Source organism: Gossypium hirsutum, chromosome D12 (assembly GCF_007990345.1).
Source record: "Gossypium hirsutum isolate 1008001.06 chromosome D12, Gossypium_hirsutum_v2.1, whole genome shotgun sequence".
NCBI lineage: Eukaryota > Viridiplantae > Streptophyta > Magnoliopsida > Malvales > Malvaceae > Gossypium > Gossypium hirsutum.
In genome coordinates, this window is record NC_053448.1 from 55,964,275 (window position 1) to 56,024,311 (window position 60,037).

The 60,037-nt window shown below is 33.8% G+C and overlaps 8 protein-coding genes across 12 annotated transcripts in view; 6 read left to right on the forward strand and 2 right to left on the reverse strand.

Annotated features, from left to right (window-relative positions):
- LOC107947363 (probable apyrase 7) overlaps positions 1-252 on the forward strand; it is a 4,859-nt gene extending 4,607 nt beyond the window's left edge. For all 3 annotated transcript variants that reach the window (XM_016882006.2, XM_016882005.2, XM_016882007.2), the window contains exon 5: positions 1-252. This exon is cut by the window's left edge and continues 66 nt beyond it. The gene's annotated coding sequence lies outside the window, so the exon portion shown is untranslated.
- An 11,117-nt stretch (positions 253-11,369) lies between these two features.
- On the forward strand, positions 11,370-17,127 carry LOC107947364 (probable carotenoid cleavage dioxygenase 4, chloroplastic). The gene is made up of 2 exons (XM_016882008.2): positions 11,370-11,850; positions 15,492-17,127. The coding sequence occupies exons 1-2, from the start codon at positions 11,448-11,450 to the stop codon at positions 16,904-16,906; spliced, it is 1,818 nt and encodes a 605-aa protein (XP_016737497.2). The 5' UTR covers positions 11,370-11,447; the 3' UTR covers positions 16,907-17,127.
- Positions 17,128-18,275: 1,148 nt separating this feature from the next.
- Positions 18,276-22,768, reverse strand: LOC107947366 (ribonuclease H2 subunit B). 2 transcript variants are annotated; one of them, XM_041107270.1, is made up of 10 exons: positions 22,296-22,768; positions 22,135-22,194; positions 21,916-22,017; positions 21,238-21,314; positions 20,534-20,657; positions 20,118-20,182; positions 19,682-19,751; positions 19,094-19,169; positions 18,842-18,935; positions 18,276-18,624 (listed from the first exon to the last, which is right to left on the reverse strand). In XM_041107270.1, the coding sequence occupies exons 1-10, from the start codon at positions 22,345-22,347 to the stop codon at positions 18,499-18,501; spliced, it is 846 nt and encodes a 281-aa protein (XP_040963204.1). In that variant the 5' UTR covers positions 22,348-22,768; the 3' UTR covers positions 18,276-18,498. The 2 variants fall into 2 exon arrangements, with proteins under 2 accessions (XP_040963204.1, XP_016737501.1); XM_016882012.2 differs by having other exon boundaries at positions 18,276-18,621; positions 22,296-22,550.
- A 723-nt stretch (positions 22,769-23,491) lies between these two features.
- LOC107947365 (uncharacterized) lies at positions 23,492-27,802 on the reverse strand. Of its 2 annotated transcripts, none has more exons than XM_016882009.2 (9): positions 26,839-27,802; positions 26,471-26,609; positions 26,268-26,345; positions 25,746-26,109; positions 25,494-25,606; positions 25,093-25,257; positions 24,804-24,943; positions 24,048-24,140; positions 23,492-23,962 (listed from the first exon to the last, which is right to left on the reverse strand). In XM_016882009.2, the coding sequence occupies exons 1-9, from the start codon at positions 26,910-26,912 to the stop codon at positions 23,803-23,805; spliced, it is 1,326 nt and encodes a 441-aa protein (XP_016737498.1). In that variant the 5' UTR covers positions 26,913-27,802; the 3' UTR covers positions 23,492-23,802. The 2 variants fall into 2 exon arrangements, 1 of the variants encoding a protein (XP_016737498.1); XR_001697094.2 differs by lacking the exon at positions 23,492-23,962 and adding an exon at positions 24,482-24,652 and having other exon boundaries at positions 26,839-27,768.
- Positions 27,803-35,694: 7,892 nt separating this feature from the next.
- LOC107947367 (protein CYCLOPS) lies at positions 35,695-39,003 on the forward strand. Its single transcript, XM_016882013.2, has 11 exons — positions 35,695-36,268; positions 36,386-36,441; positions 36,529-36,669; positions 36,753-36,801; positions 36,887-36,939; positions 37,069-37,739; positions 37,931-37,974; positions 38,089-38,137; positions 38,253-38,301; positions 38,439-38,567; positions 38,722-39,003. Exons 1-11 carry the CDS (start codon positions 35,948-35,950, stop codon positions 38,843-38,845), a joined length of 1,686 nt encoding a protein of 561 aa, XP_016737502.1. The 5' UTR covers positions 35,695-35,947; the 3' UTR covers positions 38,846-39,003.
- A 5,879-nt stretch (positions 39,004-44,882) lies between these two features.
- LOC107944939 (protein BOBBER 1) lies at positions 44,883-45,695 on the forward strand. The gene has a single exon (XM_016878761.1). It carries the CDS (start codon positions 44,883-44,885, stop codon positions 45,693-45,695), a length of 813 nt encoding a protein of 270 aa, XP_016734250.1.
- Positions 45,696-48,707: 3,012 nt separating this feature from the next.
- LOC107947368 (replication protein A 70 kDa DNA-binding subunit E) lies at positions 48,708-52,497 on the forward strand. Its single transcript, XM_016882014.2, has 3 exons — positions 48,708-49,244; positions 49,721-52,020; positions 52,128-52,497. The coding sequence occupies exons 1-2, from the start codon at positions 48,919-48,921 to the stop codon at positions 51,978-51,980; spliced, it is 2,586 nt and encodes an 861-aa protein (XP_016737503.1). The 5' UTR covers positions 48,708-48,918; the 3' UTR covers positions 51,981-52,020; positions 52,128-52,497.
- A 429-nt stretch (positions 52,498-52,926) lies between these two features.
- Positions 52,927-55,694, forward strand: LOC107947369 (uncharacterized). The gene is made up of 4 exons (XM_016882015.2): positions 52,927-53,182; positions 53,741-53,907; positions 54,068-54,355; positions 54,791-55,694. Exons 2-4 carry the CDS (start codon positions 53,767-53,769, stop codon positions 55,439-55,441), a joined length of 1,080 nt encoding a protein of 359 aa, XP_016737504.1. The 5' UTR covers positions 52,927-53,182; positions 53,741-53,766; the 3' UTR covers positions 55,442-55,694.
- The last annotated feature ends 4,343 nt before the right edge of the window (positions 55,695-60,037 follow it).

The window sequence follows — 60,037 nt, forward strand, 5'->3', positions numbered from 1 at the left end:
TTGGTCCAGATTGGTTAGAAGGAAGCCCTCCTCGACGTACCTGCGTTTTAAATTGCATATTTCTTGGGATTTCAAGCATTGGTTACCATTCATTCATATTCCACAATGGTAGGTGCTGTGCTGACTTATTGTTTAATTTGAGTCTCTTGTACCTCTTAGAGTTTTATATTGCACAGCCTATACCTGAAGCATCATCTGTCATCACACAGACACAGCTAGATTAATAGTATTACTCTTCCCTTTTTCTTTTTCCTCCCTAAGACCAGAAATGATTTTGATTTCATTGATTATCAGTAAATCCTAATATATATACATACAAAACTCCTAAGTCAACTAGATGTGTGTTTGTAAGCCTTTATCTGCTATCTCCATTTAAGCTACTATTTTGGCAGGATGTTGAACCAGGAAAACCCATTAATTGTGTTGACACACCTTTTAGGGTATCTTAAATACTAAATTAAGCATGGGTAACGCTCTCATAACTCCCATCCCAATTATATTATAAAAAATAAAAAAGGATGTTAAATGGCATATATACCTCAAAAATAAGTTTAAAAATATTTTTGCAATAGATTCTCATAAAGCGTTCATTTACCATTTCAGAGCCTTTAAATATACGGCAAATATATATAACATAATATTTAATGTAAGTAATATCTGCTCTAGAATAAAATAATATAGTATATGTTACATTGTTTAAATATTATTTTATTCTAAAAGTATTCTATTTTTATTTTAATTTAATATTGTTAGCACAGCAAATATTAATATAAATTTTATTACCATATATTTTAAACTAATATTATATACAAAGAGTATTTTGATAATTATATTAAGGTGGGATGGGTGGATTTTTCCTAAACCATTTTTATCTAAATCTTATATATATATATTTTATAATATTTTATTTTATTAAATATTTATAATTTTTTTACAATTATAATGATACCCTTATTGATTCTTTTATTTTCTTTTATAATTAATTTTAATTTTTAAAATTCTAATAACCTGATTTTTCATAAAATAAATATTTATTCAAACAAAGTAATTACAATTGCAAGCATTTTGAAGTAATGAATTTTAAAATGCTAATATTTTAAAACTATCTAAAATTTTAAAAGAATTCATCCAAACCCAGTCTAAAAATTTACTAAAATTTCTAAAACTTTTCTTAAAGGTCCTATACTTCAACTATTTCAACATTTTAGTATACCATAATTTATAAAGTTATATCAAAATTTCTATGGTTTTGCATTGAAATTTTTAATATATTTGATTTGCTTTACCAAAATTCCTATAAAAGAACCCTTAAAATTTTGGGTATTAATTTGTAACCTGGTAGAAGCTTTCCCTAATATTTTTTGTAGTAAAGAGTACAGTAGAATTACCGGATTTAGCTGAGCTCCTGAAACCAAAACAACCTACCCACTCTTTTGCCCATTAAAACAACTGTCCCTTAAATAATAATAATAAAGTAGTGGATATAATGGATCAAATATTGGCTATCCTTTGCTGCAGGGTTTCTGAAATGACAACGACTGAGATTATTGTTACTTGTTGATAGCTAAAGGAGCAAATCATGTTGGCGCGTTACAATGAATAGATCCGATATGTCAATTCATCGCCCTCGCACCTCCACCACTTATTCAATAATCAACCGCACCCTAAACTTCTATCTCGGCTAAATTTGAAGCATATATCGATTTTGAAAATAAAAATTGAGTTCTAGGTCGATTTTTTTTGATATTTTAGAAAATGGGTTATTAGAAATAGATCAATTTTGGAGAGAAATAGAAAATAACAATTTTTATTTTTCTAAAAACGACATATATATAAAAATTTCCCCTTCAATCTCATCCAACCAAAATAACAAATCAATTTTATATCTATTAACACATTCTTTTGATTGTAAAAATTCAGTTAATATTTGATGAGTAGAAGTGTATAATATCATGCATTCATTTGTTGGGGGCTGGGATTGGCATTAAATAGCGGTTAGTGTTTTTGCAATTGCAAGGTTCGACTTTGTAGAGATTTGGTGGGGAGTGGGGCCTACTAAAATAATTTTAGTTTATTGCTCTTTCTGGTGGTACCATCTAATAAAAAATAATCCGTACAACCAAACCTTTCCTTCTTTTTCTTATTCCCTTTACTTTTCCCCCCCCTTACTTACTTTCTTTTCTTTTTCTTATTGACTTAATTGACCCTGAAAAGTAAGGACAAGAAATTCATATTCTTTTAAAAAAAAATCATCAAAATAGAATTATTAGAACCATTAACTCATCACATCCTCCTTGTGAGTATCATTCATTTATGATTTTAGAGTTTTGTGGCTGCGTGGCCTCTCTCTCTCCTGCTTTCAAGGACAAAAATTGAAAAAAATCTGGTTCCAGTCCCAATCATGTGTTTCCACGTCATATGGCCTGCTTCGTGATGTGGGCACTCATTCAAATTGGGACCATAAATTTCATTTTATCCACAGAAAACAACAGCACAAGCTTTACTTTTAAGCAAAGACAAGTTACGCATTTGGTTTAAGTAAAAGCATATAGGTTCATGATGCACAATTACTGTTCGCTAATATCATCACTCACTAAAATAAATTACGCAAATTTACCTTCCTTAAATGATATTTATAATAATTGAAACTCCATTTTAGCAATTATTAAATCGTTGCTTTTCATCCCATCTCCATCCCATTGCTACAGCTATTCTTGGTTTGGACCTGGATTGCGTGGGTGTTTTCACTCATCATATCATTCACTTGTACAAAATATCCTCTCTTTTTTTTTTAAAAATTTTTAAAAGTAAAAAAAATAATATTTTGTTTCCAATGCCAATCTCCACTAATTCCTAAAACCATCGAATTACTTATATTAATTTATTGAAGAAATTGTTATATTTCAATATCCCGATAGTATAATTTTCTCCTCGATGTTTTTTTTTTCCTTTACTCTCGTTTTTAACTATTTTCTCTTATGGGTAATCATTTATCTCTTTGAAGAGTACCCATGACGAGAAGATTAATTATTGCCGTCGAGTTTCAACAAAAGAAAACACTATTGAATGGAAAAGTATGTGCATAAATAAAAATTCGTTATACTTTCTTTTTAAGCAATGGCGGTGTCAATAATTTACTTTTTTTTCTCTGAAAATTGTGATATTATTTTTAGTTTTAGTTTCTTTTAATTGATGTTCAATTCCGGTATGTTGGTTTTGGTTTTCAAAATAATGAGGAGGATATTGGGCTATATGAAATTTGCTTCCGTGCATCATCAATGTAAAAGGGTCTTTTGGGAGCTTTTGGCATTGTCATGGTTGATTGGAGTTTGTTGCCGACATATCCTCACAGTGATGAGGCTATGATGTAGATATTAGTGATTGCTTAAGGTGATGCATCTTTAGTAGCTTCTGACATTGCCGATATAATGGTTATTGTGAACTTGTACCACTCTTCCACTAGGCTATTCATGACGAATGTGGCTTAATATAGGAGTTACTCTCAATTTGTTCAAAAGGGAAACTATTTCGAAGTAGTCGAGGAAGATGTTATCTTTTCACTTTATTTTAACAATACCAAATGTAAATCTATACAATGTAGTTGTTTACACTATATGAGTGTGAAAAGTCACTGAAATAAAGGTGGTTCACATTGTAGACAGTGCAAAGAGCAATTAGAAATGGTGGTGTAGGGGTGTTGAGGTCGTATTTAAGTAGAGTGTAGACACTATATCTTACTTATCCATTTATAGATGAAGGAGGGTTTGAAATGAGCCCTCATCCCTTAATTACCTTTTCGGTAAAGTCTAATTTAAACCCGATTTAAGACATGATTCGATTGTAATCACATTTTAGATTAGTGAATCTGAATTTATATAATTGAATAACCTATGTTTTAAAATAAAATATTCACATCCTGAAAAAATTTTATAAATGAAATGCACTATAAAATTTTATTTAAATAATATTTTTGCATTATAATTTATTGTGATGCATGTTTAAAAAAAACCAATTACCTTATGACATGAATAAATGAATTAATTAGTTGTGATCCTGAAATCATATTGTTCACAAAAAAAAAGAAGACAACAACTTAAATAATAAAATCTTACATATGATATATAAAACTAATGCCTTTATGAAAATTGAGATAATCTTATGTGAAAGGCTTAATTTTTTTACACATGAATGCCTTAAAATTTTACCTAATATATTTTATATAATGTATTTTTAATTTTAATTTAATCATAAATCCAAATTGAGTAAGTTTTCATCTTCTTATTATTTACGTTAAATACATTTCAATGAAATTTATATTAAAGATAATAAAATATTAATTTTCATATTTTTTAAATTATAAATATTCATCCACAAAGAGTTACATGTAATAATTGTACGCCGCTAAAACCTTAATTTCCTATAGTGATGATAGAATTCAAATTCAAACCTTGAAGAAAACAATGTTGGAAGGAGCAGTCACGAACTTCGGAAGGATCAATTTTCAATACTTCAGGAGAAAACAATACGTTTTTCAACGACGTTGGAAACAGTGATTTCGGGATCACAATTCCGACGAGTGAACTCATAAATATTAGTAATTAATATTTATGAGTTAAATATAGTATTATGGTGAATTTTGTTTGGATAGATTTTATTAATTGATTAGTTGTCAAGGTGCAAGTAGTTTAACCCTAAAGTTAATGGTTTTAAAAAATAAGGTCTCATGACCTCGTTTTCATAAATCAAGCCCATAAATATTTTTATTTAATATTTACCGAGTTATTGTATAGGTGAATTGAATTTTGGATAAGTAATTTTGTCGAATTAGTGACTAATTAAGGTATAAGGACTAAATTGTAAAAGTAATAAAAATTAATCATTATAAATTTTAAATTAATTGAAGGACTGATTGAGTAAATAAGCTATTAGTATAAGGCCAAACGGTGGTGGGTAATGATTGGAATCCACCAACTTTAATTAAAAATGGCTAATATTAGTTTAATCAAGGTTTTATTAATTAATTATAATTAGATTAATTTAACTAAAGTATAAAAGTAGTAAAATAAAATAAAACAAACCCTTCTCTTTTTTCTTCTTCAACTCGTTTTTTCACCGAAACCATAGAAGCAAAAGCGGGTTTTGAATATCAATTTTTGGTCCTCCATTGTTGGTAAAATCTATTCTTTCTTTTGTAATTTTTATATTTTTGAGATCGTTGTAATTAGTTACAATTAACTTACATCTCCGATTTCAAAATTATTAAAGATCTCTAAAGTTGTCATTGATGAAAATTGAAGTTTTTGATGTTTAATAGTTTGATTTTAAGCTTAGATATAATTTATTAAGTAAATTTTGTGTATAAGAGTCAAATTGTAATAATGTAAAATTTGTCATGAAATTTCTGAAAGTTATGTTTTTAGAGGGCTGTACAATGATGGAATTGTAATTGGATTAAAAATCAAAGCTTGAATTTGAAAAATATAATAGTTTCGGTTTTAAAGACTAAATTATATAAAATATAAAACTTTAGGAAAATTGTACAAAATGAATAAAAATATTATATTCATGAATTTAGATGATTTAAAGTGTTAAAAGCTGATAATGTGAAATGAAATATTATATAAATATTTTCCAACATTTTAAAAAATATTTTATATTTAGCAGTAGAGCTTGCTATAAACTGAAGATTGATATAGAAAGATTTTCACAATTAAATTTCGAGTAGAAGATTTGCATGTTGAGGAGAAGATTGTTGATGTTAAAAATCTAAAGTTGAAAAATTAACCTAACAAAAATATTAGTTGAAGTAAATAAATTTGGTGTCGTTGTTTGAATTTGGTTAATGAGTTTTTTTTTTGTATAATGTTTTTATTTTATTTTTATATTAAACTTGTTGTTTTGGCGAAAATGAGTAAACAAATTAGATTTATTATTTATTATGACAGTCAAATTTGTGACACCGAAATTGGGGTCATTTTTGTATCAGCCCAATCTACAGAATTGGCTTTCAATTGAAGCATCAAACTTAACAAACTTTTGTCAAGAATTTTTGAGCTTGAAATATAGATATCTAATGTCAATGAACCCTGTAAGATATGATACATTTGAGCTTAAAGGAAACACGAATGTCGAGTTAATGTTTAATACGCATTGCTCAACTGGAAATTTTATACTAAAGTTATATGCCTAGTTTGCCAATGTAGAGGAAGTTGGTCCAAGTTCAATAACAGTTTCAGTTAATTTATTTCAAGAACATGAAGTAGAAAGTCTAACCACATGATTGGTGTGATGGTTTCATGGCGTTGTTGCAAAGCTCATACCAAGGAATGCTGGAATCATTAATAGGAAGGAATTCATTGGTTTTAGCCTTTGATTTCAACTTTGGAGAACAATCACAATTAGTTGGGAACCTGAATGCGAAGACCTAAATACAACATTTTGTAAATGCCTTTGATTTCAACTTCGAAATGTTGATGTCCTATATTGGAAACACTTATGTGGGTATGTCATCAAGTTGCATGGGTGGACAATCTGTAAGTAATATTGGTTTTAACGTAAGATTGATGAGAAAGAATGGTGTTGGCCTACAACTTGAATCAGCGAAGAGACATCCAATTCGATACATGAAACCGTAACTGGGCTGATAACGAAGAGAAAGTTGGAATTGATGATCCAATCCGAGAGTCTTGGCCCGATAATTCAGAAATTGTATTATTTTCTAAATTAGCGGTCATTCCTATTAAACCAATAGGGAGTGATTCTAATGGTGAACGTCTAGACAATGTTGGAGGACCCAACCAAATTTTACGGTGTATAAACCTCCACCCCACATGCTTAATATCGACATTGATACTCAAAATGAGTTAGAATATCCAAAACTTCATCATAGAAAACCAGGTCATGCGAGTTCTTCTACAAATTTTGGCAATTACAAGTTGGAATGGAGTTGTTTTCCAAAGATGTTGTCGTAGTTGCAGTTAAGCGGTATAACATAAAACATGAGGTAAATTTCCATGTTACCAAATCGCAAGTAAAAAAATATGAGGCGAAGTGTGCAACCAATGATAGTAGATGTTCTTGGAAAATCATGGCATCGATGAGAAAGAAGACGAGATTCTAAACAATAAAGAAATATGACATTATCTCTGACATTATCTTACTTATGGTGAAAGAGAATCCTAAGATTCTCGTGCCAGTTTTGATTGCTAATACCCATAGTACGATTACACCATGAAGTACTACAAGGCATGAGTTGCAAAATAGAAGGCAATGGAAAATATGCATAACAGGTTAGATGAATCATATAATGATTTGTGACAATGGTTGAAGTTACTAAATCAATATGTCCTAGGTATCGCCATCGATTTGCAAACAGAACCTACTTATCATAGATTTGAATGGTCCAAGGCAAAAGAATCTCCTATCGTTTTTTTTTTTGACATTCAAGTCATGCATTGAAGCATTCTGATACCGTAAGCCACTAGTCCTAATTGACGATACATTCATGTACGAGAGATATAAGCATCACTTGTTGTTCGTTGTATAATATGGTAATTGAAAAATCCTGTCAATAGCTTTTGCAATTGTTGAATAAGAAACCACAAATGCCTAAGACTTCTTAACTAACTTGAGAAGGCATGTCGTGCTGCAACCCGATATATTTATCATTTTTTATAGGGCATTTGAAATACAAATTGCGATTGGTCGATGTGAAAGCCTATGAGATCATGCATACCATAGGTGTTGTATATGTCATATCAAGGCAAATTACATTGGCCAATTCTACAAAGATGAGGAACGACGATATGTTATTAACATAAGTACATCATAAATATTATTTTCTATATCACTATTTAACATATACATTGTTTGTTCATGGATATAATCTTTATTTTCTTCAATAGGGTACATGCTTGTCCAACATTGATTCCATTAAATGTTGGAAAATTTGATGATAGTAAACAATAATGGTGCTAATTACCTCAATGGGATACTCAATGAACAGTGGACTCAATCATATGATAGAGGTCTATGATACGAGCATAAGATAACAAACCTAACGAAATGTATAAATTTCGTATTGAATGGCATACGCCATTGGTTGATAACGTCGACAATGAAAGAAACATATTTTCGCTTATCAGCCTTGTTTCCGAAGCAAACAGAAAAATATGTTGGATAGATAAAATGCAGACACATTTGGTGCGAGAAAAAATATGGCAGAAAATGCAACAAGAGAGAACCCTATGATGGCTGTTTGTCACTCGCGTCCAAATGAAATATTTTAGGTTATAGAGTTCTACAGACCAGACAAAGGTATCATCGGAGGATCATATCGTGTATACTTGAAACAAAAGCCTTAAGAGTGCAAGAGATTTCAAGCACTTCATTTTCATGTGCACATACAATTGCTACATGTGCCTCGACACATCTTGATTGCATGAAGTATATTGATGAAGTGTACAAACTAAAACAGATATATAAAGTATGGACGTTTGAATTCCCACTGGTCCTAAATAAAGGTAGATGGTCGCATGTTTCGAGCGATCCATTCGAATTGCTATCGAATATTAAATTGCGCCGCAAGCCAAAAGGTTGAATAAACTCTAGTCGAATATGCAATAATATGGATATTCGAGAGAAGATAGACCAATCAAGGTTCTATACGTTTTGTTGGAACCTAGGACATAGTAAGAAAACATGTCTACATTTGGCGGACACGTTGAAGCGAGGATCATAGACATGTAATCTACTCTAATATTATGTTAACGAATTTTAAAACTATTGGATAATTATGTAATCTATTTTAATATTATGTTGACTAATTTTAAAACTAGTGGATAATTCAAAATCTTATTGGATATACAAAAAAATAAATAAAATTTTTGATAAATGTAAATAAGTAGATTAATGGTGTAAAAATACAATACAAATATAAATGGAAACATTACATATATAAATTTAAAAAATTACAAGTTAACAAACTAAATGATGATGTACATGAAAAAATTAATATGAAAAAAACATCTCCGTTATCGGGTCGAATGTCTGTCACAACCCGATAGGTGTCGGTTATGAGGAGAATTTTTTATGGTTAGGGTTTCAACTCATATCGCCAGATTCATCGTCCCCTTCTTTGTCATCGTCATCATTATCATTATCATCATCTTCATCTCCATCTCAATCTCCATATTCATCTACTTCTTGATCTTCATCTCCAATGTTATATTCATCTTGTTATTTTGAGCTAGACTTCATTTGCATCCTAGGTTGTCATCATATACCGTCAGTTTTATTAGTAGGTGGTTGCAAAGATAATTTGCCTTTGAAGAACCATGGTTTTGGTGGTGTTTGTGATACTATTGACAAACAAATATATGGTGTTGTTGACGGTAGTAACAAGTCATATGCTCTTGCAAATGGAGGTGATACAAAAAAATATTCCTAGGGAAGGTGTTGATGCATGGTGTGATGGTAGAATGGATGTTGAGGCATATATCGATGATGGTGTATAATTTGTTGCTTGTGTGAAAAGCATGGGATTTTTAGTAAATACACCAAAAAAATATAAATTGTACTAACTGGGAGGTGCACCCATTGGTATAGGATTTGGGGTTGGATTTGATGATGATGAACTTGATGTATGTACTCCTAACCGCGGCCTCATATGGTATCATGTTGGCCTGTTATAATGAATTTGCCTACTTCTTTCCTCTCCCGGAAATAGATATGACTAACCATTAAGGCTAAAGCATGTTATCTAATCCAAAAACGTTGCCAAATTTGGTTTGACAATTTGTTTGCGTATAGGTATAAAATCATACCTATGTTCCCACAAGTTGATATATTTGGCATGGAATTTAGGTCAATCTTCATCAATTCTGCCCCACAAGTCAATTTTGTAAAGTTCATCGAGGTTTTGAGGAGAGGGTGAAATATTTTACACAAAGCCAAACTGACGCATCACTCGATCAGATTTATACGTCTCAACTGTTGTAAAAACTATCAATGGCACTTTGACATGCAAAATTTTACGATTCATCAAAAATTTGAACGGGATGCATTCTTCAATTCTTGAATCATAGTATGATATCCATTCAAAATACAGTATGAAGTTATAAATTTCGTTACGTACCTAATATTAAATTTCAAATCTTTATGTAATTATTATGTAACTGAAAAATTAAAAAACTAACCTCAGCCTCTTACCGTTGATCTAACAATAACCAGATATCTTCAAGCTCATTCAGTATTCTCACATGACTCACGTCATTGTTTCACTTATCCAAATAATATGTTATTCCAAAAATATAATAATGAAAAAGTAATATGATATCTATATTATTAAATGAATCTTACCTTATTACGAGTGGAAATTGTTAAGAGAATTTTACTCGGGGACATAAAAATGGTAAGCAATATCATGCCCATGACCGAAAAAGGAGTATACAACAACCGATTTTAATTTTCTATGCTTTAGTTGCCTGACACATCTCTTGGTACAATGTGGCCAAGACAAAATATCCCTAACTAAATCGCTCGATTTCTTTTAGGTCGATTTGTAGGAGTTATCTTAAATGCACTAGATTTTGAGATTTATCTGGCATTAGAAGACCCCCGATCAACTTCAACTGCACTAAAAGAGTTGTCAAGATCTGAGAAATTATCTTCTAACCATTTTATATATATTTGGTTACCATTAAACTTGTTTGGTACCTTGCCTTATAGTTGGGGCAAATTGGCCTCCAATCCCCAACATGCACTACCCCGTAACAATTGTCCCAGCAATCGAGTTATAATGTCAAATCCTCAAGTGTAATCATACATATCATACATTCACCCCATAGAAGATGGAATGTATGTGTTTCAGGTCTTCATCTCTCCAGCAATGCACTAATAAGTGTGGCTCCAATTTAGTCTCGTCGAGCATACAGGACACGTGTAAGAATCCCGCCTCTTTCAAGTATTGTTCAATAACACATGGTGCTCTTGCCCTTAAATTGTGTATATATGTTTCAATAATTTGATCTTCGTCTTAATTATATAAACATAAAAAACTAAAAAAAAACATAATAATATTAACAACTTAATAATGATATTAATTAAAATAAAAAAATATAATAATATTTTCTTACCATTTTTAATTGAAAACATATATATGTTTGTGATCCAAACGGATTGAGGCGTTGACGTTTTTATAATTTGTAACGTTTATCAAATTAAATAAGATAAATTAATTTACACAAAAAAAAACTAAAATTTTATAATATTATTAAATTGTCTCTAAATTAACAATTTATCTAACATAGCATACAACGAAGGGTCCCCCTTTCTCATTATAGTTATTACGTTCTCTATATATTCTCCATGTGGGATGAGGCAAAAGCCTGCATTGTTCACAATTCGCAAATCAAATTAAAGCAACTCAACACTGTGAATGAATTGTGATGGATGCCTTTTCTTCCTCCTTTCTCTCCACCCTAACACCTTCAACAAAACTCCTTTCTCCCGTTATCACCACCACTCTCAGATCAACTTCCCCATCACCTTATTATGCTCCTCTCCCCTACATTTCCTCTGTCAGAATTGAAGAGAAACCTCCAACCTCCACAACCACCACCAAAACATCACATCCACCACCACCCCAATCTCCTAAAGCTTGGCCTCCACCAGCGCCATCCTATGCTTCTCCATCAGTTGGAGCCAAGAAAAGAGTAGAACCAAGGCTGTCCACCATGATCTTCAATACATTTGACGATATTATAAACAACTTCATAGACCCTCCACTCAGGCCTTCTGTCGACCCCAAGCATGTCCTGTCCCACAACTTCGCTCCTGTTGATGAGCTTCCTCCTACTGTTGAATATTGGCAATATCCCACATTAGGAAAAGATAGAAATGGAGGGGGTTTGGTTTGTTATATATAGAACCCCTCCCCCTTTGGTTGTATTATCCCAAAATCTTCTCCTTTGTAATATTTCTAGAGGAAATATTGATTTGGTAGTGTCCGAGGACGTAAGCTAAATTGGCCGAACCTCGTTAAATCTCTGGTATTTTATTTCTTATTTGTTTGCTTTTATTTAATAGCTTTATGTTGGTTATATTTATTTAGTTATTATTGCTATAAATATCTAAGTGAGTTCTGTCTAGTTGTTGGGTTTTAAGCGGGACCATTGTGACCCCTCCAATTTAACTGGGAATTTTCTTAGTATAATTGTTGGCATAATAATTATCTAAATATTTCTGATAATATTGTTATTAATATTATCGTCGCTTCCGCAACAATTGGTATCCGAGCCAAGGTTTTGTAGTATGCTCTGTGTTTGCAGCTTAGTCTGATCTTACACATCAGAAACATTTCCTAAAGCTTGTGGGTATTCTGCATTTGGTGGCTATTAAGTAGAAGCTATGGCAAAAATGACAGAAGAAAAACCATCGATATCAACAACTTCCACTTCGTACATTTTGCCGAGGATTGGAACTGCAAATACGAGATTTGTAGTGGAAATTTTTGATGGAACAGGTCATTTCGGCATGTGGCAAAGTGAGCTTCTAGATGCCCTCTTTCAACAGGGTCTAGATATTGCCATTGAGGAAGAAAAACCAGAAGGGGTTGATGATAAAGAATGGAAGACCATCAACCGATTGGCATGTGGTACAATTCGATCATGTCTTTCCAGAGAGCAGAAGTATACATTCAGTAAAGAGACTTCTGCAAGTAAATTGTGGAAAGCATTGGAGGAGAAATTTCTGAAGAAGAACAGTCAAAATAAGTTACATATGAAGAAAAGACTGTTTCGTTTCAGTTATGTTCCTGGTACCACGATGAACGAGCACATTACCAATTTTAATCAGCTGGTGGCTGATTTGTTGAATTTGGATGTGACTTTTGAAGACGAAGACTTGGCGTTAATGTTGTTGGGATCGCTTCTTGAGGAGTTTGAGTACCTTGAAACTACTCTACTTCATGGAAAATCGGAAGTAACTTTCAATGAAGTAACTGCTGCATTGTATAGCTATGAACTACGCCGAAAGGATAAGTTGAAAGGTTCAGGTGAAGCAGCAGTGGAAGCATTGGTAACAAGAGGTCGTCAGCAAAGTCAGTCTAAGGGGAAGAGAAGAAAGTCCAAAGGTCGAGCTGTTGCCAAAGATGAATGTTCTTTTTGCAAAGAAAAAGGACATTGGAAGAAAGATTGTCCAAAATTGAAGAAAAAAGGGAAGACTCCGCAAGATGCAAATGTTGCAGAATGCAATAGTGAAGCAGAGTCAGACTTTTCTCTTAGTATGACATCTTCAACATTATATGCAGATGAGTGGATCATGGATTCTGGTTGTTCCTATCATATGTGTCCCATTCGGGAATGGTTCTTTGAATTTCAAAAACTAGATGAAGGGGTTGTTTACATGGGTAATGATAACACATGTAAAATAGCCGGGATAGGTTCAATTAAACTGAGGAGTCATGATGGATCTACTAGAATTTTGCGGGATGTACGATATGTCCCAAAGTTGAAGAAGAATCTCATCTCTTTGGGGTCGTTAGAATCTAAAGGCCTAGTTGTGACAATACGAGATGGAGTTCTTAAAGCAACTTCAGGAGCATTGGTGATGTTGAAAGGCATAAGAAAGAACAATCTGTATTACTACCAAGGTAGTACAGTGGTCGGGACAACAGCAGCAGCAATTACGAGTACCAAGAAGGACGCTGAGGCAACACAGCTGTGGCATATGCGTTTGGGCCATGCTGGTGAAAAATCCTTGCAAACTCTAGCCAAGCAAGGATTATTGAAAGGTACAAAGACTTGCAAACTTGAATTTTGCGAGCATTGTGTTCTGGGAAAACAACGAAGGGTGAAATTTGGCACTGGGATTCACAATACTAAAGGTATTCTGGATTATGTGCATTCTGATGTATGGGGACCGTCCAAGACTCCATCACTTGGAGGAAGACGTTATTTTGTCACCTTTATTGATGATTTTTCCAGACGAGTTTGGGTGTTTCCTATGAAGAACAAAGATGAGGTGCTTGAAGTTTTCCTTAAGTGGAAAACTAAAGTTGAAAATCAGACAGGAAGGAAGATTAAGGTTCTCCGATCAGACAACGGTGGAGAATATAAAAGCGATCCTTTCCTGAAGATATGCCAAGATTGTGGCATAGTAAGGCACTTCACCGTAGGTGGAACACCGCAACAGAATGGGGTGGCAGAGCGTATGAATCGAACGCTTGTGGAGAAAGTTCGATGTATGTTATCTAATGCTGGATTAGATAGAAAGTTTTGGACTGAGGCTGTGACGTACGCTCAACATCTCATCAATCATTTGCCATCATCTGCTATAAATGGCAAGACTCCTTTGGAGAAATGGTATGGAAAACCTGCTACTGATTATGACACCTTGCGCATTTTTGGTTCTATTGCATATTATCATGTGAAAGAATCAAAGTTAGATCCAAGAGCAAAGAAGGCTCTATTCATGGGCTTCAATGCTGGTGTTAAGGGATATCGTTTGTGGTGTCTAGAGGCAAAGAAGACGATAATCAGTAGGGATGTTACCTTTCATGAATCTGCCATGTTGAATAAGGTAAATCCAGAAGGAGTGAGTAGTACTTCGCAGCAGGTGGAGTGTACTCCGCAGCAGGTGGAGTTTGAGCAGAGTGTGGTAATTCCAGCAAAAGGTACCACTAGTGATTCTTCATTGGCAGATGCAGAGTCAGATGAGGAAGAGGTTTCTACCCAAGAACCTCAACAGCAATCAGAGCCAATTGCAGTCAGAAGGCAGAGACGAGAAATTCAGAAACCTGCTCGTTTCACTGACATGGTAGCTTATGCACTTCCAGTTGTTGATAATATTCCATCCACTTACACCGAAGCCATTCAGAGTTTAGAGAATTATAGATGGTTAGGTGCAATGGAAGAGGAAATGCAATCTCTAGAGAAAAACAAGATGTGGAAGCTGGCACAACTACCAAAAGGGAAGAAGGCGATTGGTTGCAAAATTGAAGACACTATTGAAGTTTGTGTTATGAGAAGATGTTCGAAGATGTGGAATATCGCCAAGGTGGAGATTTGTTGAATATTGGCAATATCCCACATTAGGAAAAGATAGAAATGGAGGGGGTTTGGTTTGTTATATATAGAACCCCTCCCCCTTTGGTTGTATTATCCCAAAATCTTCTCCTTTGTAATATTTCTAGAGGAAATATTGATTTGGTAGTGTCCGAGGACGTAAGCTAAATTGGCCGAACCTCGTTAAATCTCTGGTATTTTATTTCTTATTTGTTTGCTTTTATTTAATAGCTTTATGTTGGTTATATTTATTTAGTTATTATTGCTATAAATATCTAAGTGAGTTCTGTCTAGTTGTTGGGTTTTAAGCGGGACCATTGTGACCCCTCCAATTTAACTGGGAATTTTCTTAGTATAATTGTTGGCATAATAATTATCTAAATATTTCTGATAATATTGTTATTAATATTATCGTCGCTTCCGCAACACCTACACCCTGTGAAGTTATACAAGGATCCCTCCCGCCTTGCCTTGACGGTGCATACATTCGTAATGGCCCCAACCCTCAGTTCCTCCCTCGTGGACCTTACCACCTCTTCGATGGTGATGGTATGCTTCACTCCATTCGAATCTCCAAGGGCAAGGCCACCTTGTGTAGCAGATACGTAAAGACGTACAAGTACTCCATTGAAAACCAAATGGGTTCTCCCGTTTTCCCCAATGTTTTCTCCGGCTTTAACGGCCTAACCGCCGCGGCCACTCGCGGTGCTCTCTCCGCTGTCAGAATTCTGTCCGGTGAGTTCAATCCTGCAAACGGTGTTGGTCTTGCAAACACTAGTTTGGCCTTGTTTGGGAACCGTCTCTACGCGCTTGGTGAGTCAGATCTACCTTACTCTATACGCTTAACATCCAAAGGGGATATACAAACATTGGGTCGCATTGATTTTGATGGAAAGTTGTTCATGAGCATGACTGCTCACCCTAAGATAGACGATGACACCGGCGAGGCCTTTGCTTTCCGATATGGGCCTGTGCCTCCATATCTAACTTATTTTCACTTTGATGCTAATGGAAATAAGCAACCAGATGTCCCTATATTCTCTATGACCCGCCCATCTTTTCTTCATGACTTCGCAATTACAAAGAAGTACGCTATATTTGCGGACATACAAATAGGGATGAACCCCATGGACATGATCATTGGAGGTGGATCTCCGGTGGGAACGGACCCAGCTAAGGTACCTAGAATCGGAATCATCCCTCGATATGCAAAAGACGAGTCGGAAATCAGGTGGTTTGATGTGCCTGGTTTCAACCTCATACATGCCATCAATGCATGGGATGAAGATGATGGCAACGCCATAGTCTTGCTGGCACCCAACATTCTATCAGTAGAGCACACCCTGGAGAGAATGGACCTGGTTCATGCTTTAGTGGAGAAGGTTAGAATCGACTTAAGAACAGGGCTGGTAACAAGGCACCCCATTTCAGCAAGAAATCTGGATTTCGCAGTATTAAATCCAGCTTATGTTGCAAAGAAGAACAAATATGTGTACGCGGCGGTTGGGGACCCAATGCCAAAAATAGCAGGAGTGGTGAAACTGGATGTGTCTAAGGGAGAGCGGCAGGAGTGCACGGTGGGTAGTAGAATGTATGGGCCGGGCTGCTTTGGTGGGGAGCCATTCTTTGTTGCCAAGGAGCCACAAAATCCTGAGGCAGACGAGGATGATGGATATGTGGTTTCGTATGTCCACAATGAAAACACAGGAGAGTCAAGGTTCCTGGTGATGGACGCACAATCACCCAATCTTGACATTGTGGCAGCCGTGAAGCTGCCCCGTAGGGTTCCCTACGGTTTTCATGGACTATTTGTGAGGGAAAGTGATCTAAATAAGCTGTAGAAGTAGATTCACTTCCTCTCGGTCGGGTTCAGGTGGATGATCATTCATTAAACACATATAATAGCAGTGAATACCATAGCAGATGAAAGTTACAAGGCGTTTACAACATATTGTATAAACATATAGTATTTTGTTACAGATGATTGAAGTCCCAATATCATAATCATTGCATGTAATCCTTGTATCTACATTTTACCTTTATAAAATAACCAATTATATAATCCAGTGAATTATTTATCGGTCATTCATACACTATGCTGTATAGATTTAGCTGTTAACCAACCTCTATCCCTCACAAACAGTGGCTTGTAAGAATCTATCTTTTTTTTTTCTTTGCTTTTGCTTTAATTGTTGCCTAAGGGTGCCTCAGCAATCCTTTGGATTGCAAACTTCAGTTCAGTTTATTCCCTTTCCGACGCACTGGCTTTGATTTTTCTGACGGAAGCTTTATGGTCCAGCGGAACTTCACAACATTCGTTTATGCCGCCCGCTTATTACTTTCCTGTTCTTTTGTCCTGTACCGTATGTTTACCCCTTTTTTTTTCTCATACGCTACATGTGCTATTTATTCTATTTGAAAGTTCTAAATACTTTTAATTTAATATATATTTTCTGTTTTTATATAAAGTTTTTCAATTATTTCGAGTTAAAAGGTTTTCAATATTTTTAATATAATAAATGTACATAATTATTTATTAATTAATCAGAATATTTAAATAAACATATATAATAGAGTACCTATATTTTAGTGTTTATATTTTTCAATATGTTATAAATTCTACAACACAAATATTACTATCCTCAATAATCATTTTTCATTCTCATTATGATTTATTGAATCCAAAAATTAATTTTATCATTGTTATATTTCCATTATTTTTAATTTCACTAAAGCTATGTGAAACCTAAAAAAGGAGAAGAAGAAATTACCGCTTGGCAAATGACGGGTGACAAGGTGGGATAAGCACACGGATGTTTTAATTTCTCAAGACAATATTGATTGGCACGTACCATCTCTCTTTAAAAGGAAGTTAAGAGATGTAACTATCAGCCCCATCTCACCTTGGAAGTTAAGAGATGTAACTCGGAAAGCTGTAAATAGATATCTCCTAGTACAGTTGGTAAGGATGTGGTCCGACTTTCTAAACAAACCACTACGTGTTGCAGACAAATACAACTAGGGTTTAGGCTCCTCTTGTGGATTCACAATTCAAACTGTTGGCTTCTTCAAAATAGTCACTTTATCCTTTTAGTCAATGCAATCCTAATTGGTCCTGAGACGGTCCCTGGAGACGCCTCATCTACAATTTATGCCACGACTGTCAGTAGCATTTATGGGAAAGAGAAAACACAATGCTGAAACACATCATTAAACAAGCGGCACCTTCATATCTACTACTAAAACAGTCACAATCAAACAAACAATTTTCTATCCTCCTCCATTTTCCCTTTTAATCCACAAGCCCACCCTTTTGGATTACATTTTACAAACAGTGTGTTGTTGATCTCTAATTTCTCTTACCAAATTTTACCAAATATTAAAATCTGAAGATTTAATGGATGTTGTTCGATCCTATCCATCCCACAAAACTTCAATTCCTCCTCCGTGAAGCCCTGGTGAACATTTCTTTGATGTTCCTTGACTCTGTCTCAACTTTAACCTTTTTGGCTTGCTTGACATTTCTTCCCGTCTTTTTCTCACTTGTATTCTTACCCTGCTTAATTCAATTCATAAAAACATTAACTTATATATACGGAAGAAGAGTATCAATCGACAAGAATTGCAAATGTAAAAAGTTTACTCTGACAAGCATTTATGGTATAAGCCATTAGCCACACCCCACGCTCTAATGAGGGGGCCAAAAGTTGAAAGCAATACCAGCAACATCCCCAATTTAAAGAAAAGGAAGCAATTGGCAAGCTTTATTAAAATACCTGTGAGAAGTTGGAAGAACCAACAGGGCTTTCTATAGCTGATGGACAAACTTCAATATCTGCTGCTATTCTTTTCGCCTCCGGTAAATTCAACCTGCAAACAGCTCAGCGATATACAACTCGAATGCATCAAGAGGGGAAAAAAAACTCTGCATAGATTCATTTGATCTCCTAATTTCTTAGAACGGAATAAACAGAGTTGAACATAATATACATTTAGAATTGAAATTTTCAAAAGGTTTGAGACGATACTTAAAATGGTCACACAAAAGCTTCAACCAAGGGTCATCTTTCAAGTACTCCCCTAATATTGATACTGAATCAGCCACTGCATCAATAAAAGAGGTAAATCAAATTGTGACATATGTTGTTAAATCAACATTAACTTCATGCCAAATCAGGCACTCCACAGGTTTTCTAAGATATGGATATTAGAACCGTTGTTTATAGCTTTTACTCAATGCCAGTGACTACTGAAATGAGCTGATCAGGCACATGCTTGTGAGCCGAACACACAATAATAACTATTCCATATATGCAATCCCTTGGGCTGATAGCTTTACCACCCAAGCTTACTGTAGTCATCATATACTTACGGCATAAGAAATTGGAATTTTAAGCGGAAGTTACTGGAAGCAGTCTTTACATATTACATAGCTTGGCCCCTCTAAAAATTTAGGCCTACACTTTCTTGCACTTATCTATCCAATAAGACTAAGAAATTTTCATTTAAAATTTTTATTACCCACATACATGTCTATCGTGTGTTAAGGTGACTGGTTGCATGTCACAAATATAAATAGATGAATATCATAGCCTATTTTCTCAGAGAAAATATACATGTATCCTTCTCTTCACGTGCAGCGTAGTTTTGATCCAATGCCGGTAGAGTCTGTTTCAACTGGCATACCTGCAGTTCAAGAGAAATTATAAAACATAGAATTTGTATAATCATGGAAGCAGCTAGCACAAACTAACATATAACGTTGCAATGAGTTTAAGAACAATGATGTAAAACAATAGTGGTAGCCATTTAAAACAGAAGTGTATTGCTTTCCCAAGTGGATATTTGATGCACGTATTATGTTCAATTGACCTATAAAGGATAGTTATCTTCTTTCCAATTGAAGACACCAGAAATATGTAATACAAGATCTCACACTTGGGTTCTCTACTCATCCACAGTAAGATAGCTACACAACCAACAAAAACTCGGTTTTAAACGTTTCATAGATGAATACAAGAAAAAAAATAATTACAATAGAAGAAGACCAACCTTGTAATGTAACCAAGCAAAAACCTTCTTGTCATCAAGCCTGAAAAACTTTGTGGACCCAATTTCTGCATATTTACAGAGCAGGTGAGGATAATTAATATATGCTTATTTGCAGTAGTTAGTTATTGCGGACGATTTGACATATAGTTAATGGAACAATTTGTAATGCAGTTATTAGCATATACGCTCCACGAAAAACAGGACTAAACCCTTGCCACCAGAAGAAAATAGTAGAGACAGGATCCCTTAACCACATGCCACAATCAGATTTATGACAAGGTAATTAATGGAAAAAAAAAACAGATCTCTTTCCCTGTAACAAATACAAAAACTGACAGGACAGAATGACTTAAAAGAAAGCATCCTGGAATTATTCTGAAAGAGATGTTCACAGGAATATGCAGGTGGTAGGAAACCTTTGCTTTCACAAACAATTTCCATACAGTCCTTCGCAATGGAGAATAACTGCTGATATCCAGGATAGTCATTAACGAAGAGGATCTCATCTAATTGCCTAAACTTTCCAGGATCATCCCCTTTCTGCATTTACATCAAAATTGAATGATTACAGGTGAAAGATAAAAACTTCAAAGATTTGAAAAACAAGAAGACCAAAAAATGAAATCAACGGTAAGAACCAGTATTGAAGCACACAATCTAAGCTAATCAAAGACAGTAGGCTGGATAAAGTGAAAGAAAGCGGGAGATTGATTATTATTATGATAATGAGAATATCCTAATATATAGTTGAAACAAGATAATGCAATACAGCACAGAGACTAAAGAATCTTGCAATCCTTACAACTCAGAAGTTATTGTTGAAGGATTTTAATTTGTTTTAGTAGAGATCAAATAATCCCCCCCCCCTGTTAAAATTAAGAATTGACAAAGCAAGAACCATCAACTAATTTCATGTAGGACTTAACGTTTCAATGGTGCAGTTTCTCAAGTGTCTTTTCTCTTAGCCTCTTGAGACACTTGGCTACGCTAAAAGGGAGAATACGTTCTTGAAGATGCCTTGCATTGAGGCTCTAACTTCCAAGGTGCTATTTGAGCGATTGGTCATGTAAAAGTAACTAGGCAAGCATCTCTAGTTAAGGGAAAGTAGTAAGGATCATACCTTCATTCTTGCATCTTCGAAGAGAGGCAACATGATGAAAACAGGATCAATAGGAGTAGCAGTATATAGGCTCCCATCTGCGTAGTAATAGAAAAGGAAAGTAAGGATAATAAAAAAAGCAAGGTAATCAGAGGGACTGCCTACTATTGGGGATTATAAGAAACATGTGCAACCAGCCATTCAGCTGTGCTCAATGTATAATCAACTAAACTGAATAAAATTGTCTATGATTGAATGTTAGTTTATAAGGTTAAGAATTAAGGTTTGCAAATAATAATCCCACTAAGGTCCATCAATTTTGGATTTACGTATAATATATTCAGTTTGACATACATAGTTGACATACAGTTTATTAAAATTATTGTTTAAGATTTACAAATTATACCCTTTCTGAAACATTGTGTGTAAACCATAGAATAGCTGGATATCACAACCTAAATCAAACCAATACCCCAAGCAACTCTAAGAAAATGAGCCACGAAACGCTAAAATTAGTGGGCTTCTTCTGCTCATAATTAAAACAGAAAACTAAGTTTCTTTTCCTTTCATAGACCACAAGCATCATATGTGTGCATACATGTATATATACATTCATACATATATACACGTATGAGCTTGGGAAATAATAATCTCTTGCCTAATGACACATGATGAATGTTATAAGAATAGAAGGGTTACCTTCCGAAACATAATCTCCCAAAAACCAAGACCCATACGGTTGCTTGAACCAGTGAAGTTCTTGGAGCAACCCATTACATAAAAGATAGGATGTCCTGACTCCTGTGAAGAAAAAACAGAACTTTGTGTAGAAATCAGGAGGATCAAGCTATAAAACAAGATGAGCAAGAAGTCCAAAAATCAGAGTTCCATATTCTGAAACATAGCGATGAAAAGTACCAGATTTGGGGTGACGAAGTGATAGAAAACGAGCGGAACCATCCCCATTAGCTCCAGGGACTGCAAGGAATGGGAAGAAAACCTTGAGATAAATTGCAAAAGGAAAGACACGAATACTTCTAAGAGAAGAAAAAGAAATGCAGGCAGAATGGGGGGGTTACCCGGAGCAATTAAAAGACGGGACTCATCAATGCCTTCCCAGCAAGACCCCATTAGTCAAAGAACAGAGACAATGCAGATGCAGAGCAAAGAATGACTACAAACTGGGACTCTGCTAGCGGGAGAATAAATTAGGGGAAAGGAGTGCTGAAAAGTGAAAAAAGGCAGATAGATTGGCGGGAGCGAACGAACGGTAAAGATGAAGAGCGCCCCCACAAGAAATCCGGAATCCGGGTATTGGTTTCAAGCCCGTACCCTCCCCGACTTTGAAATATAATCAAGCCCAATATAGTCCAACTCCAGCATGACCCTTGGGTTGGGTTACATCAAGGCACGGAGCTTAATCGGCTTTCAATCTCCATCGAAGTATTCGGCTTGGGTAAACAATATTCAATGTGGAAGACAAATCCAAACGCAGTGGACTGAATGGAAGCCTGGACTTGGATTTCCGACTTCCATCTCTGGTCACAGTTAACCAAATGATCCATTGTATCTGATAAATGAATAGTAATATATTATGCCAATTGTAATCAAGAAGTCTCAACCCCAGATCTCTTCCATGAGCTGCTGCTGCTTCAATTACCAAATAACCAGATTGCCATGTCAATACTTATACACACTAAAAACACAATAATGTCTCTATCACATGAGTTACTACCCCAATTGCCTATCCAATTTTCATTACAGACCTTTCATCCACGATGTTTCACCTACAACCTTCTCACGTTTTCTCCATGGAAATCAGAATACCCATTGAAACTAGAAACTATCGTCACAAAACCCTTCTACTCTATTTGGATTTCTTTTTTACTTTCGGAAGTAAATGAAGTTAGTATCTCTGTTTTTCTTTGAAACACTTAATTTTTATTGCACAGCTACCTTTTAGATAAATTATTTTTATTCAAAAAATATATTTGGGAATAAATAAATCATTATAATAATACATCTCCGCTCACTGTAAAGATTATAAAATTTCTTTTTCATACACAAAATAACACTTCTTTCCTCACTAATTTGAAGTATATTTCTTCCCTTATCCATCAACATGGTTCATATATATTAAAAAGGAAAAGGTTTTTATTAGTTCAAGGAATAATATTGGAATCTCCATTGGATTCAGTATCCAGTTCTCCCAGGCCCGGCTGCTCATTAGCGATTTCGTCAATAGACTCTACTGTAAACCTACTTCCAAGAGTGATTTAGATAAATGCTATGCCATCAATACATAAAACCCAGAATACAAATATAATATGCCAGCACCATAAAATGTGGGATCTAATTGCTCCATAAACAGCCATTCCGACTAATAATTAGGCTCCTAATTCCTCCATGTTCTAACAACATATGAGACACCGGAAATGAAGACAAGTTCAACTTAGGATTTGCTTACATCTCCAATACATACGACTTCATCTGTTCAAACCCCCCCCCCCCATTCTGATCACAATCGCAGAATTCATCCCTTAATACAAGGAGGATTTCAGATGGACAGAAGGTTATGTACAAAATTCAAGGCACAGTGAGTCGACCTGTGTGTCCCAAAGACTTCCATGATGACTCCAGCCGCATCAAATGCAATTTCTCAACAAATGGTTCAAGAATCTCTGCCTCTTCTTCCGGCGCAAAGGCCATGCAAATGCTCAGCTCTTGCACTGCCTTTCCATATTCCCTGCCATTTTTTGTATTACCAAATTTAATACCGTCTATCACCCAAACCTTCTTTTTCAAAACACTAGATTTTTCAGAATTTATACCTATTATAATACAGCATCATGCCATGGTCCCTCCTCAGCGCCCAATTATGTGGCTGCAGAATCAACAATCTTTCTGAAGCCATGATAGCTAGCCTGCAAACAAATCCATCATTTTTAAAATTCCATTTACGAAGCAAAGTATAAACCAGCTCAACTGACTTCAAGCACGAGTTCAGCACAAGTTTTAGCTGTCAAACTTGCACCAATACTAACCGAGGTGCCAAGAATAAACCCATAACAAAGACCAAACTCACCCACATGAAGCAAACATTACTACATAATTTAAAGAAAGGTGTCAAAGGGGGAATCAATTTTAAGAGCAACCTTCAAACTTACTTTGCACCACATATCACATTCCTAGTCCCTACCACATTAATATGGCACTAACATTGTCAGCGTGGAAAAGTATATAACCGGAAACATATTTAAGATACCATCAGGTTCTGATTTTTCATAATCAAGTCAGATCAGCATATCATAAAGAAGTATCTTCGCTACATAATGCACAGGATCAATGATTCTTCAGTAAAAATTGTCAATGAGCTATCTTCAATACTGCAGCTCTTTACCAGTCATTCATTAAGCGGAACAAAGGCCTAATCCCACTACCAAGCATAACACAAAAGAAAAACAGAGGTTACAGTTCATTCAGCTTCATATGCATAATGAAATTGCTAAGCGGCAGTTCAAAACAACCACAGAAAGGAAAATTTTGGGAAGTTATGCTACTAATCATAAAAATAAATTTGAATTTACCTAAGATCTTGCGGGCGCAGCAGAGGGACATTGGATTTATCCATCATGTTGGGTTTCTCACTGGCATCATTAACATGCCTAAGGGGAGAAGTCAGCATCAATCCATGATTTGATCTTGAAGCACGTTTCCAGTGAAGCCTCTGCAGGTTTTTTTTCACCCTTTAAGATTATTTCATATGTAGAAAAGAAATTTTGGGAGCATACTTCAGGCATGGCATGAATAGTTCAGAATAAATTTATAAAATGTCAGCATATGGTATACAACTTGATGATAAAGATTAGGACTTACAATCAAATTGGCTAATGCAATCCCAATAATATCACGGTTTGTAGCTATCTCAAGCCCTAACAGTGAAGTACCAGTTAAATCTGATGCCATTGATCTAGGGTCCTCCACACACCTTCCATTGACAATAGCAAACAAGCTGTGTCCTGAAGTCACTTTGAAGAGTTCCTACAGAGAGAAGAGTAGAAGTTAAGTGCATTTGAAGTCGCCTTTAGCAAGCAGCATGCATTTAAAGTCACCTTTGGCAAGTAGCCAAAAGAGAAGAGACTCACTTGCAATTTTCCTAAGCAGGAAACATTACAACGGATTGGTTAAGACAAAACGTACATTTCTACAAGTATGAAACAGAGAACTATATACCATGAAAATAAGATAAAAGAAATAAAATTCCGAGATGGAAGTACCTCTGGGTACCCTGTCTGGGGCCATATCAAAAAATCTTCCCCAACTCGAGATCCCACAATGGTTAGACCAAGCCGCCGACAAACTTCAATGTAAATTATGCTAAGCAAAATTGCTGCAATTACCAAAATCATATAAGTAGACTGCCTAAAATGACAATGAAATGCTGAGGAAGCATATGTTCTGCGGCAAAATTTGGAGGAAAAATATTTTGCAGTGTGTTACTGCAAAAGGGAAGTAGAATAAGGCTTTACCACTGCCACATCTGGAGCTCAGTACTGAGTGTAAGTACGAATGCTTAGAATCTACAAGAACGGGGGATCTTGTCAAGCCTCTTGACTCAAAAAGAACTAAATTGACTGCTTCCAGAACTTCAACCAGATGGCAGCCTATGTCCCTCGAAACCAGCTCAGCTTCAACTTCTTTAGCAATTGCATCCAACTCACTTAACCATTCAGGTATGGTCTTTCCACCCAAAGGCATTTTCTCCAAAGAATCCCAGTCTATGGCCTCCGATGGGGAAGAAACATTTCTCCTTTCATTCAGGATAGAGCAAGCATCCATCTCTCGGTTGAAAGACATGAATGCCTCATCTTCAGCTGCAACATAAAGTAAAGCCTACACCAAAAGATATCAAGCAAAATAAAACTTCCAACTTATAATAATCAAAAGCATCTCACTCCTCATCAGTCACCAATAAACAATGAAATAGCCAAACATTGTAAATATCTAGTGGGTAGACCATTTGACAATGTCATTAACCATTATATTAGTACCTTAGCAAGAGAGATGTCTTTATCCTTGGACTGGAAGGAGATCTCCCGAGTGAACTTGTCCCTTGAAGTCTTAATAGCCTGTGGATTATATTTGAATATTAGAAAATGGAAATGGAATATAGTGTAAGTAGTAAAACTAATGATGGGTGATCTGGATATCCAGAGTGGAAGAACATATGTGTACACATTGTTTATAGATCAACCTCCTGATACAATTTGTGACGGGAAGAAGAGTCTTTAGTTAGCTGAATCTGATTGGAAAAAAGAGGGTAAGCAGCAGCAGTGGTCCTAATCCTCCACCTCCTCAGGTCCTTGTGATCATTACGATGGTGATGATCATACCTGATGATCGTAAAGAATAAACGGATATTCCAGGGTTTTTTCCAACTACAAATCCTTCTTCCCTCTCTAATTCATTATACTACTGCTAAAATATCCTAGTTCCCACACCTTTGATGATACCCAACAGTCAAATTATAGTAAACCCACTTACCAAAATCAACTACTAAGTATAAAAAAAAAAAAGCGAAAAGAGATAAAAGAGAAACAAGTTCGATTATCGGAAAATCACCTGAAAAAGCAATGATCTGGAAATGTTGGAAAGGCCATAGCTGCCGTTGGCACCCAGTATGATGTGGACAACATTGCTCTGGGGGAAACGCCAAAAAAATAAAGCTAAAAGAAACAGTATACACCTACAGCAAGAGAAAAGAACAGAAAAAAAAAGGTAAAAAATGGAAGAAGATCAAGCGTCTTCTCTAAAGGGAGATGAAGCAGCAGTGAATTTAGAAGAAGAAGAAGAGGGTTTCAAGATCTTGGGTTCTACATAACTACTTCCAATTGTAAAACACAACATATACGGCCTTGAAGACGAATTAAAGCAAGCATAATCAGATGAACCAAATGAACAACACTGATTTAAGGAAAAGAAACCAGAATTCCCAAAATCCATGATCAGTTGGAGCTAAATTCCAAATTAATTTTTTTTCCTTTTCCTTTTTTTCCCAATTGTCTAAAATGTAAGTTGTGCCTAACAAAGGAGAAAAAGGGTTGGTACAAATTTGGAATTTACAAGCCAAGGAGGAGGTAGAGAAGATTGGAAGGCAAAGTACTCCTCCTTCTACCTCCTTAAATTTGGTTGTGATATTAAACTGAGAATTTGATGATAACTGGCATGGTAGTAGGAGCAAATAAATAAATAAGCTAAAGATAATGCCAAATTTTATGGATGGATCACAAAATGTAGAATAAAGTGTGGAATTCAGTCACTCTTATCTTCTTCTTCTTCTTCTTCTTCTTCTTCTTTTTTATTTATATATTTTCAGTATTTTCAAATATGAACATAAAGTTAACAAATATATATTTTCAAATCACACTGCAATTTGGGTTTTTTATAAGCTCTTTAATTAAAAGATTATCTTTTTGATTGGTAAATCTCTTTTAACTTTTTTAAAGAAAGGAGATGAAGTAAATAAAATTGAAATGGAAAAAAGAATGCATGATAACAAGAAGGAAAATTATTGGGTAAACGGTGGAAACTTTATTAAACGTGATGGTTAAGTTTTAATATAATTTTTCACATTTTAGTTTACTTTGACGTTTTCCAAATCTTTCTGTAATGATAGAAAAAACAAAAGAAATCTATTTTGCTGCCGGGTATTTTAATTAATTATAGATATGGGGTATGACCGATTGACTACAAGTTCCAAGTTCCAACGTTGGCTTACAGAAATGAAGTGCATATGAGATAGAAATTAATATAATTATTGGACATCGAAAAATTAAAATAATATAATGCAGGGATAGATTAGATGGGAACGGAGGGAGATGCTTTAGTTGGTGTAGTGCTTGCTAATCCATTCCTTTCACAGTCATATTCCATTTTCTTGAGAAAATAAATGGCAGTGATTGGATATATGATTGGACCCAAGTTGGGGTTACCCATTGCCCTACCTGACGTTTAGGGTCACACTTTTTCTTCTTGTCCTTATCCTTTCTTACGACTGCATCGCCATATTTATTTCACCCTAACTAGCTGGCTTTGCTTTGGATTCCCGCCATCTTCTCACCCATGTAGCCATGCAGCACATAAACAGTAATACAATGCACTCAAAATGTAATGCCATCTATAGAATATTTGCTGCTAAAAGTTTTGGAAATGGAATCTCATTCAGAGAAGCAGCAGCAATGGGTGCATGCATCTTCCTTCTACTCTGGATCTTCATTATGTTAATTCCGTTCTCTCTTTTTTCCCCCTAATCTTACCTACCCCGCCATATGTGGAAATGGATAGCATATGGTTGAATTCATTATACCATAATTTTTTTTTACATATATGACCAAAAACAATTTCAATGTCAATTATATTGTTTATAGATTTATTTGGTTTTGTGAAGACAATTGTCAATAATAGCAGCCTAGACTAATGAATTCTGTCAACGACAACCGTGTCGTGGCGCCTTCAAGGCGGTGGTCCATTGACCCCTTCTACTAAAAACTAAGGCACAATTGATACCTGGCTATAAGCATGCTGCTCAATATTCTCTCTTCTTATCTCACATTGTAACGTATATTTTATTTCGTCTTACAAGAGGCTGTCTGTGTTCTTTTCCATCATTTGGTGGTTGTGGCCCAAAATTGATGGCTCCATAAATTTTGGTTTTATACTACCATTTCATATTGGGCTGTCTCCTTTTCCTTACGATTGCCTCTTCATCGTTATCGTTACTCATTTTAAAATTGCAAAAATATTAAAAAGTGTAAATGTTTTTAAATGTTTTTTAAAAAAATTTAAATTATAAAAAATATAACTAGTTAGAAATATAAAAAATATTTTAAAATCAATGTTTTTATTAATAATTATTTAATTTTGTAAAAATTATAAAAATTTCATTAATTTTTTTAGATTTTACATAAGCACATAATTAATAATAATATTTAAAATTTAAAGAAAAAAAGGGTTGGCCACAACTTCGGTGACTTCTATACCCATTCATCTTCCATTTGATTTTCATCCCAGAAAGAGCTTTCCCCCGCAAGCTCTGCGACAAAAGAAATAACATGTTGACTTACCATACCGGTCATTTTAAGCGTATGTATATATATAGCATCGATGAATGTAACGGGCAGGGAAGAAAACAATACGTGGAAGGTCCCATGGCTCGACATCATAAATGTTGAGTAGCTGAACTTACAACCGTAAAATTTTAATATAGATTTTAGTAAATTATATTACATCATCAAAAATAAAAATTAGATGTTAGAAATTTATTTAAATTCATTGATCTCTTGAAATTTTTGAGTCTTGTGGTTTTATTTACTCACAAGTATTTTTAAAAATGTGACTCTTTATTTTTTGAATATTGGATGTCAAAATGGTTAGATATGTGTAGGCATGTTCAATGGTCAGGTTATTCGTGTAAGTTCAAAGGCTCACCCGAATGTTTGGAGAGTTTGGATAAAAACATCAAACCCAAAAAATGAGTTTGGGCAAAAAAATTAACTCATTTAAAATATGAGTCGAGCTAAGGCTTAAACATTCAATGCCTGAATCGGCCTAACCACTTTTAAATTTGTAATGTTTTATATTATGTTATTTTTTTTATATATTACATATTTTATAACACATAAAAATCAAATTTATAGTAATATATAATACTACTATAATGTAAACATTAAAAATGTTAAGATAAGCGGATTAAGTTTTAACTCAATTGACATAAGCATTGTTGCCAACACAAGAAGACCTAGGTTCGAGTGTGCTCAAGTGCATTATTCTCCTATTTATGAGTTTGGGAGGGACTATGGGTCATTATACGCATTGTGTCAAAAAGAACAGATATAATCAGAACTTATAATGAATTTGTTAAAAAATATTAAGCTAATTAAATATAAAACTCTAATAATATAAATATATATATTAAAAATAATATGGGCGGGCTTAAAATGGGTTTGGGTTAGCTATTTACAAATATGAGCAAATTTGGGCAATATTTTAAACCAATATTTTGGGTCAGGTCGGGCTTGGGCAAGCATAATGTATGTTAATATAATGAATAGGCCCCACTTGACCCACGAACACCTCTAAGTATGTGTAACCACGTAATCAAAATCGTAATATATAACATTGGCACATCAATCTTAATTTCTAATTAGCCCATTATAAATTAGAAATTAGTTACTCCAAGTATCTGCACATATATTACCCATACTTTATTTAATAACTAGAGTCCAATAAGCCTTAACAAAATTAGATTACTTTTAATTTGGTTCATTTATGATAGTAAATAATACATGTAATTTTATTATTATATATATACATGTCATTATATAACTTTATAAGCTCAAAACTTGACTATCATATCCGTAAGTTATTCCGAATAATACTTGACTACCATATCCATAAGTTATTCTGAATAATTTCATCTATTACTTATGTTAAAATAGAATCAATGCAACTTTATAACTAAAACTATCACCGACCATGTGTATATATGTCAACATGACCAAATGACATATATTAGGTATGAATGCGTAGAATAGAAATTACATGCAATATGATCTAAATATGTTTATTTCCAACTGGTACTCCTTAATCTTACTGAGATCAAACCTTACCAAAATTAGAGTGTGAATAAATCAAATAAACTTTATTTAATAGAAAATAACCTTAAAAATTGTAAACTGAAATAACTGAATATGTGTCTATAACAAAAAGTATTTAAAATTACAAATTCCTATTAAAACCGAATATCCTCAAATGACATTACACCCATATGAGCAATGTGCTCATGAAAAACCTTGTGTGGTAATCCTTTAGAAAGTGGATCCACAATCATAGAGTTTGTCTCGATATACTTTATAGACGCCTAACCACTTTGAGCTCTTAGTTTAACAACCAGGAATTTAAAGTTTATGTGCATTGACTTTGGTGTGTTACTGTTGTTGTTGGAATAAATGTTTGTCATTTATTGTCACAATTTTCGCAAATTGCACATTAGTGACAAAATTTTGCATTCATATTCCATAAAAATCGGAGTCTGTAAACTTAATGATCTCTAACTTATCCGATCTTCGATATGTGAGCATGTAATGGTTTGTTTTCTGAAGATAATGTATGAACGTTTTGGTTGTTTTTCAATGATCCGTCTAATGTAATATAAAATTTGTTGGTTGCTCCATATAAGTTGTCTCATCAATGTCACCATTGAGAGACACATGCTTAACATCCATCTAATGTAGTTCAATATGAAAATATACTACTCAAATCATTAAAAAATTTATAAAAAATCATAAAAATACATCAAAATTATTAAAAATATAAAAAAAAATATTAAAGTGCAAAAAAATATAAAATATAGAAAATTATAAAAATTATTATAAATGATCAAAAATATATTTTAAAAATACCAAAAAAGCATTAAAAATAAAATATAATTTACAAAAAAATATAAATTATGAAAAAATATTAAAAATATATAAAAGTTGTTTTTAAATATAGACAATTATAAAGAGTATTAAAAATAATAAAATATTATAAGAAATAAAAATAAAAATAAAATAAAAATTAACTTGTTTTTTCATTTGGACACTAACCCTCGTTAACCACTACACCCCCAATTAAAATTTATAAAATTAAAAATATTTATTTGATTTATGAAGCTATTTGTTGTGCTCATCCACCGTAGACCTTTCAAAAGTTTGCACATCATTTATCCATCTTCGATGATAGGAGAGTATTTTGAAATGTAAACTAAGGCTTCATTTGGATAGTTAGTGAGTTTGCTCTCGGTGAAGTTAAAAATAATGGTAACAGTGAGATTAAAAACAGTGATGGGTGTATGTTTCGGTTCAAACGCAACTATAACGATGAGACAAAAACAAAAAATTATTATTATGGACATTAAATTAAAATGTGTATTCATATATAATAAAAATAATAAAATCATATTTATATTAATATAATATAATTAAAATTTATTAATAAAATAAAAGTAAATAATTTAAAACTTTAGAAAATAAAGGGGGTCATAATAGGTAGTATCTTTATATATAGTTTAACGATAGCTGTAGTATTAAATAATCTTAATAAAATTATTAATACATATCATTTACTTTTTTTATTTTGTAATGATTTGTTATAAAATTTATCTAAATATATTTACTAAAAAGTTATTGAAATAATGGTAGTATAGTTGCACGGTAAGAAAAAACAAGCGAAATATATGGGCAAAATTGGAAGCAACGCTGCGTTGAAAACGTCTAAATTTTCACTGTAGCAAATTACACCAGTAGAGTAACTAGGGGTGCAGCTTGACTAATGCAAATCCTGCTGCTATTATTTGAGAATACAAATTAATATTGTGCTTAAAAATCGGATATTGATCGAAATCATTAATAGATCTAATTAAACGATTCTATTGATCCATTTTGAAGAATTAAATGATGAATTGAATTTATTACCATAATTCTGATTTTTTAAAAAAATCATATGTTTATTTAAACTATGCTCATGAGTGATGAGCAAGTGTATAAATATACTCTGAAAAATAAGTGGGTATAAGAAATTGTGTCGACGGGATCTATTTGGTTTTAAATATACTTGAAATTCTTCTATTTCAAATTCGATTTGAACCAAAGATGGGGATCTATTCAGTTATTAGATGATACATAGTGCAATGCAGTTAAAACAATGTATTATAGTAAGAAAAGAGTATAGATACCTCATAGACAAATAGATTCATCAATGGATTCTCTATCCTATCTTTTGCCATCTAATTGATTCATGTTTGTTATAGGATAAAAAGACTTTAGAATCCACGATGGTGTTATCAGACATTGTCTGCGATGAAATTAAATTGTAAAAGTACTCTAAATGCACCATAACGTGGGTACATTGAATGGAGAAAATAGTTGAGAAGGTAAGTCGAGATTGTATATAAAATTGTAAATATTTTTTTTTATATTTTGTATTTTTTATAATTTTTATTTTTTGTAATTTTATATTATTTTTGAAACATTTTAATAATATTTTATAATCTTTTGCACTTTATTATATATTTTTAATATTTTTTATTATGTTAATAATTTTTAATATTTTTCTACAAAGTTTTTATAATTTGTTTTTTGATTTATAATAAACTTTATACTTTTCTATATTTTTATAAATTTTTTGAACTTTTAAATTTTTTTTATAATTTTTATGATTTTCTATAAATTTTAATGACTTTTTATATAAAATACCAATTTTTGCCTCATGGCAAAAAAACCAGGAAAAATAGCTATCGCACTGTGTAAGAGTTGACAATTGATAATCAAAGGGCTTAATAGATTATAATTTTAACATTCAAAGGCTCAATTGAAAGTGCACAAAAAATATAGGGGCATAATTGATTTTTTTGAAAAAAACTAAAAACTTCTAAGACCATTAGACAAATTTTGATTAACAACAATTTTAAGTTGTGGAGAACTCTTATCCATACCATATAAAAAATATATATTAAAACTAATACAAATTTTGGAAAGTTTTATCATTTGTAACAAATAAGTTTATTATTTGACTCAATTTAAAAAATATCTTAATACTCTCTATTTACAATTGCATATTTGATATGTTGAGTCATCGAGTATTGATGAATACTGTTTTCAGTCACTTTTGGATGGAATCAAATGTTACGAGCAATCAAGAGATTACAAGATAAATACGTCTCATCTTATGTCGATGCATACTTTATAATGCTTAAATTAGATAAAAGGCAAGGGTGAGTTTTGAAGTATGGTTAATGTAGGAGCTTATATCTCAAGTTGAATATACCTTGATATGACGCCTTTTGCATGAGATTTAACCCTTTTCTTTTATACACACCAGCTCTTAACTAGATCACTTTACTTACAAACACCAACTGCTACCATACAAGAAGAGCATGTACATTTTTATTAAATCCCGATATTATTCTTATCAGAAAAGAGAAACCCTAAGTTAACAAGGAATCACCCAAAAAGCCGGCATTCCAAATAGTAATGGTGATGATGATTCATGAAATGAAGATTCCATGGAATTATACCAAATACCTGTCGTATAAACCATAATCAAAATCCAACGCCCATTTGCTCCCTTCACAATCATAAACAAAGCTTCAGTCAAATTGACTGATGGTTTCTTTAATTATTTTATAAGCGTTCGTCGGCTTCCTTCATTCATATTTTATACAACCCTCCCCCTAAATAATGCACAAATCATTGGTTTAACTTAACCTAAAGTTGAAACTAAATAAAAACAAAGATTCTCCTAATCATTAATGATTAAACTCTATAGTAAAAATATAGTTACCAACACTAACCATCCGAAACTACAAAACCACCTTATTTTTTTATGAAGAAAACACTAAGGCACCATTGCTGCTCAAATCCATTCTATATATGTAGAAATTCAAGTTGAAATCACACGCATAATATGAAAATGCAAGTTGAAAATGCCCCCCAACTACTACACATTTTTTTATAGAGAAAGAAATAAAATGCTGTCTTTTTCATGCTAGTCGTCACTTCATTTTTTTCTAATTTATTTGTCACCCAAAGCCTTCAACTTCAACACGCAAAACCTCTCGTTTTTTTCACTACCGCGCTAGCATTTTGGGATTTCATGAATTTGATTTAAATAGGATTTTTAATTACGGTCAATTTAATGTATTATTGGTGAATAATAACATGACACATTATCATTAAGTTTAATAAAAAATAGTGGAGGATTTATCAATAAATACTAATAAATTTATTTAAACATAATTAAATAATAATTAATTATAAATAAATGCTACAACTCAAATCTCAAAGCTAAAGACCCTAAACCTTTATACCAAAATCTTGAATCCAAAAGTTATTAATATTTATTTAGCAGTCCTCCATATTTATTTGTTTAATTTAATAGTAATGTGTCATAATTATTCACTCACGGTGTATTAAGTATTATCCTTTTTAATTCAAATTTAGTCATAAAATGTGTAAGTATTAATATAAAATATCTTTTATTAATAAATAAATAATGACTAGCGCGACTCAAACCCAGACCACACTTAGGGCAATGAACACCCTAATCATTAGGCCATCACATGAGGTTCATCTTCTACTTTGATATATGCACATTAAATAAGTTTTTTTTTCTCAAGTTATTACTCTAATAACGTATACCAACTAATGTAATGTAGGCTATAATTTAAAATTTCACTCAATACTCCCCACCGTTACCAGAAAGTTAATATTGAAAAAGACAATTGATGGTAGGTTAGAATCTAAACAAACTCAAAATTCCAAGATTCCCATGTTGTTAGCATTTGTTTATGCTAACCCCACACCCTTAATTATTCAAATAAAGAAAACAAAATTTTTAGGCTTAGGTATGCCGTGTAATCTACTCGCATTAGACCCTTATTTTTAGTTTATTTTTTCCTAGTCCCTAGCTGGGTCTAATTTCCTAGCTTTGGCCTCGTTTTCAGCTTGATCTTGTTGAAACTATTTTTTCATTTGTTGATTCAAGAGTTGGATGAATTGGGTTTCTCGAGATTGTGAGCTAACAAAAAACATAATACTAACAGAGCTCTCTTCCAGGGATCTTTACACTACTGCAAAGACTCAAATGATTCACAGAATCCATTTGTTTACTACAGAGAGGCAAAGGTAATAATATGGTCAATGATGGGAAGGAGGGAAGCTTGCCAAGTGATTCTTTGCTAAAGCCAGGAAGTAGTAATAAGCAGAGTTTTGAGTCATATCAATTGCCTCCGAGCCATAGAAGTTACGGTGAAAAGAGTGGGATGGAGACAGAAGGGAGACAATTTTCAGATTTTTATAGGAACTCAAGTGAGGAGCTTTTTATAAAGTCGTTGATGGAGAGTCCAATGGGGATGCCAGTTCCAAATATGGAGATGTTGGGGTTTAAGAATCTCTCCCAGAATTTTCGTGCTGATAGTGAGGAGCTTTTCAGAAGCTGGCTCACCAATGGAGAGGCAAGAAACTTCTACTATTCACTGGTTTTGCAAATTTTACATTACTACTGCAAGTTTCCATCAAACCTTAACCAGGGAACTTATAACTTTGAGGCTGACGTAGTTTGTGTGTTTCAGAACCAGGGTCACAATTCTTCTAATATAGCACATCGTACTCGGCAAGCGTCGCGAAGGTATACATTTCCGAACTCAAGCTAGTATTTATTCAAGATTCTTGTTGAAATTAGACTTGACATACTATTTCTCGGAACTGAGTGCAGATTATCAACAGAGATGGCCAGTTTGTCGAGTCAACAGCCTACCACTTTGCTTCAAAAGAAAAAGAGCAGTGATGTATTACATCTGCAAAACAATTCCGTTGGGGGAGAAACATCAGGGGATTTGAATCAAAATTCAGCCAGGTGACACTGCATCACACTTGTAAAAGCTATTTTTATTTTACAATTCTGCATGTTTTTTACATTGTTAGTTCATTTCTCTTCAGAACTGCTGGTGACAGGGGATTTCAGGCTAGTAATTTATATTTGGCCAAGGTTAGTGTGTAACAGCTTTTTTCACACAAACATCAATTCAACAAAGGTCCATCACCTTCTGATGTTATCCCACTTCTTAATGCAGGCATGGTTTCATAGTTCACAGCCCATGACAAGAAGCAGATCTTCTGAATTAAGGTATTACTAATTTCTAGTTTAGGCTTATAGGAGTTACCTATCCATTAATCCCTGGGAAGTTCAATGATTTTGTACATTTTCATTGGTTTACAATAAGGAATTGTCCTTTAATCAACCTGTGTTTCATAGGAAGAGATATGCTGCCATGCAAAATGCTCAAACATCGCTTGGTATGGAGGCTGTACTCAATCCTTATGGAAATGGAGTCAACAAAATGAAAGAAGAATTACCGGATCCGAATGGTTTCAATGATATCACCATGTCTGAGATTCCTAATCAGTTGGGCACATTCATGTCCCCATCAAATTCATCCTCATCTACATTTAATGCACACCAAACTGGAAATGTAGATAAAGTTTCTTCTGTTGTGAGCATGCTAAAGGGTACACTAGAACGTAAAAAGCTCGGAAACCAAATCGAGAAAGAAGCGGTCGAAGATAGTTCTATTGTGCCTAAGGGCACCTTCAACCAAGGACAAGAGAACCATTTTCATGAAATTCCAGGGGGTTTCGCAGACTTACCCCTTGGCCAAGTAACAAATCCCGGGGTTGTACAAGCTGTTCAGGGTTCTATGGATCTTGAGTTGGAAGCTTTTGTAAATCCCATAAACACAATTCAGTTGAGCGCAGTTTCTCGAGAAGCTTCTCAAAGTGAATCCTCGGCTGCTGCACCGGTGATTTCATCTGGTTTGGATGCATGTGATGGCCCGAGCAATTCAAGTCAAACCTTAAGCATATGTGAAAGCACAAAGAAACAAGCTGGAAACAACTGGAACTCAGAAAATGGCTCTAAATCTAAAGGTATGCATTATGCACTTAAGTTTCACATTACACATAACCGAGCTTATATCAATTTTCCCCAAACAGATATCTTTACAGTTACCTATGGTTGATTCGTTATCTTGCTCACATAAAATTATGACCCTATAACCAGCTTTATAATAATCATATGCTCATCACTTGATATGAGGTTTTTCTCTATTCAACAACAGAATTCAGAGAAAGGATAATTGACAACTTGAAAGATGATCGGAAGGTATACTTCTTTTAGTTGGTATGAATTTAACGTACTTCCCAAACTATGGTGTGAACTGTGAACCTTGGGACAATATACTTACTTCTTTTTTCTTTTTTACCCTGGAATCATTAGCAAAGGGGAGGCCTAGTTCGCTACGGGTCTGTAACATCAGCAGATTCAGGTACTCAGCTTTCCTATTTGGCGTCTATTGTAGAATAGGGGTGGCAAAATCTGTGTGCTCTTGAGGTGGTTTGGTAATCTTCACTAAGACACTAATCTAACAAAAAATAATGCAGTGGACAGGACAGACCCTACAAAAAAACGAAGAGTGGAAAGGTCAAGAAAGTAAGTTAAACCATCTGTGCTATGCTCTTCCTTGGCAATGAGCTCTGTATTTGTCTTCTCCAATTAAGAATATAATCAAGCTTTTTATTTATCACCATAGTCATAGTTAAAAAGGTGTTTATTGTTTGATGAATCAGGATGGCAGAGGCAAAAGAAAGGAATTCGACCCCACCAATCCCATCCGACATGCAAGCAGTCTTAAAGCGTTGTGAAACTCTTGAGAAGGAAGTGCGTTCACTCAAGCTTAATTTGTCTTTCATGAACAGGTAACTTCACATCAAAGTTATTATGTTACTTGCTCATCATATACATATAGGTAAAGACTACGAGATTTTACTCTTTTTTCTTCCTTTTTCCTGTTCATCAATTTGGCATTGTAGTGAAAATTTAAATCTCAGATTTTTTTTATGTTAATTACAGAAAGGACTCGGAACAAACAAAGCAGATAGAAGAGTTGCAGAAGCAGAACGAGGAGTTGACAGATGAAAAGGAGCGGCTCTTAGAAGAGATTGAACGGATCATTTCGGATTCAGGCAACATGTAAAACATATATACTTTGATACACTCAACGATTGGCAGGGCAGATGTTCTCAGCCTTGGCCATCTATATAATATGTATGATGGAAACAATGTTACGCGTATAAACAACATTCTACATAAGCATGAATGTATATACAAGCACAGCCGTATGGCCATTATTTACTTGTTCTCCAAAAGTCAAACTCCCAAGAGTTTGTTTGACTTTACCCTCAAAATCATCAAAACGTTGCCTTTTAGTTTCCACAAGCGAAACAAAATTCAAAATTCTTAGTCACTAGTTCTTAAGTTTTATAAAAAAATAAGTAGAGATTAGACTGCTAAAACTCGATTTGAAAATTTGATTTTTTTTAATTTTGAGTTATCCGAATTTTGTTTTTTTTTTCAAATCAAAATTTTTTAGTTAACTTGAATTGAATTTAACAATTTGAATAACAAATTGATTCTCTAACAATTTTGAAAATGTACAAATTAGTCCCTCTAAAAATTACAAAATAATCTTTAAAAATTTAAATTGTTTATAAAATATTTTCTCCCAAAATTTTATAAATATATGTATTCAAAAAAGTTAAAAATTATTAAGAAATCTTAAAAATATATAAAAATAATAAATTATATATATATATATTTTAAAACTCCTAAATGATAATTAAACGAGTAAATTACCAAATTAAGTTCATCCTACTAATTATCTTGTTTTTTTTCTCTTATTTTATTTTTAAAAAGTTTTTAAATATATATTATTCATGTTTTTTAATTTAAGTTTAGTCATATTGTCAATAACATTTCAATACGGCTAGTTTAATTTTTTAATTTTAGTTGAATAAATTTATTTAATTTAACTCGATTCGAAATTTTTTTTAAATCAAGTTAGGATAATAAAATAAGACTTTTCAACATAATTAACTCAATTTTTTTACTCGATTCAACTCAATTCGATTGAATGCTCACCCCTAATCTCATCTACAATATTTGTGTAATAGTCCGATTTTTAGTGGTGTCGAAAATAGTGGTTTGAGGCCACCAAATCCGGCGAGTAAGCTCGTAAATTTTATTATTTAATATTTACGAGTCAAATATGATTTTAAAAAAGTTTTTGAATTAGTAATTTGTGTTTTATAATGATTTATAAAGTCAAGTGGTTTTAGAAAGTGAGGTATCGGGACCTCGTTTCTATAAACCGAGTCGTAAATATTTTTATAAATATTTACGGAGTGTCATTAAGGTAATATTAAAGTTTCGATAGTTAATTAATTAAAATGACTAAATTGAAAAATGTGCAAAACTTACTAATTATAATAATTATGTGATTAAATGGCTTGATTATTAAATGAGGGAGGACTTAATAAAAAATTACACCTAAAATAAAAGACGAGGCGGCATAAGAGAAAGATAATAATAAAATAAAGCCGATTAATGGCAATTTTGTAATTAAGTGGAAATTAACATAAATTAACTGAAATTACATTTTTATTTCATTTCTTCTCATTCATTCAGTCTAGCAAACACCATAACTAAGGGAAGGTTTCTGTTTTGGCTTTATTGATTTACATGTGATTATAATCGATCTTATTTCTTATAATTTTTATATTTTTGAGATCGTTGCAATTAGATCCAACTAGCCCCTACCTTCGATTTTGAAACTGTTAAAGATTTTGAATGTTTTCATTGATGAATCTTCTAATTTTTTATGTTAAATGATGAATTTGAGATATTAATTGTTATTTTAAAATATTTTATTAAGTGATTTTTGATAAATTTTTTGACTAGGGACTAAATTGTTGAAATAGTAAAAATACAAGGGTTTGTTGTGAAATTATTGCAAAAATGGGGTGTATTGAATGCCATGAATATTCAACTAGCATGGGTTTGCATTAAAAATGGTTGATTTGCATGTTTTGGGCTTAGGGACTAAATTGAATAAAAGTAAAACTTTAGGGCTATTTTGTAAAAAATAAAAAATGACTAAATTACATGAAATGAATTATTTATTGTCTAAATTAATATTTTGAATGAAATTATTAATTTAGATCAGGGTCGGGTGGAAAATCGAGGAAAATAGATTATTACCAAAATGCCCCTAAATCTTGGCATTTTTGCAATTTAGCCAAGTAAGTTCGTGTAACTAAATTGTACATTTATATGTTTTAAAAATTGAATAATATTGTGTGTGATTTGTACAATTGCCATGTATAATTATGATCACATATCTGATAATTATCGAGTCCCGTTTGAACCTTAGAAATTTGAAGGATACAAATGACAACATAGGGTTCCCGATTTGGTTGTGATCATTCATGTGTTGCGGACACACCACAGCTCTCTTGAGCTTCCCGATACTTGGCTCTCATGAGCTTCCCGATATACGGCTCGTATGAGTTTCCCGTTACTTAGCTCACACGAGCTTTCCGTTATTCAGCTCGAAAGAGCTTCCTGTTTACATGCTTGTATGACCGTGCATGTACATGAATTGACGGATTACAGTTTTGTACACTTTGTGTGTACTACCCGTGTATCCAACGATATTCTAAATGATTCAACGAGAAATGTTCTGTTACGAGACGATATGAGTCTGATACGAACTAATACTGGTATATACATGAAATACATGGAAATGATAGTACATGATATATTGATATATTAAAATGGGTGATATATGTATATGAAGAAACGGTAAGAGAATGATATGTATCATGACATGTACATATATGAATATCTTTGATATGTTGACACGTGGAAATTATGTAAGTTGAGACGAGTAATAAGCTCAAGTGTGACATGTTGAGATAATAAGGTTACCGATGTTGAATTTATATAAAATATGTTCAAGTATGCTAACAAGTGTTGTTGTTTGATACTTAGGCAAGTGCCAAGTTGTTGGTTGAATGATAATATGTTTAATTATAAGTTGCATTGAAATGGTAAGTGCTCAAATGGAAATATGCTTGAGCTGAAGAAAGAGTGGTAAGGTTTAAAGTTATTTAAAATCCTACTATGCTAGGGATGATATGTATAAGTGATGTTGTGGAATTATTCTTCTTATGAATTGTTGAATATAGCTTCATGAATCCTGCGGTATCAATATTGGATTATCCTTGATGTGTATAAATTTCATATTTGAAATGAATTAATATGATTAAAGTTTATACGAGCTTACTAAGTATTTATTGCTTACGTAGTTGTTTTCCTTTACTTTTAAGATTACCAGAGCTCCATTAGGTTGGAAGCTTGTTAGAGTTATATCACACTATCCATCAGTCCTATCGATATTTTTGAATGTTTTGATTTTGGTTATAATGACATGTATAGGTTATTTTTGGCTAAATATTGGCTTATATGTGTTTTGTTGAGTTTAGTCACTCATTTGGCTTATGTTTTGGTATTTTGACATGTGCATAATTTGCCTTAAAATGTTGATGTGTAGAATGATTTGTGGTTGAATGATGAAAGGTAAAATAGTAGTTAAAAATGCATATGAGGTACGTTTTATATCTTGGTGTGATTTGGTACTATGCTATAGTAAGTGCATATGTATTTGATGCTATTGAATAAGTGGTACAATTGGTACCAAATGGTAAGTTTTAGTAAATGATTTGCATGTTGTGTATTAATGCGATTAGACATAAAAGTTGGTTGATTACTTGGTTACATGGATTATAAGGTTAAACATGTTTGTATTTGTCATTTAAGGTGCCTAAGGGCATATTGGTTGTATGTGAATATACATGTTTAGGGATTGATTTTACTTGTTTTGGATGCCATAATATGAGTTGTTTATAATCATGATGTTAACTGAAGGTACATGTCTTGTTGGGTGAGAAAGATGGCTTACAAAATAACCTATTTTTGTCCACACGGGCAGAGACACGGGTGTGTGTTTCAGCCGTGTGTCCCCTGTATCTTTTAAAAGAATGCAAGTCAGTGAGTTACACGGCCTTAGACACGAGTGTGTCTCTTGACCGTGTGAGTCACACGGACTGGTCACACGGCCGTGTGACCCTTGCAATGTTAAAAATTTTAAATGTTTCCGAAAAGTTTTCTGAGTTTCCGATTTAGTCCCAATTTGTTTCTAATGCATAATTTGGGCTTTGAGGGCTCGTATAAGGGACAATATGTATAAACTCTGGTAATGCTCTGTAACCCTGTTCTGGCAACGGGTTCGTGTTAGGAGTGTTACAATTTGAAACTCAAAAATAAATTAATATATTCTAAAAAAATAATTTAAATAATGGACTGTGAGATTAAAATGTATCCATAAGTTGTAGAGGAATGGATTAGAATTAGTTGGTAATTTATTTTAAAAAGAAGGTAAACATTTTTATAGGAATAATGATATCAAATTGGATCTAATTTACACTTTTCATTCGCATACAGTAATACATATACATACAGTAATACAATCCAATAATGATATCCTAGAACCAGAAACGTCCAAAGCACCAGAAGAGAGAGATTGTCACAACCTTTGGCTATCGGTTTCAAGAAGAATGTCATCCATATGACATGTTTGAAGCCAAGACAAAACCTAACGAGCTGCCAAAATGTTCACCACGACCTTACTTTTCATAAAACCGAAGATACACTGCACAAAATCCCTCTCCTCTTTACGCACAATTGCGCCCCATCTCATATGCCCACTATCAACAAAAATAGCACCATCAAAATTGCATTTGAGAGCATACCCCCCACTGGCTATCTCTGACCTTAACTAAAAAAATTTAACTCACTCCAAACTCGAAAATTATTAGCATACTCGACTCTGATCCAATCCAACCTGAGTTTAAATTTTTTGTGAAATTGTGATTAATTATTTTTTTAAATAAAAGGTTTTGGCACCATTTCTTATTAAATTTACTTTAATTTATTTTTGGAGTTGTGTACTAATGTATATTTACACACATATGCTATAATTACAACATAGAAGAAAAAGAAGAAACAAAGATTCCTTCGATAAATTATTGAATTAAGAAGCTAGAAAATGAGGGAAAAAACCTTATAAAGGTAAAATGGGATTAGTATAGAGGCGATAGAATGAGACTAGTGATAAATTTTAAAGATTTTTAATTTAATTAATATTAAATATGTATAGATGGTAATTTCATAAATATCTCGAGGTAGGGTGGGCGGTTTCATTCTAAATCCGACCCGACTATTTTTAAAAATTAACCCACCCCAACTTAACCCTCAACTTTAATTAAAAAAAAACTGACTCTATTGGATTAAATTTAGGTTTTTTTGTCTTCCGTATGGCTAACCCATATGAGATATTAGAATAAGAAAGAAAAATACTCGTTTCTAAGTTACTTGGAAAAGAATTCTAAAAAATTAGGATACAAAAGAAAATAAAGGTATTAAAAACGTTATCTATTCGAGTAATAATGCAGTCAATTATTCCATATAAGTTTCAAATCAATTAGTTTGGTCTAGTGTGTAGCCTAAATTATTGTAAAAAAATGTTGCAAATGACTTGAAAGAATGTATTTTTTTTCTTCTTATTTTAATATCTCACGTAGGTTACTTGATGGGTTATAAAGTATAAAAATGATTTTTTTTAATTTTTAGAGTTAAAACTAAATTGATATATTTTTAAATATTGAGGCCAATTTTTTTTTTAGAATTAAAACTAAAATGATTAATTTTGTAAACATTGATAGCTAAATTTATTAAATTTTTTATATTTAGAATCAAATTAATGGAATATGTAAATATTAGAAGCTAATTTTATTATTAGACTAATAGAAAAGTTCACTTCAACTTAAAATATTTAGTTTTAAAAAGTTTAATGGTTAAATAAAAAAATTAATAATTAAGTGATCCAAATAAAATGAAAAGTATAATCGGATGACTATTTTTATAATTTACCATAAAAAGTTTTGAGCATTTTCCACGTTATTATTTAAGTGAAAATTTTAACTCAGACTACTCCATTTTTTAGAATAGAGGCCGAAGGGATTTCCTGGTACTTTTACCCGAAAGAACCCTAGTTTTTTTTATCTTCCAGTTAAGTTTGCACGTCAAAGGTTGTCACAGATCAGACTTGAGTCATGGAAGTCGATGATGGAAACGAGTCGAAACCCTCCGCCTCGCCAGTGGCTTTCAGTTCAGTTTTCGACCCTTCCAATCCTATAGGGTTTTTCAAATCTGCGTTCGCCTTCGCATCTCAGATGGCTGCAGATATCTTCGACGACAATCAAGAAGATAAGATGGAGAATAAAATCTTGTCACTTCTTGATGATATCAAGAAAAGAAAGCGGGAAAAGAAAGATGAATCAGAAGAAGAAGAAGATGCTGAGAACAAGAGATGGAGAACATCGGAAGCAGATACTAAAAAGCCGTCCCATGACGATCCGTTGCCGCCGAACAAAAACAATGGTCTTGACATGAAGAACTATTCATGGTCGCAAACTCTAGGAGACGTCATGGTTCAGGTCCCAGTTCCTCTCGGAACCAAAAAGAAACTCGTAATATGCGATATCAAAAACACGTCTCTACGAGTGGGGGTTAAGGGTCAGCCGTTGTTGATCGACGACGAGTTATTCCAGGCGGTGAAAGTTTGTGAGAGTTATTGGACACTGGAAGATAATGAAACGGTTACCATTCTGTTATCAAAGTGTAATCCATGGGAATGGTGGAAATCAGTGGTGAAAGGTGATCGAGGGATTGATACTAGCCGATGCGAACCGGGACTGAGACGGTTGGATGGCTTGGGCTACGAAGCGGAACGTCACATGAGAAAGCTGTTGTTTGATTATGGGCAGAAGTGTAAGGGACTCCCAACAAGCGATAATTGTCCGGAGGTGCTCCAGAAATTCATTGTTCACCATCCATATTTGAACCTTCCTCCTCAAAGTAAATGAGATGATTCATTTCAACAGCCAACTTTTTACTTTCTGCAACTTCTTCAGCTTTTAATTCAATTGTTCTGATAATAGACTGATTTCAATTCTTAGATTTGTATTTGATGGCAGTTTTATCAGAAGATTTATATTCGATGTTGCGGCTTGCTTGTGTTTAGTTTTAGAATTATATATCAATAGCAAAAATTCATTATATTGCCAACATTCAAAGATGAATATCACTTGCCACATATAGAGGAGCACATGGTCTAATCAATATCATCATGAGATTAAGGAAATCCCATGCAAGAAGACCCACATGACTTAGCTCTCAAGTGCAATGAATAGTGACCATCCGGTAAGAAAAGATATGTTTGATTATCATTTGGAAAGCCAAAAATGAGGTTATTGTTAAGAAATCAATCCTGAATCTTTTGACCAAATAACACACCACCAACTGACAAATGGAACCCATTCGGGCACAAACTACCTTCCTCTCTACAACGACTTGGTCAATTCGGAAATTTGCTTTTATGTCTGCAGACAGGAGGCCGGGAAAAGGCTCGGATGTTTTGCGATTATCCAGAATGAACAAGGTGTCTCCTTCATAATATGTAGAATCCTTCGAGAATGCTCTAAATTTTTTTTTCAAAATCATTATGATTGCGTTTTATAATGAAAATTTAAAACAACGAGAGAAATTAAATAAAAATTGAAAACTTTGGGGAGTATGAATCCATTACACTCCAATTTAGCGAATCCACCATCAAATTATTGTTTGGTTGACGTATTATGACTCGTGTTGAATATGGACTTGAACCTCCCCACTGAATACGCGATTCAAGGAGTGTGGAACAAGAAATTAGCCCGAAATGTTCTAATTTTACCCTCAGGATTCTAAAACCTTCGTCAGCAGCCCCTCTCACATAGCCTCCATTGCTCTACTCTTTCTCTTCTGAAAAAGCAAAGAAAGAATCGGTTCTCAACCAAACTTTGATTTTGCTCTGCTTCTCTTTTGTCAAATTCCATTTATTCTCCTTCACTCTCTCACTTTGACAGTCAGGCAAGCAATTTTCACCCCTTCCTTCCCTTTTGCTGCTACATTTTACTGTTTCATAATCAATTGCTAAATTACTATTTTTGATATTGTAGAGTGATTGTTGTGCTTTGTATCTTGTTTGGGGTTTTTAGGGCTTTGGGAATTAATCTCTCTAGAAATCAAGGTCTGAGTTTTAGTGGGATTATTGGTTATTATGGGGCGTTATTTTGAGGGATTTCAAGGTTTTTTTCTTTGGTCAGTGTTGATTAAATAAAATTGATTTTAACAGAATTGCTTCCTCTTCATTTCTTTGCCTTTCAGCTAGGAGAGCTTAGTTGATTTGAACATTCTTTATGCATGATTAAATTAATTCTTAATTGTTCCGGCAATCTTTCAAGTGAAGGGTGATGGGTTGGTCGAGTTTTTCTTGAAATTTGATTTTTGTAATATTCTTCTTTTAGGGGATAGAACCAGGTGTTTCCAGTTGCATAGGTTAAAATCTGTACTCAGCACTGAGATATTTGCCGTTTTTTTAGAAACCTTTATAATGGCTATTGTGTAGCTGCTAATAGGTGGTACCCGTTGTTTTGACAGAGCAGGTCCTTCAAAGGCAGAGAGAGGTCCCTGGATATTCTTTTTCCGAATACATGGATTAGAGTACTGGTCGCATTCCTTCAACATCTTTTCCTTTTTTGTTTTTCCATATAACAGTTTGGTGCTTCGCACAAATCGCTTATTAGCAGTGATATCGTATGGTTCACAAAGCTTTCTGGAATGCCATCTTTTCTGTATTTTGATGTTAATGTTCATTTACAAATTAGTCAGCTATACTATTTGCTAATTAGGATCATATCCTTTAAATACTTTATCTCTTCATTGGGTGATTTCAGAAGCATATTTACTTTGTTACTTGAAGGATAAAAATCTCAGTAGTCTCCTTTATTCGTACTGTTAACTGTCATTAGTGACTGTTGAAGGAAAGCCTTGAGGTGTCTGTAATTTGTTAAATTCAACTAAATATGAAATCTACTGCATGAATAAGCAGCTTACTTGTAGTCAAACGTTTTTGGTGCCCAATTGTCAAAGGACTAAAAATAATTGTCATATCATGATTTCGAGAGATCAAAAAGTTATCGAATTTGCTCATGCAATATGATGAAGAAGAATTTGGACAGAGCGAGGGGATCAACGAAGATGAAGATGGAGAAAAAAAAAATCTTTTACTACAATTTAATATAAAATATTATTTTCAAATTTTAGAAAATACAAAAATAAAAAATCTTTTCATATAATTTAATATGAAATATTATTCTTTAATATTAAATTGATGTAAAAAAAATATTAAAATATTAAAAGGCATATTTGTCATTGAGTATTTTTTTACAATTATATAATTATTCTTTTCAACCAAATGAATACTATTACAATACTTATTCCATCTAACAAAATCACTGTTATGCCTATTTAATTACATTCTCACAGAATGACTATTTTATTACAACTTTATTTCATTCCAGTGAACTAAATATATTGTAAATAGTTGAGAGAATTGAAAGAATATGATTTAAATTAAAAGAAAAAAAAGACTTAAATTTATATAGCAAATAAACTGGTCATTTTAGTCGTTTAAAAAAAATTATCAATTGAATTTTTTAACTATTTGGAAAATTTTATCATTAGACGAAAAATTACTGAGGTGTTAGCAGAGACATTAAAAGCGGGTCTTATAAAACACATTTTTGGCCATCTCAATTTAAAACACATACTGCTAAATGTGTTTTCTATTTTTCTCTCCAAATCTATTTATCTCTTTAAATTAAAAAAAAAACGACATACTTTACTAAATATTTTTCAAATTTGACATTTTGGGCTAATTTTTCCCATGACACGAACCGTATTTTATGTTTAACAAAATGCGTTAAACAAGTGTACAGTGGAAGTAGGGACACGTTGGGAATTTCAAAAAACATCATTCCCTCAATTTGGAACCAAAATTTCCGAAACTCTAGATTTGGCGCTCTTCATCTCTCTCTCTCAATTAACTGGCCAAGTGAAGTGTCGCTTCTAACATTTTGCCCTAGGTTTTTTCTCCTGCAATCCTTCAGTTTCCTCTAAAAATTTTAACCCATCATTTCGAGTTTTCTCTTATTCTCTCTCGATCCAAACATCTATCTGTGCCCAAAAGTCCCTAATTTGAGGGCTTCGATGGAGGTAAATCTGACGGGAGGGGCAGTGGCTCGTATTATAAACAGAGAGGTGTCGACGGAGAGGGATTTGAAACCTTTGCTTCAAGTCATAGAGTTGAAAGAGGTTCAAACGACGTCTAAGAATCCGCAGCAGCAGCAGCAGCAGCAGCAGCAGCAAGAACCGAAAAAGAGCGAGAGGTATAGGCTATTGCTATCGGATGGGTCGTTGACGCAGCAAGGAATGCTCGCTACCAGTAAGAATGAACTTGTGAAATCCTCGAAGCTGCAAATTGGCTCCGTTATTCAATTGACTCAGTACATTTGCAACGTAATCCAAGATCGCATGTATACCCCTCTTTCTCTCTCTTTATATTTATTTCTGGACATATTTTCGATGAAAGATTGAAGGATATTTTTCTTAATTACTATTTCGTTTATTTCACCATTCAGTTGATGATCCTTTGCGTATATAAAGAACTTATATTTGTTGGGTTTCAACCTGTGACGACATGATTAGTTGTCTGTTTTGTGTTTTTGGGTGGGTTTATATATTTTTCTTCTTTTCATTGTTAATTGATGACAATAACTTGGCACGTTTATATATCTAACGATTGATTTGGTTCTTTTCTTCTTGAACTTAAAATTTAATTTCTCAAAGTAATTGAATATTTTGTTCACAATTCACACTTTAAACTCTGATGAGGGATCCGTCTTTGTGTCTGCATAGCTTTTTGCTCAAGCTTTGTGATTTTTGTTGCATCTCTGTGTAGGTCAATGTGCTAATTTTCTCGATGACCTTATTTTCTGTCCCTTGCATGCAGGATTGTTATTATCATTGAGTTGGATGTGATAGTTGAAAAATGTGATATTATTGGGAAGCCTGTAGCAGCACCAAGATCTTCTAGGCTAACTCAAGCCCCTACTGATCAACCTGGGACGGTGATGGCACAGAGCAATTCATTAGGGGGAAGCTCAGTTGGGGGCAGCATGGCTGATAGGTTGAACTCAGCTGGGACCACTCTGCAACAGCCTAGAATGAATCAATGGCATGGTAATTCTCGTTCAAATGAATCTGATCAGATAAACTATCCTGCTGCAAATGCACCACCCTCTTATCCCAAAGCGGATCCTTCTGCCGGTTTTCCTGGATCTTCACCTCTAGATAGACCATATGGTGTTCAGAGTACGGGTTTCAATAATCCGAGGCCAGCAACTTCACGTCCTCTAAGCACCTCTAACTACCAATCCGTACCTACATATCAACAGCCATCCCCAATGTACACTAACCGAGGGCCTGTTGCCAAGAATGAGGCACCACCCAGGATAATCCCAATTTCTGCTCTGAATCCATATCAGGGCCGGTGGACAATAAAAGCCAGAGTAACAGCAAAGGGAGAACTTAGGCGCTACAACAATGCACGTGGTGAAGGAAAAGTTTTCTCTTTTGACCTCCTTGATTCTGATGGTGGAGAAATACGGGTGACCTGCTTTAATGCTGTGGTTGACCAATTCTATAACCAGATTGAAACTGGTAAGATATATCTGATTTCTAGGGGAAGTCTAAAACCCGCTCAGAAGGCATTTAATCACCTTAATAATGAGCATGAAATACTTCTTGATAGCACATCAACAATACAGCCATGTTATGAGGATGACAACAGAATTCCAAGACAGCAATTTCATTTCCGTACCATAAGTGATATTGAAGGTATGGAGAACAATAGTATTGTGGATATAATTGGTGTGGTATCATTTATCAGCCCTGCTGCTTCAATAATGAGAAAAAATGGTGTTGAAACTCAGAAGAGAACCCTTCATTTGAAGGACATGTCTAGCCGAAGCGTTGAGTTAACTTTATGGGGATCTTTATGCAATGCTGAAGGACAAAAGCTCCAATCTTTGTGTGATTCTGGGGAGTTTCCAGTTCTGGCTGTGAAAGCTGGTAGGGTGAATGATTTTAATGGGAAGGCAGTGGGCTCTATCTCTTCAACCCAGTTATTTATAGATCCTGATTTTCCTGAGGCTCATAGTTTAAAGAATTGGTTTGTCACTGATGGGAGGAACACTCCTACTGTCTCTATCTCCAGGGAAACGTCAAGTGTGAGTAGAACAGATAATAGAAAAACTTTATCACAAGTCAAAGATGAGAAGCTCGGAACTTCTGAGAAACCAGATTGGATTACAGTGGCAGCAAGGATTGCATACATCAAGTTGGACAATTTCTGCTATACAGCTTGTCCCATCATGAATGGGGATCGTCAATGCAACAAAAAGGTTACAAATAATGGAGATGGGAAGTGGTGGTGTGATAAATGTGATAGGTCAGTAGATGAATGTGACTACAGGTATATAATTCAGTTGCAGATACAGGATCATACAGGTATAATATGGGTGACTGCTTTTCAGGAATCTGGTCAGGATATCATGGGGGTGCCTGCAAAAGATTTGTACTATCTGAGGTATGAAAACCAAGATGATGAAAAATTTATGGAAATCACTCGTCGAGTTATGTTTAATAAATACATATTCAAGTTAAAGGTAAAGGAGGAAACTTTTAGTGATGAACAGCGTGTGAAATCAACAGTGGTGAAAGTAGAAAAAGTAAATTTTTCGTCGGAAGCGAGGTACCTTTTGGATTTGATTGATAAGATTAAAGCAAATGATTCAGGTCTTTTTGCACCAAAGGCAGAGTTTACCACTCCCAATACTGGACTGGATTACACCGGAGTTGGGATTGATGGAAGGAGGGATCTTGCACCACCAACTGCTAGTAGAGAAAATGGATTACCAGTAAACCAAGGGGGTCAATATGGAAACCATTATGGTGGTTCTGGGCTTAGAGAATCTGCTTCGAACATGGATATATTCTGTAATAGTTGTGGGGTTACAGGTCATAGCTCTACAAATTGTCCTACCATCATGAATGGTCCAGTACAGGCCATTGGTAGGGGCTATTCTGATAGAGTATTTACTGGGGCAAGTGTTGGTGGTGTCTCAGGTGAGTGCTTTAAATGTCATCAAACTGGACATTGGGCCAGAGACTGCCCAAACTCTGGACGTTTACCTCCATTGAAGCACTGATTTTTCTTCAGGAAGATATGGAGGTGTTCAGAGGCAACAGGTAGGCTGGTTTTGAAGTTTTTTGGAATATGTATTGAACATTAAATCAGCCCATCATTTTGTAGCATATCATCTATCCCTTCTAATTGTATGTTATTGGTTTCTCAGGAGTTAGACATTGGACTTGGGAGGCATGAGTTGCTGCTGGAATGCCATTTGGACAACCTTAAAGTGAACTTAATAGGTTAGGGCTTTCTGGCAGAGACTTGAGATGGCGGTGGCCCAGGTTCTGTCATTTTGTATTGGGGTCATGCATGCGAAAAGCCTGATGAGCTTGGCAGTCTGAAAAGGGTAGCTTTTCAAGCATTTTGGTTTTGGTGTATTTAGTGCGGACTCTATATCTTTACATATTGCATGGGTCTGTTTTCTACATGTAAAAAAATGGGATTGTGGTATAATCTTTGGTTGTACTAACCTTTTGTTGCATTGCGTGTTCCTGAATTTTATGACAAACACCTTCCATTGGTTTGCACTGAAATTTGAAATTTTCGTTTTTAAAAATGTCTGTATAAAGTCACAAGCAGTAGAAACTAGAAAGCAATTGAATCTGTGCCATTATGACTTGTATGGAAGGCAAAGGCATGATGAGGGCCGTCGGAGCTGTTCAAGTCAAGACAGGCACTCTGAATTTAGTTGTAGTAAAAAAATGAGGGGTGTACTCGCTCCCAACTAAGGACAATGTTATTAAACATGAAATTCTACCATCATGTGTTCCCATCCAAAACTCGTTGGATAACTTATTTGAACCTAACCAACCAAGTTTCCAAGCCAAAAACCGCAAAAGTATTTTCTAACCCAAAATTCTACAAGAAATTAGGAAGTTATTAGTATAATTAATGACTAATTACAGCCAAATTATTGATATTATTCGACCTTTTATTTTTCAAAAAAAAAAAAACACTGGCTGCCCCAAGGCCTTAGCGGATAGTCGAACGTGGCAAAATAAATTGTTGTGATGGTCATTGGTTTAACAGCCACAGCCACACAGGCCAGACATAATAAAATAATAAAAAAGCCGCTTTGGCGAATCGTGAATTGGTGATTGTGTGAGCCACACGTCCTTTTGCTGTTGGTTTTCAGTAATCTTGCGTTTCTCCGTCGGGTTTCCAAGTTTCAGGGCTGAGCTCAACATCGAGGAAACCTCACGACACAACATCCATCCAGTAATTTCTCCACCTACTCTCGTTTCTTTTCATTTCCTCTTAGGTTACAATTAAAATGTTAGGGTTTCTCGATTCTTCTCCTTAATATTGCTATTGCCATTATGAATAAATAAATTGCGAATGCTTCTTATTGTTTCCATCTGAATTACTAATATTGTTTTGTGTTGGAATCTGCTTTCAATTGCTTTTGGTTGAACCATTCAGTTGCAATTATTGTACTAGTATATGTATACTCGCTGTTCTTTCAGCTAGACATATAAACTATAGATAGAACGTCATATGAAAAAGGATTTCATGCTTTTGTGTTCCAATACCCTTAATTAGGAGCTGCTTCTAGCCTTATGCTTTCTTCAATTAGTTAAAATTTCCTGTTTATCAAATTTCATTCTTCAAAACAATGCAATCTATATTCTGGGCTTCGCAAGGAACCTTCAACATCCTTTTATTTTGCATTTGGCTTTTTTTTTTTTTGTAATCTCAAAATTGGAGGTGGGTGCCTTCCCTCCCCTCATGTCAATTCAACCATTGGTTTCTCAAGTGTAGAGGCTTTCTTTGCAGGTAACTTGTTTTGGTTACTGGAGACAATGGACTTCGGGTTCAAGGGAATCAATGAGGACACATCTGCGTGCTCATTTAATGAGACAGACATTCAGAAATGTCCATTTCTTAAGAACATTAACAAACCCACCGACTTTTCATTCCCTTCAATGAGTTTTCCCATGCCTGTAAGTTCTTCTAGTCCTTTTTGTATCCTCCTTTTGGAGGATTCATGCATTGGTGTCTGTGTGTATATATATTATATGCATGCAAACATATATAAATTCTGAACTGTTAAATAGCCCTTGCCCTTGAGTTGATTTCTTCAATATCTTTCTGCATGTACAGGGAACTAGAGGTCCTTTATTTGAAGATGGTCCAAACTTTGATATGGCATTTAAGCTTTTTCATGGGAAGGATGGCATTGTACCTCTCTCAGGGAGGTCTGATGTTCCCTGTGACAGAGACAAACAGGAGCCTACCATCCAATTTAACCCATTAGCAGGAAAAGCTGCAACAATTAGCCTTTCAGCTTTTAGCTCAGGAGGGCCCTTCAGCTTTGGTCCCTTCTCAGATAAAAGGAAGAACCAGAAAAAGAAATCCGACTCATCTAACAAACAAGAACCCTCTTCTCAGGTAATCACACATACTTAGACCAATGCAATGTTTTAATTTAGAAGAATGATTTACACAATTTGAGGAATATAAAAATGAAGAGATGAGTGTAAGTATCATCACCGCAGCGCTGCATTGGCAAATAAGAATTGAACCCACCTAAATATAACATGATGTGAGGTCTCAACATCAACTTTGGAGCAAACTGTCTTTATGAGCCCATAAAAGATTTATACTTGTTATATTTCGGTATACGTTTTTAGGCTGGTCTTCATTAGTTCTGAAATACATTGATGCCTTCTAGAGAAATGAATCAATAATCTAAAAATCAATGGATCTTTTGTACAAGCTTAGCAGTATGAATTATGATTTTCCATGTAACCATTAGATGATGTATTTGATACCTGATAATCACTGCAAGCTACACTGATTCTGAGATGTATTATGATCCTTCAGAAAGGAAATTCATCAAATCATGATGCAATGGGAAACGAGTGGTTACAAAATGGGAATTGCCCAATTGCAAAATCTTACAGAGCAGTGAGTCGTGTCCTACCACTTGTGGCGACACCTTTTCATCTCTCACCTGCAATGAAGTTTAGATGCCCCCCTGCTGTAGTTGCTGCAAGGGCTGCCCTAGCACGCACTGCCCTTGTTAAAAACTTACGCCCTCAGCCACTGCCTGCAAAGATGTTTGTTATTGCTCTCTTGGGCATGGCAGCTAACGTGCCTTTGGGTGCTTGGAAGGAGCACACTGAAAAATTTTCTTTATCATGGTTTGTAGCTGTGCATGCAGCTGTGCCCTTCATAGCCATGCTTCGGAAGTCCGTCATAATGCCTAAAACAGCTATGGCCTTGACAATTGGAGCTTCTATCCTGGGGCAGGTTATTGGTTCAAGAGCTGAAAGGCAGCGGCTGAAAGCAGTGGCTGAAAGGGAGAAGGTGGCAGCTGAAACAGCCATTGCTGCTGTTGTGGCTGGGTATAATGATCTAAGTCAGGTCGATCCTTCCGGTGCAAGCCACTGTGGTAGAGAAGGAGCTATCTGGGGACCCATTCCAGTGAAGGTGAGTCGACCATCCTCTTCATCAGACAGTGTGTGCTATTGACAAATAAAAGAAAACGGCTACTTTAAGTACTATATAGTAGAAATGGCCTGAGCAAAGTTTCATTTTTATAGAATTTGGGAATGCTTAAGGTCATGTAGTAAAGTAATATGGCAGTTCCTAAGGTAAAGTAAACAGTTATTGCTAGAGACAGTTGTGTAAAATATGAATAGTACTTTCCTGTTTCTACTGTAAAAAGAAGACTACTTTTGATTTGAAGTGCATATAATATAAATATTATTGTGTTCCGGAGTCATTGATTGATGAATTCGGTGTGTTTGAACTTTGAACCTTGGGCTTGTAAGTTGTCTTTTAAGCACATGGAGAGCAAGTCCGGGTTGAAAAGTTATCCGGGAATATTTATATGCATGTATGGTTGAGAATACAGATATAATATTAAAGGATAGTAGTAGTAGTAATTATCTCCGGGAATTGGGGAGAACATGCGTTGTGGGAAATAGCAAGTTGAGCTAGATTTTTTCTTCTCAAATAATTCAGAAGTAGGAACCGACGGTACCGGAGAGGGACATTCACTTAAAAACAATTGAATGCTTTTTCCTTGTAAGAATTTGCTTCCACTACTCAAACATAATGGTTTTTTACTCGTTAAAAACACTTTACTACGCTAGCTAGAGTTTAATGTATAGGGTTAATATTCATAATATTCACTTCTAACATTTATACTTTTTTTTTCATTTTGATACTTAAATTTAACAATTAAGTCCATTTTTGTCCTTAAATTTAGATCCCATCAAGAATTGATGATGTGGCAGACTTTTATATGTCATTATAGGGGCATAGCTGGGGCTGGCAGGGGCCTTGGCCCTCTTAAAATGATTTTTTTCATTTAGGTCCCTTTCAGATTTATAAAAGATTTAAATTAGTAAAAGTAAAATTGCATTTTGGCCCCCTTAAAAATTATAAAATTTTGATTTAATCCTTTAAAAATTATAAAGATATAGATATTAAAATGGTGAAATCACATTTTTACTATTGTAAAAATATACAATGTAACTTTGGCCCCTTAAAGAAAATGTACGGCTTCACCCGTGTCATTATTGAAAAATTAATTATCTACAATTATCAATTTTATGGACTAAAATGAAATTAATTATCAAGTTTATAGACTAAAACTTATACTAATCCGTATGTGTGTTTTTGTAAACATATGAATGGGTTATGACCATGGACATGGGATAAAAATGTCGTGATGAAAGGAATACAAGCAAAACGGGAGTAAAAAGTGAAGTAAAAGAGTTTGACCCTAATTAAGATGTGGAGCACGACTTGGTGAAGTATGCTATACTTTATTGAGGCACGTTGTTGCACAATAATTAGCCATTTGAATCCTAATTAAGGATCTCAATGTAAGAAAAAATTTGGGTCTAAAAATAATATATTCTATTCCTATCCTATCCTTCAAAGGGCAAGGACAAGTACAACGTACAAAAAAAGTGGTGGAAGACATGCATCCAATTCCAATCCAAGGTTAACATTAGCTGATGGATTTTGTTGTGATATATAAATATGGGCATTGAAATTAAGAAAGGCTGGGAATTGCCAAAGCCCAAAGGCAAAGGGAAAAGGAAAGCAGATGATGAGATGGGCAATTATTGAGGCAGGCAAGGCTGAGGATGGCACATGGTGATAACATGCCATGTGGTGCATTTCCCTTTCCATGTCATATGCTTAAATTAATTTAATATATGTAGCGACGGCAAATTACGTGATAGTTGGCAGGCTTCAGGCATGTATATTTATTTTCTTTTCTTTAATTTTTAGTTTAAAATGGTAGGAAACGTGTTCATCTCATGACTCCGTGACAGCCACACCGTCATTTCGGGGCCACTTATTGCCTAATTCCATGTGAAATCATTCATTAACTGCTCCTCTATCCTCTCTCCCTCTTATTCCCATTTTCATGTAATGTCTCGTCCCTAATGTTTTACCATATTTAATTATTATTTGTTAAAATTAATTAATTTGATAAAAAAATAAACTTAGATAATTGTACTATACTAGTAAAACACCTTTTGAAGTTAAAAAGAAAAAAGAAACAGAGATAGTCATCTAATTAGCTGCAACCTTTTCCCTTCTATATGTGTAGGAATTAGATGTTAAAAGTAAATAAAAGAAAAAAAAAGTAGAAATGAAGAGGTGACCAGATCTCTCAAAATCTCACCTTTTCCTTTCTTCCACTGAATGATGGGTGAATGGACTTAATGAGCATGTTTAATTAATCTACCAAATGCCATTCAGTTTCAGTCCTACAGATTGCGACCCTTTTAAGCACAATTATTGACTTTAGTGGGTGAAAATCCAACATACTAATTAGTAGTTGGAGAATGGACATAGAATAATAAAAAAGTCAAAACTACTAATCAGGGTTGAAATTTTCCTTTATTTTGGATCATTTTTACTTTTATTAATTCAAAATTACAAGTCTGAGTAGGTAGGCTAATAGTCGTAATAAAGGATATCTGACCCTCTTTTGCTTTTACATATGCAGGCTAATTCTTTACCAAGTCTCCAAGCAATAATATATCTAGGCTCTGGTGGAGACGTTTCAATGTTATTAATTAATATTTTGATTCGATTATCAAACTCTCTATCATTGTCTCTCGTGTTAAACTGACCAAAATTAATTAAACATTTTCGTAAATTTTAAACAATAATAATTTAAAATTATTTAATACAAACAAAGGAAGTTTCCTTGAATTTTTTCTTTTAAGCTTTAATTTGTGGCTTAACATGCTAATCAGACATTTTAAACAAAAGCTTGAACTTGGTGGTACACATTATATTTTTTTCACATTTTCCTGGGAAACCATTGTCTGGAAGAATTAAAAATTAAATTTGGACCACCGACTACCACAACCCCTACCTGAAAAATCAGCTCAAACTTCAAACATTATAAATTCTCCCAACTGGGCAAAATAGACCATCAGCTTTAAACTATGTAGCCTGTAGTATCATGCGAAGTAATTTTCTTTAATTCTTTTGGACTTTAACTTTCCTTTAACAGTGCTTTTTTAATGATAAAATGTGAGAATATTATTAAAAAAAATATTAAGATAAAATTAATCTGGTTCTATATCGGTTTAAGGTTCCTCTGTCTTACTACTTGATTTATTTTATATTATTTCAATGGATTCTTCTCAAGTGTTATATGTAAAAATTATTCAAAAGTAAGTTTTATATATACATGATTTTATATGTGCATCATTATATTTACAATATAAATGCAAGACAAATTTAGAACAATTTTGCTTTCAATTAACATTACAAATAACTTTTTTTTAAATATCCAGTAAAACATATTACTAATAATAATATTTATTATAAAAATTAAGCAAATATACCTTTTCTTTTTAAAAAATAAAAAAATATATATCATGATGTGCGTATCCAGGGAGTAGTCACTTCAAAGTCAAAGTGAATTCTCCTTAGATACGTTTATTCAATTCTAATTCGAACCTAAGGATAGTGCTGAAGGTTTAAAATTTATTGGACTAAAAATTTTGATAAATTAATTTCAAAATGCTTTTCTACTTCTTTCCTAGAATGTCCAATATTTGTTTTACATCTTCTCTGCGAAAGTGTTCAGATTCCATAAAGTCTTCTCGATTGTTATTCAAAAGGTCTAATAATGTATGTATATTGGACTTTTTCGAGACAAATCTAGATCTTGAGAGGCAATTCTGAGTGGTCAATAAAAATATATTTCAATGCTATTTCTTTTTTTTTCTATACATAAATATTATATTTTATTTAATAAAGATAAATTCGTAAATTATCATTATATTTAATGAACTAAATACGATAATATAACTTTTTTTTTTGAGATTATAATTAATAGCTTTTAATTATATTAAACATTATAAAATAGTATTCCATGTATATGTACATGTATGTGATCCATTTGCTACTTGTAACCTTGGTGTTGTCGATATAAACTGAAATGTTATTTAGCGAGTTCCTTCCTGTGTTCTTCAAATAAATATTCCTCCTCCTTAAACCTGTGGGCAGACAGAGGGCTTAATTTGTCGGCCTGCCATAATATCCTGATTAATTAATAGAATATATATTTTTAAAGAAATAGGAATTTCTAATTCCTTAATATGTTGTCTATTTTCGAGATTATACAAATTTTAAACTTGTTAGACTAAATCCAATCAACATTCAAACTATCGGTTCATTTTCAGAAAGGGCCCACTAAAAAAATCTTTTTTTTTTATATTACTGTATTAAAAATATTTTATTTAAATTATCTAATTTCAGTAATACAAAATTAAAACTTATCTCTATTTCGAGTAATTGTGATTATAAAAAATATTTTATTAAAATTAATAAAACAAACAACTTGTTCCGAAAAAGGAAAAAGGAAAAGAAAACCAAAGCAAAACGCGTTTGTGAGAACAATAAAATAAGAAAAGCAAAAAAAAAAACAAAAGTTTAAATAAAGTCAATAATAAACCAATGTCGGTGATTTGAAAGCTTCTCTCTTTAGTTTTCTTTATTTATTTTGGTTAAATTTCATAAAAAGGTCTTTATATATGCATTTTTGGGTGAATTTAGTCCTTCTACCATAATTTAATC

Bases quoted from the DNA above. Each gene is read 5' to 3' on its own strand.
- LOC107947364 (XM_016882008.2), top strand. From the start codon at position 11,448: ATGGATGCCTTTTCTTCCTCCTTTCTCTCCACCCTAACACCTTCAACA. The intron at 11,851-15,491 runs CTCCTACTGTTG...TCGCTTCCGCAA, and splicing joins CGCTCCTGTTGATGAGCTTC to CACCTACACCCTGTGAAGTT.
- LOC107947366 (XM_041107270.1), bottom strand. From the start codon at position 22,347: ATGGGGTCTTGCTGGGAAGGCATTGATGAGTCCCGTCTTTTAATTGCT. The intron at 21,315-21,915 runs GTAACCCTTCTA...ATTACTACGCAG, and splicing joins GGGAGATTATGTTTCGGAAG to ATGGGAGCCTATATACTGCT. The intron at 18,936-19,093 runs GTATCGTCTCAA...AGCTGTTTGCAG, and splicing joins CTTTTGTGTGACCATTTTAA to GTTGAATTTACCGGAGGCGA.
- LOC107947365 (XM_016882009.2), bottom strand. From the start codon at position 26,912: ATGTTGTCCACATCATACTGGGTGCCAACGGCAGCTATGGCCTTTCCA. The intron at 25,607-25,745 runs GTAAAGCCTTAT...TGGTAATTGCAG, and splicing joins GAGCTCCAGATGTGGCAGTG to CAATTTTGCTTAGCATAATT. The intron at 25,258-25,493 runs GTACTTCCATCT...TTCTCTCTGTAG, and splicing joins CCCAGACAGGGTACCCAGAG to GAACTCTTCAAAGTGACTTC.
- LOC107947367 (XM_016882013.2), top strand. From the start codon at position 35,948: ATGGTCAATGATGGGAAGGAGGGAAGCTTGCCAAGTGATTCTTTGCTA. The intron at 37,740-37,930 runs GTATGCATTATG...ATTCAACAACAG, and splicing joins AAATGGCTCTAAATCTAAAG to AATTCAGAGAAAGGATAATT. The intron at 38,568-38,721 runs GTAACTTCACAT...TGTTAATTACAG, and splicing joins AATTTGTCTTTCATGAACAG to AAAGGACTCGGAACAAACAA.
- LOC107944939 (XM_016878761.1), top strand. From the start codon at position 44,883: ATGGAAGTCGATGATGGAAACGAGTCGAAACCCTCCGCCTCGCCAGTG.
- LOC107947368 (XM_016882014.2), top strand. From the start codon at position 48,919: ATGGAGGTAAATCTGACGGGAGGGGCAGTGGCTCGTATTATAAACAGA. The intron at 49,245-49,720 runs GTATACCCCTCT...CCTTGCATGCAG, and splicing joins AACGTAATCCAAGATCGCAT to GATTGTTATTATCATTGAGT.
- LOC107947369 (XM_016882015.2), top strand. From the start codon at position 53,767: ATGGACTTCGGGTTCAAGGGAATCAATGAGGACACATCTGCGTGCTCA. The intron at 53,908-54,067 runs GTAAGTTCTTCT...CTGCATGTACAG, and splicing joins CAATGAGTTTTCCCATGCCT to GGAACTAGAGGTCCTTTATT. The intron at 54,356-54,790 runs GTAATCACACAT...ATGATCCTTCAG, and splicing joins AACAAGAACCCTCTTCTCAG to AAAGGAAATTCATCAAATCA.